The sequence below is a fragment of the Meriones unguiculatus genome, chromosome 9 (assembly GCF_030254825.1).
Source record: "Meriones unguiculatus strain TT.TT164.6M chromosome 9, Bangor_MerUng_6.1, whole genome shotgun sequence".
Classification (NCBI taxonomy): domain Eukaryota; kingdom Metazoa; phylum Chordata; class Mammalia; order Rodentia; family Muridae; genus Meriones; species Meriones unguiculatus.
In genome coordinates, this window is record NC_083357.1 from 53,547,835 (window position 1) to 53,619,923 (window position 72,089).

The window sequence follows — 72,089 nt, forward strand, 5'->3', positions numbered from 1 at the left end:
AGCTGTCCCTAGAACCACAGGCAGAGAAGGTGCCCAGAAACTAGTGCTTAGAGGACTCAGGGCTGACCTCCTGTCTGTTGGCAGTCTCCAATTTCTGCTGTCCCTGTCACTGCAGGCTGACCTGGCCCACTGGAGGTTGTAGACAGAGGTAAAGGAACAGACCTCAGCTCTTCTGGGAGTCTTCATTAGCAGCCAACCCTGGAACTGCAGGCAGAGCCAGCCTCCTGTTTTATTTTTAATGTTGCTAGAACTGACATAATTATAATAGATTTCTAAGCCTTTGTGGTTCCTGTAAACCTGATATCAACTCAAAACCTATCAAATTCTTTCCTAAGTGGAAGCGTTTAGTATTATGACCTGTTCTGATTAGTATACTTAGCACCAAAATGAGAATTTATAAGAAAATCAGCATGAAGGACTCAGTAGAGAAGGAAAACTTCAGGACAAACCCTGAAGAGTACATGTTTCACCTTCTGTGTAGATGACACACAAATGGAAGTCCAGCTTCTGGTATTTCCCCATGGACAGAAATAGCTACTTAATGTAGTCACTGTCCAAGCAATGTCATCTGCTCAGGAGATGATTCCCACAGATAATAGCACAGTATGTTTCTTTCTAAAGAATTACCATTGAGCATTAGATAATTTTGAAAATACACAAAGAGCTTCTGAGACAAAGTCAGACACTGCATATTTTACCTGGAAAGGAGTTATGGAAAGGCAGGGGGAACTGAGCAACTCTTCTACCCTTGCTGTTAACTCGAAAGAGCTTCTTCAAAGACCACAAAGAGAGACAGTGAGTCTGAGCACCCACTGCCATGGGTGTTTGTGTTCAGCTCCCCCTGCAGCCCCAGACACTGTGCGCTCAGAGCACGAAAGTACACAGCAGAGTTGCTCCAATGCTCATGGGCCTTCCTCAGGTGGAAGGAAGAGTCACTCTTGCTAAACTCAGCCTCAAAGCCATTCATGCCATGAACCACTGGGTCTCCTGAGTATTACCTGAGGAGTAGCAGCAGCCCCTGCTGTGGGTCCTGGATATACCAGAACAGGTGAGGTGCCACAGAGGAGGAATAGTTTCATCTTATCTGCAGAGAGGCATCTTTAGAAACAATGACTTGAGCATCAGGCTGAGTCACTGACTGAGCACTGGTGTCTCCTGGAAGGGAATAGTAGGTCAGTAATTACAGTGCAGACTCCATTAGGATAGTCAGAATCGTAGGATGCAGAGACCACAAGGCAGCTGTACTCATTCAGGATAAAGTGTACTGCGAGCAATGGGAGGATGGCCAGGCGCATGGCTGAGTCTTGTGAAAACTGCAGCTCTGATTTGGAACAGGATTACAAGAAAGTGGCTGAAGAACACAAGAGCTTTCTTACAAGTACTTCCAGAAGACAAGAGGAGTTAGAATCATATTGAAGGAAGCACATCCAAAACAAAGATCAGCAGTCCATGCTGGCTTTCAGTTTACTGTGGTGATTTGTAGAGACCAGCAAGTGTGAAATCCAAGGGCACCATACTGCCTGGTGCTTGGAGATGTGCAGATTTTCTGTCACTGGTAGGAAATAGCAGGATTCTCCACTTCTCTATGTTGACAGACTCCATCTCCCATAGTTGAGCAACATCAGACACTCACATGAATAAAAATGATCATATTCCTATTTAAGAATACTAGTAATTCAGCTAGGAGGTGGCTCACTGTTTGACGGCACTTAGCACACAACAAGAAGGCCTGAATTCAGATGTCTAGCGCTCACGTAAGGCTGGACATGGCAGCATATGTCTGTAATGCTATTTCTTCTACAGCAGCAGTTCTCAGCAAGTGGGTCATAACTCCTTTATGATCTCTTTTGGGGGTTGAATGACTGAATCATTGGAGTCTTCCAAGGAATATCAGATGTTTACATTACAATTCATAATAGTAGTAGAATTACAGGTACAAAGTATCAGTGAAAATAATTTTATGGTTGACAATCACCATAACTTGAGGAACTGTATATAAGGTTATCAGAATTGGGAAGGATGAGGAAGGTCTAGAGCAGGATGAGAGGTGAAGACAGAATAAATAGCCAGGAAGCTCTGGGAAGCAGATGGCTGCAACTGCTGAAGAAGAAACCCTTCTCAAAGAAGCTTGAATGTGACCACACTGAAAATGTTTCTCTGACCATCATACATGCACCAGAGCACACGAATACCCTCACTCACACAGATGAACATACACAAGAATTACACACTCTCACATCACACACTCACATACATACACTGACACATTGAATACATACAACACACATACATACACATCACACAATGCATTATATGTTGTATATACACATCACACACACACATCCTACACACAAAAATCAGACACAAACATAATATACTTTAAACACACAGATACACCACATTGGGACACACACACATACAATATATATATAGGAGACCAGAATTGAAAAATTGGACTTTTAAAGAGACATTGAATATTTAAGTAAACTTGAAAGTTTAAATTTGTGCCAAATTTATATTCTAGTATTCACAGTGCATTTTAGGGACAAATGAGAAATGGAAGGTTAGCAATTTAGTATTGATGGTTTGTGAATCAAGATGTAAACGGATCAACTTTTAATAAAGGTTAAATCATGCATTCAACACCCCATGCTCTCCAACAGACAGATCATTAAGACCAAAACTAAATGGAGAAACAAAGAAACGTCATGAATAAAATGGACTTAACAGATATGTACAGAACATTTCATTCAAACACAAAAGAATATACCTTCTTCTCAGCACCTCATGGAACCTTCTCTAAAACTGACCATATACTCGATCACAAAGCAAGTCTCAACAGACATCAGAAGATTGAAATAACCCCTTGCATCTTCTCAGAGCACCTTGGATTAAAACTGGAACTCAGCAACAACAGAAGCACAAGAGAGCCTACAAACTCATGAAAACTGAATAACTCCCTACTCAGTGATTCCTGGGTCAGGAAATAGATAAAAAAAGAAATTAAAGACTTTCTAGTATTCAATAAAAGTGAAGACACAACATGCCTAGATTAATGGGGCACAATGAAAGCAGTGCTAAGAGAAAAGTTCATAGCACTAAGCCCTTTCATCAATTGGAGAGATCCCACACTAGTAACTTATCAGCACACCTGAAAGCTCTAGAAGAGAAGGAGGCAGACACACAAAAGAGGAGCAGATGACAGGAAGAGAGGAAAACTGATTTTAGCTTATAGTTTCAGATCACAGTGTATCACTGAGGGAGGTCAGTGCAGAAACTTGAATGAGCTTGCCTCCTGGTCTATACAGCATGACCTTTTTGCAGCCAAAGAGATGCAGCAGGAGAAAAGGATAATGATGCTTACTATCTGGCTTTCAGGTCAACTTATGTTCATCTCCTTCTTATACAGTTTAGGGCCACCCGCCTAGGGATGGCCTGGCCCATAGTGAGCTGGACCTCACTGCAGCAGTTCACAGCCAAGACAATCCCCAAAGACAAACCTATGAGCATCCCCCTCCCCCCCAAGCCAGGAATCCACAAGTGCTCAAAATACAAAGAATAAGTGTATCTATGGTGCAAAATCCAACTGAAATATCTGCAATGCAACCCCAACACCTAAGACTCAAGGAAGTCACAGAGGAGGTGGCAGAAAGATTCGAAGAGCCCGAGGACTAGAATCCCTGAGGCTAGACACATTCCCCTAGAAATGACAAGGAAATGCAATCAAACATATCAAAAATATGGTTGCTTGAGCAAAACTATCATCAGGATTACATCAGTTGACATGCCAACATGGGTAAGGGAGAGTCCACATGCTTCAGCTCCTATATGAAGATGTTCAGGTTGTAAAAGCTGAGACAGGAGGAGGGGCAAGATGGCGGCGCCAGGAGGACTCTCATTCTGAGCAGCAGCACAGCAGGATCAGCACAGTGAACAGCAATCAGAACTCTCGGCCATAAAACACAGTCATTGTGTTTCCCAGGTGAGAGGATACCCCACGGTGGGGGATTCAATCAGCTTTTAACTCACCTGGCTAAACCGCGGAAGAGATCCCGGTTCCCCAGACGCTTGGCTGCCGGCCGCCAGCCCCAGCCCCAGCCCAGAGCCACAAGCCAGTGTCTCTGGTCAAGGTCCCAGACTGAACCTTGGGCACCACACTATCAGAGACTGGAATTTTCAGTCGAGAGATAACCCCAGGGTACAAGGAACGATTGGGACCGGCCTTAGGTCACCCAGACATCCCCTGGAAAAGACTCGGGCGGGTTCCACGGGCACCCCAGGAGCCAGCCCGGAGCCAGAGCCGGGGACCCAGGTTCCGGCACAGAGCCCTGCCTGCCTGCGCGCCTGATTCGCCGCCAGAGATAGAAACGGCGGGTCTGATCTCAGAGCACTCAGCTCACCCCCAACCTGAAAAGGTCCCTGGAAAATTACCCAGATTAGGGAGCCACTCGGGCTCCCAAAAGCCGCAAAGGCAGACACAGGCCATTTCTGCGCACCAGACAGCTGGCAGAGACTGAGCCGCCATCACACAGCTGTGCTCCAGGCACAGGCAAATTTCTGTGGCCAGCCAGCTGGCGGACACTGAGCAGTGTGCACCAGGGCAAAAAAAGACACTAGGAGTCCGTGTCTCCAGAGAATCCACGGGGAAGGAAGGAAACTGTACTGATCTAAATCACCCAATCTTTCCCTAGAAAAAGTCTAGCAGTCTAGTGGGGCCGAGGCGCCAGCACTCAGCTGTGCTCCAGACACAAGCACAAACAATTGAGGCGCGCATGATGTCCAACTGGGTCACAGCAGCTGATCATTAAATTTGCAACAAGAAACCCAGAAACAGGGCAGCTGCCCTCAGGACTTCCCTGGGTGAGAGGAGAACCCTCTCGACTAACAAAGACTACAGTTACCACTCAGGTCTATATCCCTGAGGTGAGCAACTCCTGAAAAAACACCAGCCATCCAGGGACTATACCCAAAAAGCTGAGAAGACATCCTTCAGGAAAAACCAGCTTTCTGCAAAGGGGATTCTCTCCACCACAGGATCCCCAGGAACCACCAGAAAATAACCCCAAACTCCTAAGATAACACAATGGGTAGAGGCCAGCATAAAAGCTAAAGCAACAAAAGACAGAGCAATATGGCATCTCCAGAACCCAGTTACCCAGGGGCAAGTAGCCCTGGACACCCCACCATAACTGAAATCCAAGAAGATGACCTAACAACTATGCTCATGAAGATGATAACAGAGGAAACAAATAAGATACCTAAAGACAAAGAGGAAGATAAACTCAAACAGAATATTGCCATCCGTAAAGAAATAGAGGAAGCTGCAGCCAAACAGTTTATGGCCTTTAGAAAGGAAATGCTTAAAACACTGAATGAAATGATAGAAACAGAGTTGAAGGAACTAAAAGAAAAACAGGAAAGTACAATCAGACAGGTGAAGGAAGTAAACAAAACAACTCAAGACCTGAAGATAGAATTGGAAAAATTAAAGAAAACACAAATGGAAGAAATAATGGAAAGGAAGAATCTAGGGAAGAAAACAGGAACTACAGAGGTAAGCATAACCAACAGACTAAAAGAGATGGAAGAAAGAATCTCAGGTGTAGAAGATACAATGGAAGAAATCGATGTATCTGTCAAAGAAAATGTTAAATCTGAAAAATTCCTGACACAGACCGTCCAAGAAATGCAAGACAATATGAAAAGACAAAACCTAAGAATAATAGGTATAGAGGAAAAAGAAGACTCCCTTCTCCAAGGCCCAGAAAATATTTTCAACAAAATCATTGAAGAAAATTTCCCCAAGCTAAAGGAGAGGCCAATTAGAATACATGAGGCCTACAGAACACCCAACAAATTTGACCAGAAAAGAAAATCCTCCCGCCACATAATAATCAAAGCAGGAAGTATACAGAACAAAGAAAAAATACTAAAAGCTGCAAGGGAAAAAGGCCAAGTAACATATAATGGCAAACCCATTAGAATCACACCTGACTTTTCAACAGAGACTATGAAAGCCAGAAGGGCCTGGACAGATATCATGCAGACCCTAAGAGAACACAGATGTCAGCCCAGGCTACTATACCCAGCAAAACTCTCAGTCCTCATAGATGGAGAAAACAAGATATTCAATGACAAAAACAAATTTCAACAATACCTACAAACAAATCCAGCATTACAGAAGACACTGGAAGGGAAAATACAACCCAAGAAAGCTAGCTACATTCAAGAAAACACAGGAAATAAATAACCTCACTTCAGTAAAACAAAAAGCAACCAAGCACACAACCTGATGACCACAGCCAACATCAAAATCAACAGATCTAACAGCCACTGGTCATTAATCTCTCTCAACATCAATGGACTCAACTCTCCAATAAAAAGACACAGATTAACAGAATGGATACGTAAACAAAACCCAGCAATCTGTTGCATACAAGAAACACACCTAAGACACAAAGATAGACATTACCTGAGGGTAAAGGGTTGGAAGACGACTTTCCAAGCAAACGGACCCAAGAAGCAAGCAGGAGTCGCCATTCTAATATCTGATAAAATAGACTTTCAACCAAAATTAATCAAAAGAGATGGGGAAGGACACTTCATACTCATCAAGGGAAAATTCCACCAGGAAGACATCACAATCCTGAACATCTATGCCCCAAATACAAGGGCACCCACATTTGTGAAAGAAACATTGATAAAATTTAAAGCACATATAGATCCACACACATTAATAGTGGGAGACTTCAACACCCCACTCTCAACAAAGGACAGGTCAACCAAACAGAAATTAAACAAAGAAACAATGTCTCTGACAGAGGTCATGAATCAAATGGACCTAACAGACATTTACAGAACTTTACACCCAAACACAAAAGAATTTACCTTCTTCTCAGCACCTCATGGAACCTTCTCCAAAATAGACCACATAGTGGGTCACAAAGCGAGCCTCAACAGATACAAGAAGATTGAAATAATCCCATGTATCTTGTCTGATCACCATGGAATAAAGCTGGACCTCAACAATAATAGAAATAACAAAAAGCCTACACACACATGGAAACTGAACTACTTGTTACTAAATGACAGCTGGGTCAGGGAAGAAATAAAGAAAGAAATTAAAGTCTTTCTAGAAATCAATGAAAATGAAGACACAACATACCCGAACTTGTGGGACACAATGAAAGCAGTGCTAAGAGGAAATTTCATAGCACTAAGTGCCTTCAAGAAGAAATTCGAGACAGCTCATTCAAGCACCCTAATGGCTCACTTAAAAACCCTAGAAAAAGAAGAAGCAGACACACCAAGAAGGAGTAGACGGCTGGAAATAATCAAACTCAGGGCTGAAATCAATCAATTGGAAACAAATAAAACAATTCAAAGAATCAATGAAACCAAGAGCTGGTTCTTTGAGAAAATGAATAAGATCGACAAACCCTTAGCCAGGCTAACTAAAAGGCAGAGAGAGACCACCCAAATCAACAAAATCAGAAATGAAAAGGGGGATATAACTACAGACACTGAGGAAATCCAAACAATCATTAGGACTTACTTCAAAAGTCTATATGCCACAAAATTTGAAAATCTAAATGAAATGGACAATTTTCTTGATCGACTTGACTTACCAAAGCTGAACCAGGACCAGGTAAATCAACTAAATAAACCTATATCCCCCAAAGAAATAGAAGCGGTCATCAAAAGTCTCCCATCCAAAAAAAGCCCAGGACCAGAAGGCTTCAGTGCAGAATTCTACCAGACCTTCAAAGAAGAGCTAACACCAATTCTCTTCAAACTATTCCACAAAATAGAAACAGAAGGAATATTACCAAATTCATTCTATGAAGCCACAATCACCTTGGTACTTAAACCTCACAAAGACTCAACAAAGAAAGAGAATTTCCGGCCAATCTCCCTTATGAACATTGATGCAAAAATACTTAATAAAATACTTGCAAACCGAATCCAAGAACACATCAAAGATATTATCCTCTATGACCAAGTAGTCTTCATCCCAGGTATGCAGGGGTGGTTCAATATACGGAAATCCATCAATGTGATCCACCATATTAACAAACTGAAAGAAAAAAACCACATGATAATCTCCCTAGATGCTGAAAAAGCCTTTGACAAAATCCAACATCCATTCATGTTCAAAGTATTGGAGAGATCAGGGATACAAGGCACATATCTAAACATAGTAAAGGCGATATACAGCAAGCCTATAGCCAACATCAAACTGAACGGAGAGAAACTTAAAGCAATCCCACTGAAATCAGGGACAAGACAAGGCTGCCCACTCTCTCCATATCTCTTCAACATAGTGTTGGAAGTCCTTGCTAGAGCAATAAGACAGTTGAAGGAGATCAAGGGGATACATATTGGAAAGGAAGAAGTCAAATTATCACTATTTGCAGATGATATGATAGTATACGTGAGTGACCCCAAAAACTCTACCAGGGAACTCCTACAGCTGATAAACACCTTCAGCAAAGTGGCAGGTTACAAAATTAACTCAAAAAACTCAGTAGCCCTCCTGTATACAAAAGACAAAAGGGCTGAGAAAGAAATTAAGGAAACAACACCCTTCACAATAGCCACAAATGACATAAGGTACCTCAGAGTAACCCTAACCAAGGAAGTCAAAGACTTGTATGAAAAAAATTTCAAATCTCTGAAGAAAGAATTAGAAGAAGATATGAGAAGATGGAAAGATCTCCCATGCTCATGGCTTGGTAGGATTAACATAGTAAAAATGGCCATCTTACCAAAAGCAATCTACAGATTCAATGCAATTCCCATCAAATTACCAACACAATTCTTTACAGACCTGGAAAGGAAAATTCTCAACTTCATATGGAATAACAAGAAACCCCGAATTGCTAAAACAATCCTCTACAATAAAAGATCTTCTGGCGGTATCTCCATCCCTGATCTTAAGTTGTACTATAGAGCAACAGTTTTAAAAACTGCATGGTACTGGCATAGAAACAGAATGGTGGATCAATGGAACTGAACAGAGGACCCAGAATTAAACCCACACACTTATGGGCACCTGATCTTTGACAAAGACGCCAAAACCATACAATTGAAAAAAGATAGCATCTTCAACAAATGGTGCTGGTCTAACTGGATGTCTACATGTAGAAAAATGAAAATAGATCCATACTTGTCACCCTGCACAAAACTGAAGTCCAAGTGGATCAAAGACCTCAACATAAAACCAGACACATTAAATCGGCTTGAAAAAAAAGTGGGAAATACCCTAGAACTCATTGGTACAGGGGGAAACTTCCTGAACAGAACACCAACAGCACAGACTCTAAGAGCAACAACCAATAAATGGGACCTCATGAAACTGAAAAGCTTCTGTAAAGCAAAGGACACCGTCATCAAAACAAAGCGACCACCGACAGATTGGGAAAGAATCTTCACCAACCCTTTATCTGACAGAGGACTCATATCCAGTATATACAAAGAACTAAAGAAGCTGAGAAACAGCAAACCAAGTAATCCACTTAAAAAATGGGGAACAGAGCTAAACAGAGAATTCTCTGTAGAGGAATACCGAATGGCAGAGAAGCACTTAAAGAAATGCTCAACCTCACTAGCCATTAGGGAAATGCAAATCAAAACAACCCTGAGATTTCACCTTACACCCATGAGAATGGCCAAGATCAAAAACTCAAGTGACAACACATGCTGGAGAGGTTGTGGAGAAAGGGGAACCCTTCTCCACTGCTGGTGGGAATGTAAACTTGTACAACCACTCTGGAAATCAATCTGGCGCTTTCTCAGACAACTAGGAATAGCGCTTCCTCAAGATCCAGCCATACCACTACTGGGCATATATCCAAAAGAGGCTCAAGTACACAAAAAGGACATTTGCTCAACCATGTTTGTAGCAGCTTTATTTGTAATAGCCAGAAGCTGGAAACAACCCAGATGCCCCTCAACTGAAGAATGGATGCAGAAATTGTGGTACATCTACACAATGGAATATTACTCAGCAATGAAAAATAAGGAAATCATGAAATTTGCAGGTAAATGGTGGGATCTGGAAAGGATCATCCTGAGTGAGTTGTCCCAGAAGCAAAAAGACACACATGGTATATACTCACTCATATAGACATACAACATAGGACAAACCCACTAAAACCTGTGCATCTAAAGAAACTAAGCAAAAGAGAGGACCCTAACTAAAACGTCCAATCCCCATCCAGAAAGGCAAAGAGGATGGACATCAGAAGAAGAAGAAAACAGGAAACAACCTAGGAACCTACCACAGAGGGCCTCTGAAAGCCTCTGCCCTTCAGACTATCAAAGCAGATGCTGAGCCTGATGGGCAACTGTTGGGCAGGAGAACGGAATTTTAGGTAAGAACTGGGAAATAGTAAGAGCTGGAGAGGACAGGGTCTCCACAAGGAGAGCAACAGAACAAGAAAATTTGAACATAGGGAACTTCCCAGAGACTCATACTCCAACCAAGGACTATTCATGGAGATAACCTAGAACCCCTGCACAGATGTAGCCCAGGGCAGTTCAGAGTCCAATTGTGTTACATAGTAATGTGAAGAGGGACTGCCTCTGACATAATCTGATTGGCCTGCTCTTTGATCACCTCCCTCTGGTGGGGGGAGCAGCCTTACCAGGCCACAGTAGAGGACAATACAGCCACTTTTGATGTGAACTGACAGACTAAGATCAGAAAGGAGAGGAGAACCTCCCCTATTAGTGGACTTGGGGAGTGGCATGCAAGCAGAGGGAGGAGGGAGGGTGGGATTGGGAGGAGAGGAGGGAGGGGCTTATGGGGGGATGCAGAATGAATAAAGTGTAATTGATGAAAAATTTAAGAAAAAAGGAGAAAAAATAATTTAAGAACCTTAAATGACTTTCAAAATTGGAGGAAAACATGGAGTTAGTCAATTGGCATGGAGCACGTCTCGCCCCTGGGGGCAACGGTCTCCCGAACCTACTCAGACCTCGGACACCACCACTGCTAGTTCTAGAACTGACGCAGGATGTTCCAACGAGGGGTTAAGGCTTCTCATAATATTTCCTATAAGCCCACACCTGTTTGTCTATATCCCCCATTTTTATTCATTATTAGCCAGATAGAGCCAAGTAATTGTGGTAATGATACTTGCTTTTTTGCCCAATGCTGGAATGCTAGTAAATTTAGGTATGCCCTGGTTACTCGCATGCCTCACTGGGTGCCTGTGCCCATTGATGCCCCTCACGCTATGACTCTCTTCAGACAGAAAAGGGATCTTGGAACTACAGCCACCATTGTTACTACCATCTCATTGACGGCTGTTGGAGCTACCACCAGGACATTAGCCATGAGTCATACTGGGCAGACTGCTCAGACCCTGAATAATCATTTAGCCAATGTAGTTCATGCCTTAGTTGTACATAAAGGAATTAATGCTCAACTAAAAGGAAGCTTGATGGTGTTCAATCAGAGGATTGACCTCTTGCAGGAGCAAATTGATACCCTATGGCAAATCGCTCAACCTGGCTGTCAATGAAAGTATGCTGGACTTTGTGTCACTAGCATACAACATGAGAATTTTTCCTGCGCTGCAAATCTGTCTAAACAATTGTCGAGCTATATTTTAGGTAATTGGACTGGAGAATTCGATACTATGATGGAGCAGCTGAGAGTGGCCATTGTCGCAGTAAATTCTACCAGAGTGGACGCAGGACTAGCCACAGGATTATCAACATGGATTGCTGCAGCCATGAATTATCTGAAGGAATGGGCGGGCATGGGAGCGTTAGCAGGCCTTCTGGTGTTGGTCTCCTTGGTTTGCCTGTGGTATATATGCAAGATTAGAGTCTCACAACAGTGTGATGCAGCCATGATCATTCAGGCCTTTACAGCCATTGAAGCAGGACATTCTCCCCAAGCATGGTTGGATACCATAAAAAGCTAAAATGATACGCTCAGGATGCGAGGCTAAGCACTGCACTCAGGGTCAGCCGCTTTGGACCCAGAGAAGAGCATGTCTGATTGCATGCGGGTTGATGCCCCAGGTCCCGCCTCTGAGAAAAAGGTATCGGATGGGTCTGATGCTCTTTGGGTGGATGACACCTAAATGAACATCACTACAAAGTCCCAATTTATTTCTAATATCAGAGATCAGACCTCTACTCTTGCCTGATGCGTCTAAAACAAAAAGGGGGAACTGTAGAGAGCTGCGGAATGCTATGCCTTAAAGATGGAGCTGGTTTCCGCCTTCCACCTTCCCGATGGTGAGTGCTCTCTGTCATGAACAACTCCACATTTGGCTAAGGCCGAGGATCTGGCTTGCTTCCATGTATGTGGACCTATCTGCATTGCCCCCGTGGCACGCCTGGGTTGGCTACCCAGAGGCTATTTAAGCTGTGGGCTGGCTTTCCCCGGGGTCCGAGGATTGTTCAATGTTCCTGAATAAACTGCATTGAAAAAAAAATTAAAAAAAAAAACAAAAAACAATCAAAAAAAGAAAAAAAAATAAATAAAAGCTGAGACAGAGGAAAGATCAGCTTCCTCCAGGGACAAGCTCCCACACAGATTTTCTGATCCCAACTTCTCAGTCCTGAACACATGTCCAAATTGACAAAATTAAATGGAATCACTAGGTTGCATGGCTACAAATACATACACACATACATACATACATACATACATATACACATATAGATGGAGAGAGAATGTAGGGTGGGAATCCTTAGAGAAGGAGAAGATTGGCAGGAATAGAAATAGAACAAGGTATGGTAATGAGTTTGATATGAACAAACAATGATACGTTTGGGTGAAATGTCATAAAGAAACACATTATTGTGCACATTGAGTAAAAAATATAAGATTTGCTTAGTAACTTCAATCTCTTCCCTGTGAGAATTCTACTGAACAGATCATTTAAAGGGATGCAGGCAAGCACAGGATGGCAGGCTTTAAATAGCAGCACAGAAAACCTGCTGTGAGAGGCTTGTTGTGGCACTGGGCAATTTCTCTTTCTGCAAATAATGTTTTACACTTTTGGTGTGGTTTACTAAGCACTGGCAGCCATCATTTTGTCTAGTGAACTTTATAGCAGAGATTTCCAATAATCAACTGCAGTTATGAGCAAAATGAAGCTCAAATATTACACAGCAGTCTGCCCAAATTCTCCGCAGCTAATAAGTGGTAGATCTGGAGCTTCAAGTCAAGTCCTAGTCCCTAGGATGTTGCAGTGTTGTTCCAGGAGGGAAGATTCAATAGCTTTGGCATGTCCACTAAGTACTAAACAAGAAAACACATGGAATTCACCCGGCACCTTCCCTCACACAGTGGGTCTCCTTCTCCTGTATTCCTTAAAGGCCAGCTGCACACTCTGAGGTTGCAGTGTCTCCCACACAACAAAGCTCATGGAGTTTTCTGAGGTCAACTGACAGTGCGTCTTAATGACAGCTCTCATGGCTTCTCACAGGCATCTGTGGTCTGTCACATGTCTTACTGCCAATGGGAACACTGTGTGTTATGATGGGAGGGTGGAAGGCAGAGGGAGGACAGCCAGAGCTCACTGTGCCATGTTCCCTACAGCAGCTTCTTCCCAGCAGTGACTCGTTTCCACATCTCAGGATGTTTCTGCAGTTTGAAAAGGGCAGAATATAGACCCAAGTTTTACTTAGAAAAAAAAAATTCCCACCTTGCCCACAAGGCTGAGGATGGTATCTTAGGCCATAGGTCTTCTGTTCTCCATCCCAGAACACCCCTGAATCACTGACATTCCTGCATGAATCACTGTCACATCTGACATCTGTAGATCAAACACCACAGTGATCTTCCTGAATGCTCCCTGCCATGATTATCACAAAGTTCTGATGTCAGATCAGTAAGGATAATTGCTGCTACCACCAAGCCTTCTAGACATTCAACTCATGAGCACTAGAGGGCAGCAAAGAACAAAGCTCAAATTTCAAAGTACTTCAAGAGACTGAAGTAGAGATTAGCTAGAGATTCAGTCAAAACTTTTGATTTTATTTTATTTCCTTTTCCTTTCTATATTTTCAGTGTCAAAATGCAAATATTTCATGTTTCCCTTCATATGAGGTCCCAGATTTTAATGCTTATAGCTAAGTGGAGGAATGTCATTCTCCATGGAAATATAAAAAGACAATTAGTGAGGGGAAAAAAGATCTTAAGGAAAGGCAGAAAAATGAAAATAAAAAGGGAAAGAAGTAGAAAACTCTAAGAGTAACAAAATACAGGTAACACAAAACCAGAAGGGGCTCAAAGGGGGAGTCAAAGAGCCTGGAGGAAGGACACAGGGAGGGGGGTGCAGCAGTAACACTGATGCTCATCCAAGGTTTGCAGAGTACATTCCCTGGACAGACATAGGACTGGATATCAGGGACAGAAAGATGCGCCTCAGAGGAGGAGAGAGTAAAGTTTTATCCCTTGGGAATGGGAGATGCCTAAAGGCTGAGAGTTCAGTAAACTGGTTCTGAGCTGAGTCTTTGGTAGCTCTCTTGGTCCTCCCCTTTCCTATGTTCATCTGTTTAGACACCCACATCCTTACCTTCCATCCACTTCTCTACAAGTGTCTTTTAGGACCTAGAAGCCTCCACCTCCAGGTCTGCTTATGCTTTCACATCAATCCCATCCCCCTTGTAACTCTCTCAGAAGTTCATTTGCATTCTTTTTTTAATTTAATTTCATTTTATTAATTACATTTATTCACTTTGTATCCCCCCATAAGCTCCTCCCTCCTCTACTCCAGGTCCCACCCTCCCTCCCCCTTCTTCACGCATGCCCCTCCCCTAGTCCACTGATAGGGGAGGTCCTCCTCTCCTTCCTTCTGGTCTTAGTCTATCAGATCACATCAGGAGTGGCTGCATTGTCTTCCTCTGTGGCCTGGTAAGGCTGCTCCCCCCTCAGGGGGAGGTGATCAAAGAGCAGGCCAATCAGAATATGTCAGGCAGTCCCTCTTCCCATTACTATGGAGCCCACTTGGACACTAAACTGCCATGGGCTACTTCTGTGCAGGGGTTCTAGGTTATCTCCATGCATGGTACTTGGTTGGAGTATCAGTCTGTGGGAATATCCTTGTGTTCAAATTTTCTGGTCCTGTTGCTCTCCTTGTAGAGTTCCTGTCCTCTCCAGATCTTACTATTTCCCACTTCTTACATAAAATTCCATGCACTCTGCCCAATACTTGGCCATAATTCTCAGCGTCTGCTTTGATAGTCAGCAGGGCAGAGCCTTTCAGAGGCCCTCTTTGGCAGGTTCCTAGGTTGTTTCCTGTTTTCTTCTTCTTCTGATGTCTCAAGTAAAAAATAAGGACATTTGCTCAACCACGTTTGTAGCAGCTTTATTTGTAATAGCCAGAAGCTGGAAACACCCAGATGCCCCTCAACTGAAGAATGGATGCAGAAATTGTGGTACATCTACACAATGGAGTGTTACTCTGCAATGAAAAATAAGGAAATCATGAAATTTGCAGGTAAATGGTAGGACCTGGAAAGGATCATCCTGAGTGAGCTGTCCCAGAAGCAGAAAGACACACGGTATATACTCACGCATAAATACATATAACATAGGATAAACCTACTAAAATCTGTACATCTAAAGAAACTAATCAAGAGAGAGGACTCTGACTAAAATGCTCAATCCCCATCCTGAAAGGATTCTGTTTTTTAAAGCAATAAAAGCATTTAAGACATAATAATTTTGTAATGAACTACTTTCCTTTTACTCACTTGGAAATGTGTGTGCTAGAGCCTGATCTTCAAGGAAGGAAAATGGAAAGATTAAGACCATGCCTTTCTAGGTGGTTGCCTTTGAGCAAAGACTCCCAGGAAGTGCAGGGCATCACCTGGCTGGGACGTGATGGGGCAGCACTATGGGCAGACAGGGCAAAGGACAGGGACACAGGCTCTGAAGGGGGAATGTGCCCTGTGTGCTTCTGGGAAAATCTTTCCCTCTGGATCCTTTTATATCTCAGCACGGGACTGCAGAGAGCCTTGCTGAGAAACTCAGCACTGTTAACAGCTGAGTTAATGATTTCTTTTTAATCTATTGCTCCTTGGGCAATGTGTATTTAGGCTTGTCATCCTTTTCTCATTCCCTTAGGTGGGATGCAACCAGTAATCCTATCATTACTGAGTCATTGGCCACCCTGCTCCAAGCTACCGCTCCTCATCAGAAACAAAGAAACAAAACACAAAGGAGAAGAAAAAATCCTACACATTATGTACAGCTCTTGTGCAACATTCTGGCTGATATTAAAGAAAGATGCTATCGAGTTAGAAAAAGCTGTGTCTCAATCCTGAACACCAAAAATGAGAAAAGTAAGAGCCTTCATACAAGGTTATCATGTCTGAATTGGATTGTGAAATATGTAGTCTTTCATATATGTTAACAGTAATGAAAAGTAAGTCAACCATCTTTTTCTCAGTAAAACCTTTCTTTTCTTCTATATGGGGTTCATATAGGCTTTTTCTTCATTGCAAAAATATTTTTTAGTGTGCCAGTGAACTTCCCAGTGTAGAAAATTTGTTGTTGTTTTGTTTTAGGCAGAATGTAGCTGTTATGTTGAGTGAATTCAAACTGGCAAGACTCTGTCTCACGTGCATACACAGCAGACAGATGCCACTGAATCCAACTGAGAAACTTTTAACAAGGACAATTGCAAAGAAGTTCATAGGATGTTAGTGATATGTATTTACCTTTCCTTAAAATTTGTTTCCCTTGCTGACTTTTCTGGCTTTTAGTGAAATACCAGCCTTTTTTTTTTTCAGAGTAGAGAATTTTAATTTTACATTTGTTAACAGATTTTGGTTTTTTTTTTGTATTTAGTGAGCTCTCTAAGTATTTCCCAAGCCTTGCCTTGCCTGCCTGGATTTCTCCCTCCAAAATCAGAGAGATGAACTTGCAGAAGCCGTTATTAGTTTTGAAGATTCGTTTGCTGGGTTTTTTATGTAGGAGGGTTTGATAAAATCACAGTAAGGCAATGCAGTCTCAGATCCTTACGGATTAGGGGTCCATGGGAAATTTCATGTCATTTAGTGATTATTTTGTTGAACTGGGAGCGCCATAGTGCCATGCACTAACATTTCAAAGGTCTACTCTCTATTGCTATGTAGTTGTTCTCTTCATCTTTCTGTCTGGCTGTGGTCTGAAATCTCCTCTTTCAGATATGAGACTTGCTGTGTCATGTTTACAGCTTTCATTTATTTGGCATGTTGATCTCTAACCTTTGACTACCAGTTTTAGATGTTCTTCTTTATGAAAGATGCTTCCTGGAAACACAAATAGTTGGCATTGTTTGTTAAACTAGACAGTTATTCTGTGACGTCTAATTGATGGGTCAAAGAGATTTCTTTGAAATGGGGGCTGGAACTTAGACACAATACTTAGAATCACTTGCTATATTTGCAAAAGAATCAGATTCAGTTCCTGGCATTCCATAGTAACTCATTCCCTTCAATAACTCCAATGTCAGGGAATCTAATGCCCCTTCTAGCCTCCATGAAAACCAGACATGCACACAGTACACACTTGTACATGCTGTACACTCATGTTATTAAAAATCTTTACATACACATTCAGAAACACATTTCTCAGAATTTCTTTCCCCATGTCATTTTGTTTTGGGGTGAACATAGAAAAAGCAACATTAGAAGACTTAAAGCATAGGTGATTTTTTATATTATATATTGTATAATTTATATCATAGCTCTACAGATTCAGGCTCCAAGCACATGTGATGTCAATGAGGTGCCAGCTCCATTTACCATTAACCTTCTTCTCCTCACTTATATAGCTTCTGTTTGTCTTGGGTCAAGTCTGTGTGTATCTTGTTGGCAAATGTGATGGCTTCTAAATTTCCCCAAAACTAGAGAGATTGAGGTGTGGTGGATCATCCTTCTAGACATCAATTTTCTTCTGGGTCTCGCTGTATTTTCACAAGTCCCAGTACATCCATGTGCTGCCCTCATGCAACTGTCCTTCCCAATTGCTGCTCTAGCTGACCTCAGTACCTCAGGCTCAGTACCAGATACAAAGACAAAGATTTGTGTGGATAACCCAAGAACCTCCAGTATTTCACATATGAAGTTCTTATCAGATGTCTCTGACCACTTTAATCATGATGGCTCTGCTTCTCTGAGTGTAACTTCACAAGAAAATTGTGTTCTTTACTCTTTCAGATAACTCCTCTCAGATGTGTGCTGTTGCCAATATGAATTGAAACTAACACTTTAAATTGTTGTGATGCCATATTCCCAACTGTAGGAAGCACTACACATCTTCTCTGTGATCTATTTTTAACTAAATGCTTTCAAGACAAAGTATTAAAAGAAAACCACTCATCATAACTGTTTCTGAATTGCCTAGGATGAGGTTTTACTTAGAAACTCACTACTGATGCAGACCACAGAGGAAGCATCCACAGTGAGACTTCCTGTTCAGCATGTGCAGGTGTGCTTCTAGGCTGGGCTCCTCCGATGGGCAATGCTTAAGGAGACCCAGTTTTTGTTCAGCTTGTGCTGTTACTTCAAACACTGTGGGTCACCTCCTGGAGGGCACAGAAATACATCCCCAAATCTTCTAGCTGTGAGGCTGAAATGACAAGGCTGATGGACTTGGCTGATTTCTTCAATGTGAAAGAATAGTGGCCGTTCCTTTCATTCTGAATAGAAGAAGAACTCTGGCAAATAAGGAAAATCATCTCTCCAGTAACAAGCTGCTTATACCAAAAGAGATGGTAATAGTAATAACTTGTCTCATATGAACAGTCCAGGGTGACTTCTCTGTACTGACTGCTTGTAGTTGACTGGACCTGAGTGACTTTCTGGGCCACATTGAATCCTGCAGAACAACCAGAGGAAAGAATAAAAAGCCTATCCTATGATAGTGTACACAAAGCAGTGTAGGAAAAGGGCCCCTTAAAATCCAAAGACAAACTTAACTTAAGACATTTCTGCTCACTTTTCTCCAATCCATTTCCCCCCTCATGTCAATGTAAATGGCCATTTGCTTGGGACAATACTTCCTACAAAATATCCTCAGATATATATGAAATGTCCATACCAGAGAAGGTCAAGGCCACCAACACACAGAGCAGGCTGCAGGGAGGCATGTGTCACAGGGCCCTCTGTGTGAGTGTGTCAGCTCTGTCTCAGCTCAGTGTTCAGTGTCTGAGGGCCAGGCAGTGAGCACGTGTACCTCCTGTGTTTCTTACAATGCCTTAAGCAGGAAATGTGGTTTTGTGTGATCATAAGCTACAACCTCCATGTACAGAGAGAAAAGGGTAGCTCACCACAGGCCTCTACTTGCTTCCTTGTCTGATCAGGAGCTTGAGAAAATCGATCCCTGCTGAGGGGGAAGTAGCTTTGCACACATGGGTGTTATTCAGGGAGATGATTTTGGGAACCAAAGTAAAATTCATCATGAGCTATGTGTGATATGTAGTTCACTGCAGACCATTGTCTTCTGTTATCTTCTCTCCATCCATTGTCTAATTGTCTAGTTAAGCTTAATAAAAAAAATAATTAAGTCCTCTTGGACCCATGAATTTCCCTTTGAAACACTGGTATCTGAAAGAGTCTTCCTCCTTTGCTCAATGCCAGGGTCTATCCAAATTCTGTCCCATCAGCATTCCAGAAGATCCCCATCACATTTGCTTATGCCCTGGCAAATTGTAACAGGAATAAAATAATAGTCTTCAGGGACTAAGAAGATGTTTAGTGTGTCGGTTGACAGCTGTACATCATGAGTCCCTTTGTGTGGATCTCCAGGACCCATGTAAGAATCCAGTAGCTATGGCTGCCCCTGCAGTCAGGGCTCTGAGAAGCATAGACACGAGGATCTTGGGGTCTCACTAGTCAGTCATTGATGAGCTTCAGTTTAAGTAAGAGTTCCAACAAAAAGAAATAAATAAACAAATGTGACAAAAAATGAGAGTGGTAACCATTGATGACCACTGGTTCACACACACACACACACACACCCACACACACACACACACACACACACACACACATTCATACACAGTTGGTTGGGAAGTTACAATAATTTTTAAACCCACTGCTAAAAAAAAACTTACTCTCTTTTAAAAGTTTACCGTTAAGTTGTACTCACAGGATGTGTTCTGTTCTCTCCACACAGAGAAATCTCCTTGTTACATGTCCTAGAAGTTTCTGTAACATTATACTGTCATATTCCATCTCACTTGTAAACTTTCTGTATTTTAATTTAGAAACCAGTCTCATGATAAGCATGGCAGGTCTCCCTGTGACTTGAGCATATTATATGTCTAAGATACATATAACCAGCAAGCATTAGAGTCATGTTACCACATGGGTTTGTGGTTGAATGTTTTTGTGTGTACAGCTATATCACCATTTAGAATATAGCTCTTAATCCTTGAACTGCTCTCATTATCCCAATGGAGGAAATTACCCAAAAGGCAATCAGAAGAGAAGATACAAACAAGGTCTCTGTAAGAGCTCCAGTTCTTTCTATAAGAAAAAATAGCAGGTCAACATGTACTTCAGGGAATAGTTTCTGGGATCAGAGTCACAAAACAAGAGGAAGTAGAAGAGTTCATTGGTCATATAAATTCCCAATGACGTGGTTATCAAAGGAGATTAATGTAGAAGGAAAGACTATGTGATTTCTATCCCAGAGGCCAAAGTCAAGGTCTCCTGACACTGGCTGTAACAACCACACATGAACAACTTCACTGACAAGAGTGTAGGGAACAGGGCCTTCATAATTTGTAGTTGCTGCAAACCAAACACACAGAGAACTATTTCTATAACCATGGAATAAAAGAATCCTCTAGGGACTGGGGAAGATGGATCAGAGGATAAGAGCACTGACTGCCCTTGCAAAGTTCCTGAGTTCAATTCCCAGCGACCACATGGTGGCTCACAACCATCTATAGTGAGATCTGGTGCCCTCTGCTGGTCTGCAGGCATACATGCAGACATAATACTGTATCAGTAATAAATTTTAAAAAATGAAAAAACAAATCCTCTAAACCAGTTAAGGAAATGGATCTGAAACTCCAGCTGTTCTTGAGGAGCAAACAGAGAATGTAGAAAATGCTGAGACTTCATCTTGATCTGTCTCTGGGCTGAGGGAGTCTAACCCTTAGACTCACAGTGCCCCCTGTCACCTGGTCCTGCATACCCTCTAGGCTCAGCCCCGCTGCAGGCTTTGCTGGAGCCTCAGCTGCAGGTTTGGGTCTGGGCTGCAGGTGTCTGCGAAGCACTGTGCACTTGCTGCACAGAAGTAGGTGGCTGAGTCTCCAGGCTGAGAGTCTGCGATGTGCAAGGAGAGCTGTTTGTCGCTCTTACTGAAGAAGACTGTGAATCGTCCTTCTTCCTTTTTATTGGACACTGAACGTATGGCTATCAGGAGAGCAGGGCCTTCACCAGGGAACTGCTGGTACCATGGGAAGTAGTCAAATGCGCTGTTCTCATAAGTGCAGTTCAGAACTGTGGTCCCTCCTTCCCAGACTGTCAGAGATTTCAGACTTTGTCTCACCTGCTGCTGGTCGTGTCTTTCCTTCTGCTGGCCACTCACCCCTGTGCAAGGAAACAGCAAATGGTGTTAGGTTCCTGAGGATGTACTGTCTGCTGATGGTTTCAAGACTAATGACTTGTCTGGTGCCCCAATTCCCTCCTGCCTCCAAATCAACCACATATGTGGTTTCTCCTCCATGACTCACCAGCTAGATGAAGGCCTAGGACTAAAAATAATGCTTTCAGGACCTTGTCCATTCCTCCTAGACTGAAGATTGGGGAGAACTCAGGTGGCCTTTTCTCTCCCACAGAACACTGACTCCAACTTCACAGGCACCTCAGTTCTTTCAGCTGGCTCCACCCTTCACAAGCACTCCCTAAAGCTATTTCTCACAGAGGAAGCACTTCTCCTTTGATTTCAAATTTGGTATTGCTAAAAATAGAGTCATGAGAATCACAAATCTCCTCATTATAATTCTTCCATCACACACTGATAGAAATGTGGGATAATATAGACACCCAGAATAGTGTGGATTTTCTGATAGAAAAAAGAAGAGAGTGGGAGGAAGGCAAGGAGGAAGAAAAGACAGAAAGCAGAAAGGAAGCAAGGAAGCAAGGAAGGAAGAAAGACCAATGATCCAACTAATATCACTTATGGGCATTTATCCAGGAGAAAGAGGTCGTTTCATGAGAGAGACACCTGCACGTGCATGTGTATTATAGCACCATTCGTGACTGGCAAGATGTAGACACAGCCTAGGTACCACCTGTCAACCAATGAATGGACAGAATATTGTACCTGAAGGTACAGAGTCATATTCAGCTGCAAGGAAATATGAGTTCCTGCCATCTGTAGGAAAGTGGATAGTATTGAAGGACACAATGTTAAGCAAAATAAAGCAGACCTGTAGACATACACAATATGTATGTGTTCTCATTTGTAAAAACAAATGAACTATCAAAAACAAAAGAAAAAAGGAGTAAAGAAAAAGAAAGTAGTATTTGAAAGTAGAAGTTAGACAAACCAGTAAGGGAAGTGTAACGGGGACAAAGGGAAAGGAGGGAACAACAGAGAGTGACGACAAGATGAATACAAGGAAATTGTCACATAGGCATACATTAAAATTTCACAACAAACCCAGTAATTTGTACAATTAATGTGTCTTGATAATTTTGATAATGTCATATGCCCTATGGGAGAACTGACTATAGTAGTCTACTGAATGCTTATAGTATGAATCCAACTCCTAATGTCTTCCCATCATGTCCACATAGATGAACGGAGCTCTCAGTCCTCATTAGAAACTCACTGGACTAGTCAATGGTTAGCCCTGCGCCTACTGTCAGCCACCGTGCAGAGAAGAGAGTGTGGGATGGTCAGTCCTCATGGCACATATCTACCACATGCTCTCCTCCCAAGGTTAAGGGATCATTGCAGAAGAAAAATCAGTGTTGGGACCAGAATGGTGGATGACTACAGGAAACAGTGTCTTCTGGATACAGCAGGGCAGCTGAACTTATGAAGGAGCAGTTTTGTGACAGTCTGCACAAGGCCTGTGCAAACTTAAGGCAGACAGAATCCTAGCATGGAGAGCAAGATTAGCATGAATACATCAAGCATGCTTAATCACTGAGCTGTCTTTTCAGTTCCAGATCATTTAGGGTTTATTGGATACATTAACAAAGTTCATTGAAAACAGACAATGAATTATACTATCCCATTGCCAGCTAAGGTTGTGAGTAAATGAACCAAGAAGCATATATGCTCCATTCTCTTAAGAAAAATTTCAAATTTCTTATAATCATTTGTATGTGTCCACTTACATAAGTCCATTTACAGAGATAAGTTTATTAAAATTTCATTATATTCTTATAAAAATAAACACCAGGTTAACTAAATGTAGGTAAGACTATACCTGTAAAAAGAAAGTAAAATTTAGTAGAAAGATCTACTCTGGAAAGGCTTTGGTCTTCAGATCAGTGAGGAAAGGTAGAAAATATTCTGCATCCTAGACAGGACACAGTCAAGAATGCAGCATTTCGACTACTCTCATAGCCAGTCTACATAAACATTGAGTATCTTCCTTATATGTAATATCATAGATAAAATACGAATATTAAAATCAGTTCAGCTTTCTCTGTTGATATCAACAAGGCATAGAAGTGGAAGCATAGAATAAATGAAAAAGCATTTCCTAAAGTAGAGAACCTCTGTTCTATAACAAGAGAAGTTAAAAGAATATAAGGAAGTTATATCACAGAAAGAACTTTGTTATATATGTTATATATATATATCATCACAGACCCAATTAAAAAATAAAAATATCAAAGTCCAACAGCAGACAATTGTCCATGCTCCACAGTCTCAGAGAAAGAACTGGGGATGTAGTTCAGTCAGTAGATTTTGCACCTCCAAGACCCTGGCATTGGTTGCCAGCAGGTATAAAGTGGGCATGGTGCACATACCTGAATTCCAGCTCTCAGAAGGTAGAATGGAAAGATCTGAAAATGAAGGACATTTTAATTACAAAGCAAGACTGGTGTTTGTGTCAACACCTAAAACTCTCCCCCAAAATAAAACAAAAAATAAAAATCTGTCCAAACATGTTATTCTTAAACATGCGTAGGGGAGGAGTTGTTGCTTTGTTATATTTTTTATTATTTTCTCTTTTTCCTCTCCTTTCAGCCACACATCTACCCCACATAAACTATATCCATTATCTGTAGGAGAAACATTCCATGATGCCCTGAGTGTCTCAAATCACAAATAGTTCTGAAACACACACCCACACACCCACACCCACCCCCACCCCCACCCCCACCCCCCCCCACCCCCACCCCCCCATATATATATATATATACATATATATATATATATATATATATATATATATATATTGAGCTTTCACCTGTACCTATTAAAAACTTTAACAGTTTCAATGAAAACAAGGATATATTCTTTTCTTTGGCATATCTACATTGTAGCACCAACCAGCACTGAACAGTCTTTCTAATGACACAGATGGCTGCTTGGTGAAAACAGGTCTGTGGCAAGGACAGGAGAGAGATGCTGGACAAAGATGCCCACAATCACTGGTGAGGGAGTTCTGACAGCACCAAAAATAATTTAGTTTTGTTTTGTTTTGATTTTTAATAAATGAACTGTGTGTTCCTTAATTGTTTGCTTGACGTTTTAAAGACTGTGACTGAATACAAAGACATGAAAGCTGAAAAAAACTAAAAAGAGATATAGAAGAAGTGCTATGTATTTGCTGAATGCTTGGGTGTCTTTCACACCAGGAACAGTTTCTATCTTCAACATAGACTCAACACTCAAGAACTGAAAACTGAAGCATACCAAAGGCACCTGTCTGTCTAGACAAGATGGTGAAGAAAAGGGTGTGGACACTGCTCCCAACCCAGCCAGAGAATATCCTGGTGGAGAAGAAGATTGAACTGGCTTCAATCGTGAGTAGACTTCACAGTAGAAAGGACACATAACATACATTTAGACACAGGTTTTATCAATAAAGCTGGAGAGTGAACCTAGTGAAGGTGATAAACTCAGAAATGTACACTAAAAGAGGTAATCATGGCCTTGAAGGATAGTGTGCATCTTGTAAAGTGTTCACTTGCAAATTCTTATTTTTCAACACTATGGGCCATTTACCTATACTATATCTGTTTATCCTGGGCACATAGTGTTGACAAATATCTTCCATCATGATCTCTAATTAAACTTAAGCAGCATAGACAATAATGCTTGACTTATTTAAATAGTTTTAAATCCTAGCTCTCTGAGGAGTCTGTGGAAGAGCCACAGCCTTCACCTGCTCTGAAGCAGCACTGCCCCTCAGTGGCCAAATAGGAAGGTTTTCACTCTACAGTGTCCTGAGCTTAAAAGGTGGGGGGGTGAACTCTTCCTGAGAGCATTAGAGCAGGAGAGCTGACCATGCCTCCTGCCAATGGTGGCATAGAGTGGTCTAACCTGAGCAGTGCAGGAGAGCTCCCCCTGGGTATGCTGATAAGGTAGAGCCAGTATGCTGACAGCTTAGCTACCGCAAGCCCAGATCAAGGACTTTGAATTGGCGCACCCCAAAATCTATATCATCTTGGAACTGATAGGATATTTAAAAGGGCTTGTCCTGCTGATCTAAAGCTTCAGGGTCTCCATTACACAGGACAACAAGACAACTGGGAGGATCCAATACTGATGGTGTCACAGAGAAGCCAGAGATCTCAATCCAGACCAAATGCTCACATGAACATTTGTCCGCGCAGATGTGTGGAAAGAGGGGTGTACTATGGGACACACTGTGACACACTGTACAGCTGCCATGATGAGATGTCTTCTATGCATTGTTTTTTTTTGTTTATTTTTTGTTTCCTTGCTTTTTATTCTGTGTGGGAGGTTGCAAGGGCAGAGGGTAGATATGAGGAGAGAGGAAGATGAGGAAAATTGGGCTACATGATGTGAAACTCAAGAAGAATCAGATAAAAAAAAAAAAAAAAACCTCAGGACTTGAAGAGATGCATTGAATCTTTCTCTGGAGCCAATACTTTTGAGATGGAAAGAGATTTTTTGTTTGTTGAGGTCAGCTATAGCATGATTTCTATCCTTCCCTTCTAGCATTTCCTCCATGCATCATCATGATTCCCTATCTCTCTATCTTGCCTAAAACCACTTCACTCTGGAAAATGAGAGAAGCCAATCATAAGACATAATGAAATGACAATGTTGTTATTTACAATACAGCTTTATGAAATGAATAAATGGTTAGATTTGACATAAGGTATGTTTTATTTGCCCCTTATATAAACCACTTGTACACATGATGATTATTAAGTCACAAAAAATATTTTCACTACATTTTCAATATTTCTACTATTTTGAGATTATAACATAATCTCATTTTATAAAGAGATTATATAGTTATAATATAAATTTTCCTTTTTTTATAGAACTGCCCAACTATTCCTCCTTGCTCTCCTTCAAACTTGTGGCCTCCTCTTTCATTAATTATGTTACATATGTATGTATGTATATACATGTTTATTCATAAATACACATGTAAAACATGTTCAGTCTTGATGCTGTTACGTGTAAGTATGTTTTCAGGACTGACGGATCAGTGTTGGATTACCAGTTGCTGTGTTCATCTCTGGGAAAGACTCTTTCTCTCCCTATCAGTTTTCCTTAGTTGCCAATAGTTCACTGTCTACGACAGAGGCTTTGAGCACTTTCCCCACCCACATTGGCATGGCTATGGTGACATTCCTAAAAGAAACAATTTCACAGCAAACTCTGATCCTCTGGCCCTTAACATCTTTCCTCCTGTCTACTTCAGGGTGTCCAGAGCCTGAGCAGGTGCAGGACTTACATTGCAGATATGTTCTTTGTGACTAGAACCCACAGCTCTGCATCCTGATTGGTTGTGGTTTTCTGCAATGGCCTCCATCTTTTAGTAAAGTCATGGATCTTGAAAAGGAACCTACAACCACCACTTTAGTAAACCAGATAGTCATAAACTCACTCAAAATATTTCTCCTTTTCCCATACACGTTCATTTAGACAGTCTTTTTTTTATGTTCTTTTCTATTTTAATTTTTTCTTCACAACTTAATCATTAAATTTCCCAATTGAAACCACCTCCCTCAACTCTCCCCCTCTTCCCCCTATTAAAACATGCAGGGATTCTGTGGTGGCTTGAATTTTTGTGAGTGTAAAGGGCCACATCCACCCAGCAGAAGGTTTGCATACAGGCTGCAGGTGTGTGGGGAGCACTGTGGATGACAGCACAGAGATAAGTGCCTGAGTCTGTGCTCTGGGAGGAGGAAATGTACAAAGAGCTGCGACGCTTCACAGGGACTGTCGTGGATGTCAGTCTTCCACTGTGCTTTGTTCCAGAAGGATTGGAAAGCAGGCTGAGGAGAGGTCCCCCAGGACTTTGGTGAAACCACTGCACTTGCGTTATAGCCGTGGAGGAGTTGCACTGCAGTGTTGCACTCTCTCCCTCCTGCAGAACCAAGGACACTGGACTCTGCTCCACTTGCTGCCCTTTCACCCCTGATTGGAAATCGAAAGAGAGACACAGGTGGCTGTCATTGCAGCCTTGAATGCAATGAATGCACCCCCATGTCCTCTGAGATGGTGGGAGCTCTGCAGGACCCCTGACCTGCTTTCCCCACCCCTCCATGTGCAATATCCCCTCAGGTGCCCTGAATGTGGACAGCCAGACTCACAGCAAACCTGGGTGCACAGAAGCCCCAGCAGAAAGCATAGCAGCCTCTTCATGGTGCTGGTGGGGCTGCTGGAGACAGAAGCAAGCAACCCACTCCTGGGCTGTGGGGGCTGTTGAAGTGTCTCTTCTCCTGCAGTCAGCTCCACCCAGGAACCCTGCCAAGCCAGACCCTGCTGAGTTCCCTCACAGCCTTCAGAGCCTGAAGCTCCTCCTACACCAGACCTGCCTGAGAGTCTGGGTGGAGCACAGTGGAGAAGAGGGACATTTTGACATGAGCCTGGGGTTGCGTTGTGTTAGGGAACCTGGAGCAGGAGAGGACCAAGGAGAACATGCCTCAGCTGCACACAGACCCTGCAAACTCAGGGTAACATGAGCTGATTCCCTGAACAGGTGCATGTTCAAAGAAGACCCTTGATTGGGCCCTGAAGGATGGCTCAGCAGACAAGGGTATCTGTTCTCTTTCCACGAGGCCTTAGCTCCCTTCCTAGCATGACATCAGGTGGCTCGCAGCTGCCTGTCACTCCAGCTCCAGAGCATCTGATGCTCTCCTCTGTCCTCTTCAGAACCTGTGCACAAGTGCCAAAATTTACACAGACCCACTCTCTCTCTATATATAAAAAAATCTTCATCTGTGAAATAAATTAAGTGAAATCACTGCAATAAAAAATAAAAATAAACAGGATAATATTGATAAAGTATAAGTTCATGGTTTCCTGCTTCTGAACAGTCAAGGTTTGTTCTAACTGCTGTTTAAAAACGTGACCCCATAAGGAGGAAGTAAATTGGGGAACTAGTGTGGAGGGCTGCATTGCAGAGGAGCAGGTCAAAAGCACTGTGTGCTCTGCACGTGGTGCCTTCCGGGAACACGGCACAGTGTGATCATATCAAAAGAGGAATGCAGCTTAAGTTTTCAGCAAAAGAAGATTGCTTGAGAGATGAGGCCAGTGATGAAAAGGAAAGACACAATCTCCTCAAAAAGAGCTCACAGCCAACACTATGCCCTCTAAGCCTGTCATTGTCTCAAACAGTAGTAGAGCAAGGAATGATCTCCTGCTTGGTCAACATCCTGTAGTGTAACTTGGGTAGAATTTTTACTCCTCGGTAAAAGTTTTTCAACAATGAGATCTTTTCAATGAGAAACAAATGGCAACCAAGATCTATTCCAAAGGAATGAAGCACTTCCCAAGATTCCACCCTCTCTCTGCGCTGTAGCCTTCACAGAACATGCCAGCTCCCTGACAGTACCTGAGGCTGGGACTCTGGTCTTACTCTGCAGGCCTCAGGTGGTTTGTTTCCAGCACTGCACTTGTGACTCAGGGTAGAGATTCCCCCAGCTTCCTCAGTCCTATTGTCAGAGGATTTTCAGGTGGAAAGATTTCCACCCTTCTGTACTCAGTCTGAAAGTCCTCCATGCCTGTCAGGCTGACTACCTGCTGTGACCTTCAGGAGAGGCTGAGACCCAGGTGAGGGTGTAACACACACAGGAAAGGAGCCTGATGGGTAAGGGATATGAGGTAGAATATTTGATCACACTGTGAACCCCAAGATGGTGTCATTTAGTGTAAACCTTGTTTCTAGTTGTGGTATGGCTCAGCCATAGCACACACCTTTAATCTCAGAGAGGATTAAATAAAGTCCACCACAAGACAAGGGGCAGAGTAAGCAAGCAGATGACAAATAGTGAATATAGAGAGATAAAACAGAGAGTAAGAGGAAGTCAGGAGGATAGGTAGAGAGATGCACAGGAAGGAGAGAGAAGGGAATCTCAGTTTTGGGGGTTTTGAGACAGCATGGATAATTATTTTTTTTCTCTCTTGGGATGTTGGCTGAGGAGAAAGGTCAGCTGGGTGCTTTCTCTGCCTCTCTTAGGTAGCAGACTTTCATCCAGGCATTTTCCTCCTGATTATTCATTAATAACATGAAGCCTTTGAGATTTTCTTTAAAACAACAGGATGAGCAGCTGCCCCTCAGCCCCAGAGTGGCTGCAGCACATGCGCAGATTCAGCCATCTGGTTGGGCAGCCCTGGGCTCTGCATCCTCCTGCTGCGTCAGGGCTGTGTGGACTCAGCCACAGGTGGGTTTCTGTACTGAGTGAGGCCACACATTACTCTTTCTGTGGAGATGAACTAAAGCAGAGACACACTCACAGAGTACTCCACGCTCAGGATGCTCAGTAAGGTCAGCAAGGTGAGCAGGAAGCAGCTCCCTCCTTCTGGAGATTCCCAGGAAGCAAATAAAGCCTAAAGAGTGGGAGAGGAAGACAGAGGTTGCTCTGAGCTTCAGGAGGCTTAGATACCTTCATCCTAGGGATAGCGGAGGGACAGTTAGCAAGAAATATTTTGTTTTCCTTGGCCTACCTACACCATCTGTGAAATATGTTCTGTCAGAAAACCTACTGAAACCTTGGAGGTTTTAAAAAATAAGTATTAATAATTTCATACATGACCATAATATATTCAGATCAAATCCAACACCACCACCCTGCTTCTCCTACACTTCTCCTGGAACCCACTATACCCCAGTGCCCCTGCAGAAGTCAGAGAACTAAAAATGTGGCTTCAGGGCTAATAGAGGAAAGAGCTTAAGAGATAGAGTGGTAGAGCAAAGGTAGTACAATGTCAACAGGGGGACTGGCTAAGTGGAGAGGAGGATGGCAGGTTGAGGCTGAGAAGGAAGGTTCATGAGTCTATACTGCTCTATGGAAAAGCCATTAATTCTTTAGAAAGGAGTGTCCTCTAGAGGCCCAACTGAGAAATGAAAAGTTCACAATTGTAATAACTTCCCACTGTCCTTGTTGCCTTCCCAGGGTGAATTCCAAGGCTTTCTGACCACGCACAGTAGAAGGTTTATATTTAAGTGTAAAACTTGTGAGATTTTTTTTTTAAATACAAAGTTGTGAGCAGAAATGGTTGAAAATATTTTAGTGAAAAAATTACAGAACCTTTACACATTTCAAAACAAGTGTGAGGAACTTAGTATTCAGAGCACTGTGCAGTTGCTACAGTTCTACACAACAACATGACAATGGCTGGGAAAATGATGTGATTGATGCTGCTGGGAAGTATAGATTCAAATAAACATTGTAAAAGTGCATTTTAGGAAAACATGCATGTCATGGACAATCCTCATTTGATGAACTCCAAGTCAAATTTAAGGTATGGTGAACTAAGGAATAGACTGAATTGCCTGTGCAATCTGTTGGTCTTTTTCATAAAATAAAACACAATTAAGAGTTATACACCTGCCCTATTCTAGATTCTGAACACAAGAGTAGATTATGCCATGTATGGACACCAGGGGGCAGGAGTTAGGCTCATCACCTTGCAAATCCACTACCACAGTTCTCATCCTAGCAAGGTACTTAAGAGTCAACTTCTAGCAATAAGTGCAAGTTTCTCCCTTTCTCGTGTGTGTGTGTGTGTGTGTGTGTGTGTGTGTGTGTGTGTGTGTGTGTGTGTGTGTGTGTGTGTGTAAATTAAAATGAAGTCACTGAGACTCTTAACAAGTACCATTCAATGAGGCAGTTTTTAGTCCAAATACAGAACACAAAGGACAGAACCCCTTTCACACAGATCAAAGTGCACAGCAATGAACATGGAAGAGCAAGTATCTCTGTAGAAAGATGTAGAATCTGTTGGTTAAATCCTCAAAAGTGTAACATCTAGATCTTGTGGTAGATCTATGTTCAGCATTTGGAGAAGCTTCATACTGATTTCCTTATTGGTTGTCCCCATTTGTATTCACATTAGCAATGAAAAAGTATTCTCCCTCATGCAACATTCTCAGTTTGTACCCTTGTCCTCCATTTTTATAGCCCCTCCCTGCTCCTCTTCTGTGATAAAATCTGAGCCTTGTATATAGGAACTGCATTCTGGATGTGTTAACTAGCACTAGAAAAGTTGAGACCAGGTACTCTTTGAATTTTGACCATTTGCCCATTACTGTACTATCCTCTATTTGCTTCAAAAGGAAGCTTCTTTGATGAGAAGTGAGAACTACACCTATCTTTGAATAATTATACAGAGTTAAAATCCAGTTAGAAGCCATATTGATTTAGTAAAATGGCCACAACTGGTTCTCCTCTAGTGTTTATGACATCTCCAGCCATGGGTAGTTAACTAGGCTTAGAGTATTGGGCCTTAATTCCTTCCTATTGAGCAGGCCTTATGTCCAGTAAAGTGCATAATAGTTCCCCCAAAACGAAAGTGCTACCATTGCACCTCTGTGAGCGTTCTTGCCATTGGGATCAGTGTTTTTGTTAAATTAAATTTTAATTTCTTTTTATAAATTACAGATTTTTCACTTTGTATCCCAGCTGTAGCCCTCTCCCTCATTCCCTCCCAATTGCACCCACTCTTCTTCATCTCCTCCCTTCCTCTCTCTAAGTCCACTGATAGGAAAGATCCTCCTCCCATTCCATCTGACCCTAGTTTATTAAGTCTCATCAGGACTGTCTGCATTGTCTTCCTCTGTGGCCTAACAAGGCTGTGTCTCCCTCAGGGGTCGGGGGAGGTCAGAGCCAGCCACTGAGTTCATATCAGAGACAGTCTCTGTTCCCCTTGCTAGGGAAACCCACTCAGATACTGAGCTGCCGTGGGCTTCATCTGAGCAGGAGTTCTAGGTTATATCCATGCATGTCCTTGGTTTGAGAATCAGTTTAAGACAAGCCCCTGTGCGCAGATATATTTTGTCCTTGTGGAGCTCCTGTCCTCTCCAGTTCTTACGAACTCTCTCTTCTTTCATATGATTCCCTGCACTCTGCCCAAAGTTTGGCCATGAGTCTCAGCATCTGCTTTGAAACACTGCTAGGTAGAGTCTTTCAGAGGCCCTCTATGGTAGGCTCCTGTCCTGTTTCTTGTTTTCTCCTACTTCCAAGTCCATCCCATTTGTCTTTCTAAGTAAGAATTGATCATCTTACCCCAAGTCCTCTTTCTTGTTTAGCTTCTTTAGGTATACAGATTTTAGTATGTTTATTCTATCTTATAGGTCTAGTACCCACTTATAAGTGAGTATATACCATGTGTGTGTTTCTGCTTCTTGGATACCTCACTAAGGATGATCTTTTCTAGGTCCTACCTTTTGTCTGCAAATTTCATGATTTCCTTGTTTTTAATTGCTGAGTAAGTATTCCATTGGGGGAATGTACCACAATACCTGTATCCATTCTTCAAATGAGGGACATCTGGATTGTTTCCAGGTTCTGGTTATTATGAATAAAGCTGTTATGAACATGGTTGAGCAAATGTCCTTGTTGTGTATTTAAGCATATTTTGGATATATGCCTAGGAATGCTCTCTTGAGGGAGCAGTATTCCTAGTTGTCTGAGAAAGCAACAAATTTATTCCCAAAGTGGTTGTACAAGTTCACATTCTTGCCGGCAATGGAGCATGGTTCCCCTTTTACCATAACCTTTCCAGCATGTGTTGTTACTTGAGGATTTTATCTTAGCCATTCTGAGGGGTGTAAGGTGAAATCTCAGGGTCGTTTTGATTTGCATCTCCCTGGTGGTTAAGGACATTGAGCATTTCTTTAGGTATTTCTCTGCCATTCTATATTTATCTACAGAGAATTCTCTGTTTAGCTCTGTGGGGTCATTGTTTTGATTCACAATCTTTCTATTGCTTGGTAAGATTTTCTATTGCTTTTCTCCTTTGAACTCTTGCATGAAACCTTTGGATACTGTGAGAACCTGTCATCAGAGAGGAGTCTTCAGGTCAGTTTTAGCTAAATTCCCAGAAGTCCTTGTCTAAAGTAAGTGGTATCCCTAGAAATAGGGTCTTATCTTCAAATTCTGTGCGGATAACCAAGCCAATGGCAATTATTTGGAGGAGTCTTTTGAAGCACCTAACTAACAACTTAAAAGAAGGGTTCCCAAGTCTGGAACTCGTGAAGTAGAAGTTTCTGGTTTCCTTGAAGACTCAGCTTTGTCATGTGATGTTTTGCTTTAAGCTGCACACGATGTTTACTGGAGGTGGGCTTGTGAAAGGGTACATGATGTTTTGCTATGAGCCCTCTCATGCAAAGGGACTGACTTTGGCCAGCTGAGAACATCCCTTGGTGGGGGGAGGACTCTGGGTAGAGAAGATAAATAAAAGGCCCCATGGAGGCATCCCTTTTTGGATTGACATCACAGTGTTGATCTTCATGCTTCACAAAGATAAATGTTCCAGAGAACGTCTTGGGTTAATCCATCCAAGTCTTGTGGCTTTTGCTGATTTCATGTTGCTGTTTAATATTGGCCTTTGGATTGGACTGCTGGTAACTTGAAGGCTAAGTTTGGTAATCCCCTAAAGACCCATGGACCCTTATCAGCAGGAAGGGGATAAAAAAGGCCTACAGCCCTTTTCCATACTAATCTCCTACTGAGGTTGGGGGTTGGATGGGAGGTAAAGTTGTTTAAGAACCATAAATAAAATACATTTGGTTAAATATAAGTCTACATTCTGGCTTTTATTGGATTTGACAAGCTCTCACCTAAGAGATTCTATTCTATGCTATGCCATTAGAAGTAGTTTTGGGTGTTTGGAGAAGCAATTTGACATCCCCTGGTGCTTTCTAACCAGTAAGAAAATGTGTAATTTATTGCTGATCATTGTGTATATAAACATGAATATTTCTTGAAAGGCAATGTGGTTTATTATTATTATTTCAGCTCTTTATGTGCAGAGAGATAAGTATAAGTACTAGAGCATTTTATTTTAAACCAACATTTTGTTTACAAAGTGAGATGAATCAAAACGTTGGTCTCCTTTCTCATGTTTCAGAAAAAATATGAGAGAACCCAACTCTAATCCCAGGTGAGTGCAAACACCACATCATCGGGATTGAAGCAAAGTGCACTGGCAGACAAGAATAGACTTTAAGGGGAAGGGATTTTTGGACAGAGTCTTTTATGACTAGGCTGTTTCAGACATGGTGTGTAGGAAATGGAAGGACTTGCCAACAACTGTATTTTTTGAGCAGCTTCACTAAGTGAAGGCTGTCAGGGAGCATTGTGGTTTGAATGAGAATGGCCACCATAAGCTCATTTATCAATGTTTGGCTCCCACTTTGTGGACTATTGAGGAAGGATCAGGATGTATGGCCGTGCCTGAGGAGGTATATCACTGGTGTTGGGCTTTGGAATCCCAAAGCCAAAGTCAAGCCCAGCTTCTCCCTCTCTCTGTCTCTTGCTTGTGATCAGATGTAAGCTCTCAGCTACTACTCCAGGGCCATCCTGCCTGCCTGCCTGCTCCTACACTCCCTACCATGATGATCACCTCTGAAACTGTGGTCAAGCCTCCAATGAAATGCTTTCTTTCACTAGCTGTCTTGATTATCCATGGTGTCTCTTCAAAGCAGCAGACAAATAACTAAGAGTAGAAGTTGGGGGATGCTCTGCAAAATGGACCAAGGAAAGGAAGAATCTTAATAATTTGTAGAATGAGACTGAAGCAATATTTTAAAGACTAGAGTCTATGTTTCTCATTTAAATCATAAATTTGAGGGTAATAACAAAAGATTGCTAGAGAATTTGAGTTCCTAGATTCTGTAAGACATCTTGGTAGAGATAAATCCTATGTCAGGCATTTCCTGGAGATGTTTGCTGTTAAGACTTGCAGTTAGGGAGAGAACTTTATTTCAAGGGATCACAGCCTGGGTTGTCTCTAGCACTGTCTTCCATCCTGTCCTGTCAGAATATCCACAGATCCTAGGTTTCTAGATATTTGACCTGAGACTTGATGCTGTTTTTCAGGAAGATGGTGAGCAACACTTGGAGAAAGCACACAGCCTCCCTCACAGGGCCGCTCCCCTAGGCCTCCTGCACCTGTGGTTTGTGTGCAGCTTCTCCTGAAGTCTCCCTCACTGTGTCACTCAGAGCACAGTAGTACAGGGCAGAGTCTGACAGCTGTGCTGAGGACGTCTGCAGGTGGAAGGAGCTGCTGCTCTTGTGGAGAGTGGCGTGGAACCCTCGGTGCTCTGTCCTCTTGTTGTCTGTGGAGCTCCTCAGGAGTAGCTGAGGGGCTTCATTGAGATATTGCATGTACCAGAAGAGGTAAACACCTAAGTAAGTAGTCTGATAGGTGCAGTTCAGCATCACAGGCATTCCCTCTGTGAGAGTGACCAAGCTTTCTGTCTGCATCACTGAGTCTCCATTGCTCCTTTCTAAAAAACAAACAAGGAGGAATTACTGTTCTATGTGAGGAGGAAGGATAAAGACTGCCATAGTTGTACAACAAAGACATCATTAACTCTTAGGGTAAAATGTAACTTACTGAGCATGAAGAGGAGCACAAGAACTGAACAGGTGACAGGAAGCATGTTCATAGAAGAAATGACACTTGGTCCTTGACTGCACCAGTCTCGCAGGGCAAGTCTTCTTCAGGACCTCATCAAACTCCTCACTCATGGGCAAGGACCTCTGTCTGCACAGTGAGTCTGTCATGCTAAGACACTTGAAGGAGATGTAACCCACATCTCCACATCTAAGAAAGCAACGCCCTCTGCTGATCTCCTTAAACCTGCACCACAGGTGGCTGCACAAGACACTGTGAATAAACTTGAAACCTCACCCTAAGCAGACAGGTCTCTAGCTGACACCTGTGTTATGAACCATATGTATCCTATGGTATTTAACGGGGTGGGTGTACGTAAAAGTGTACACACCCATACCTCTGATAAAATTCATCTATTTTTCTCATTATATTGGTTCTTTAGAGAATGTTATGCAATAAAATTTTATTAAACTCATCTACTCTCTCCAATTGTAACAGATCCATCCAACTTCCCTACCAACCACATTTTGTCCCTCTCTTTTTTTAAATAAGACACTTCAATTTTTGTCTTTCCAGCTGTTCTTCTCATATACTCTTAGCTTTGTTCCCTCAGTAGAGGGTGGTCTATGAACCAGGAGCTGCATTTTTAAACTGCATCTCTCTATCTCAGCAGATACAAACTGCCAACAGCTCCGTAGCTAAGGGAGGGAATGCCCACTGTCCCCATTTGTCTGATCCTTTGCTAGTCTTATGCCTGCTGCCAACCTCTGTAAGTTCATATGAGAAGCTGCATTTTTAAGTGCTTCTCAGCTATTCGAGATTCCTCTGTTGTGAATTCTCTCTTTAGCTCTTTATCCCATTTATTAATTGGATTACTTGATTGTTGGTATTTAATTTCTTAAATTCTTTGTATATTTTGGATATTAGCCCTCTGTCTGATGTACTGTTCTTGAAGAACTTTTACCCATCTCTAGGCTACCATTTTGTTCTATTGACAGTGTTCTTGGACTTACAGAAGCTTCTCAGTTTCATGAGATCCCATTTATTAACTGTTGATCTCAGAGTCTGTGTTGTTGCTGTTCTGTTCAAGAACTTGTCTCCTATGCCAATGAGTTCCAGAATTTCCCCCACTTTGTCTTTGAATAGATCTGGAATCTCTGGTTTTCTGTCAAGATCTTTGATCCACTTGGGCTTGAGTTTTGTGCAGAGTAAGGAATATAGGTGTATTTGCACTTTTCTAAATGCAGACATCCAGTACGACCAGCACCGTTTATTGAAGATGTTTTCTGTTTTCCAGTGTATGGTTTTGGCTTTTGGTAAAAAAATCAAGTGGCCTTAGGAGTGTGGGTTTATTTCCATTGATCAGTTCCATTGATCAGCCTGTCTGTTTCTATGCAAGTACCTTGCATTTTTTTTAATTCTATTGCTTGCAGTATAGCTTGAAATCAGGGATGTTGATACCACCACATGTTCTTTTATTGTACAGAATTTTTTGGGCTATCCTGCATCTTTTATTTTTCCATATAAAGATAATGGTTGCTCTTTCTCAGTCTGTAAAGAATTGTGCTGGGATTTTAATGGGTATTGCAATGAATCTGTACATGGCTTTGGGCATAATGGCCATTTTTACTATGTTAATCCTACTGATACATGAACATGGGAGATCTTTGCATCTTCTAAAATGTTCAATTTCTTTCTTCAAATACTTAAAATTCTTGTCATACAGGGCTTTCATTTCCTTGGTTAGGGTTACACCAAGATATTTTATATTATGTGTGGTTATTATGAAGGGTGTTGTTTCTCTAATTTCTTTCTCAGCCCTTTTGTCACTTTTATAAAGGAGGGATTCTGACATTTTGAGTTAATTTTTTATTCAGACACGTTACTGAAGGTGTTTATCAGCTGTAGGTGTTTTCTGGTAGAATCACGGGGTCACTTATGTATTCTATCTTATCACCTAAGAATAGTGATACCTTTTGGACCCAGAGAAGAGCATGTCTGATTGCATGCGGGTTGATGCCCCAGGTCCCGCCTCTGAGAAAAAGGTATCGGACGGGTCTGATGCTCTTTGGGTGGATGACACCTAAATGAACATCTGTACAAAGTCCCAATTTATTTCTAATATCAGAGATCAGACCTCTACTCTTGCCTGATGCGTCTAAAACAAAAAGGGGGAACTGTAGAGAGCTGCGGAATGCTATGCCTTAAAGATGGAGCTGGTTTCCGCCTTCCACCTTCCCGATGGTGAGTGCTCTCTGTCACGAACAACTCCACATTTGGCTAAGGCCGAGGATCTGGCTTGCTTCCATATACGTGGACCTATCTGCATTGCCCCCGTGGCACGCCTGGGTTGGCTACCCAGAGGCTATTTAAGCTGTGGGCTGGCTTTCCCCGGGGTCCGAGGATTGTTCAATGTTCCTCAATAAACTGCATTGAAAAAAAAAAAGCTTAAAAAATTCATTGAGTATATAAACTGCATAATTATTAAAAAAAAAAAAACAGATACTCTAAATCAATTGGAAAAAAAAGTGGGGAACAGCCTAGAACTTATTGGCACAGGAGAAAACTTCCTGAACAGAACACCAACAACACAGGCTCTAAGAGCAACAATCAATAAATGGGACCTCATGAAACTGAAAAGTTTCTGTAAATCAAAGGACACCGTCATCAAAACAAAACGACTGCCCACAGATTGGGAAAGAATCTTCACTAACCCTTTATCTGACAGAGGACTAATATCCAGTATATACAAAGAACTAAAGAAGCTGAAAAGCAGCAATCCAAGTAATACAATTAAAAAATGGGGAACAGAGCTAAACAGAGAATTCTCGACAGAGGAATATCGAATGGCAGAGAAACACTTAATGAAATGCTCATCCTCATTAGCCATCAGGGAAATGCAAATCAAAACGACCCTGAGATATCACCTTACACCCATCAGAATGGCCAAGATGAAAAACTCAAGCGACAACACATGCTGGAGAGGTTGTGGAGAAAGGGGAACCCTCCTCCACTGCTGGTGGGAATGTAAACTGGTACAGCCACTCTGGAAATCTATCTGGCGCTTTCTAAGACAATTAGGAATAGTGCTTCTTCAAGACCCAGCTATACCACTGCTAGGTATATACGCAAAGTTTTCTCAAGTACACAAAAGGGATACTTGCTCAACCATGTTTATAGCAGCTTTATTTGTAATAGCCAGAACCTGGAAATAACCCAGATGTCCATCAACTGAGGAATGGGTACAGAAATTGTGGTATTTTTACACAATGGAATACTACTCAGCAATCAAAAAGGAGGAAATCATGAAATTTGCAGGCAAATGGTGGGATCTAGAAAAGATCATTCTGAGTGAAATATTCCAGAAGGAGAAAGACAAACATGGGATATACTCACTTATATAGACCTATAAGATATGATAAACATAATGAAATCTATACACCTAAAAAAGAAAATCAAGAGAGCAGACATGGGGTAAGATGATCAATCCTCGTTTAAAAAGACAGATGGGATGTGCATTGAACATATGACAGGAGTCTACTGAGCACATCTGAAAGACTCTAACTAGCAGTGTTTTCAAAGCAAAGACTCATGACCAAACCTTTGGCAGAGTACAGGGAATCATAAGAAAGAAGGGGAGTTAGTCTGATGGGGAAAGGATAGGAGCTCCACAAGGACCAAATATACCTGGGCACAGGGTCTTTTCTGAGACTGACATTCGCCCAAGGACCATGTATGGATATAACGTAGAACCTCCCCTCAGATGTAGCCTGTGATAGCTCAGTAACCAATTGGTTTCCCAAAGTGAGGGGAACAAGGACTATTTCTAACAGGAACTCAATGACTGGCTCCTTGGCCTCTCCACCCCCCAAGGGAGGAATAGTCCTGTTAGGCCACAGAGGAGGGCTTTGCAGCCAGTCCTAAAGATATCTGATAAAAAGGATCAGATGAATGGGGAGGAGGTCCCCCCCATCAGTGGACTTGGAAAGGGGCATGGTGGAGATGAGGGAGGAAGGGAGGGACGGACTGGGAGGGAATGAGGTAGCGGGACACGGCTGGGATACACAGTTAATAAAATGTAACTGATAAGAAAAAAGAAAAGAATAGTGATACTTTGACTTCTGTTTCTTTTTTTTAACTTGTATCCCTTTTATCTCCTTTACTTGTATTATTACTCTATCTAGAACTTCAACTACCATTGTTGTAGGAGACAATTAATATTGTCTAATAATTATCTTTTAGTAAAGCTGTTCTCCTAAACAGCTGTATAACCAAATCACCTCACAGAGAATGGATTTATTTAGTTAACCTAGAACACAATGCTGGGCAATAGTTACTCCCTCCTAAACCTCCAAGCCCTCATAGTCTCCTAACATTTAGATTTCCCACATTATATTTGCTTTTTTGTGAAATCTTAGGTCTGGTTCATGCTCCAAGTCCTCCAAGATCTGTCCTCCTGCTCTGCTTTCAAGCTTGACTCTTCTCCTCTCACTCATTTCCTGCCCTCTAGCTCCTCCCCTCTTTCCTGTCCTCTGGCTCCTCTCAGCTCAACATTGTGTCTAGTTGCTTTATTTAGGCCTGTTTACACAAGAGTTGAGACAGGATGCTTAGAATAAGTATCACAATGCAATATCTGGATTGAAACCAGAGAATGGGTGGAGGAATCAGTATTTGAATGAACAAGGGTAAGGTGTATACATTTTAAAAGAACATTATACCAACATACCGTATTGAAGAGCTATAGTGAAAGCAGGCAACCTAGTGTTATCCTTGATTTTAGTGGGAATACTTTAAGTTTCTCTCCATTTAACTTGATTTTGCCTATTAGTTTGCTATATATTGGGTTTATTGTGTTTAGATATGTGGCTTGTATCCTTGATCTCTCCAAGACTTTAAACATGAAGGAGTATTGGATTTTTTTAAAGGTCTTTTCTGCATCTAATGAAATAATCATGTGGGTTTTTTCTTTTAGTCTGTTTATATGGTGTATTATGTTGCTGGATTTTTCAAATGTTGAATCCGTGCATTCCTGGGATGAAGTTTGCTTGATCATGGTAGATGGTATTTTTGATGTGTCCCCAGATTTAGTTTGCAAGTATTCTGTTGAGTATTTTTGCATCAATATTCATGAGATTGGTTTGAAATTCTCTTTCTTTGTTGAGTCTTTGTGTATTTTATGTATCAGGGTGACTGTGTTCTCATAGAATGAGTTTAGCAATCTTCCTTCTGTTTCTATATTATGGAATAGTTTGAGGTGTATTAATTTTTCTTTGAAAGTCTAGTAGAATTCTGTACTAAAACCACAGAGACATAACAAAACCAAAGGCTGTTTTTTGAGCAAATCAACAAGATAAACAAACCCTTTGCCAATCTAACTAAAAGACAAAGGGAGAGAGTCCAAATTAATAAAATTAGAAAAAAAAGGGGATATGACAACAGACACTAAAGAAATCCAAAGAATCATTAGATCATACTTCAAAAACCTGTGCACCACAACATTGGAAAATTTAAATAAAATGGTTGATTTTCTTATAGATACCACTTACCAGAGTTAAACCAAAATCGATTAAGAATTTAAATAAACTATAACCCTTAATGAAATAGAAGCAGTCATCAAAAGCCTCTCAACTGTAATTATTAAAGAGATTTTTGCTATTGTAGAGAATACCTGTTACTTTTCACTCGAATAAGAGAAATGGTGCCTGGAAGGTAAGCTTCCCCAGAGTATGAAGAGAGAAGACATTCACTTAAAGAAAAAGTTCTTAGGGAAATAGTCTTTTTGGGCACACTCTAGAAAGAGGCCATGCTGGAAAGTGTTTTCCTCAGTTTACCCTTCACACTGTTCCTCTCACTGCAGTGATAAACAGGGGCAGGCTGCAGGGAAAGCTGGCAGCAGAAGTCAGTGTCATCTGCATGGTGTTTGTTTTGAAGACATGAAGAATAGAACAGCCCTGCATCAGCAAGGCCTGCACTGAGGCTCAGAAAAAAGCGAAGGATGCCAGATGCTGTGGGGCAGAGCAGAGTCCGTGAAAACCTTGAGAGGTCGATGAGTGACATAGTGAGGATGAAACATGAATTACAATGGGACGACTGGATGTTTGAGATTCCAGGAAGAGTAAATGTAAGCTGAAAAAAGCTCAGGGATTTGAAAACTAGAGTGCATGTGTGTGCTGGAAGCAAGGATGACTAGATACTAGACATAATTCCTCATAGAAATGCCTACTTTAAAAACATATCATTTTAAATCCTACTCAGTATAACACGTGATGAACCACCACTTCCTGGAATTCGAAGAATATAAGACTCATCTCAGTGTTTCAAAGAACTATCTAGGCCTTGGGGCTGTACATGAATCCTTTAGGACCTTTCAGTAGTACTGGGCAGTCCTTCTTCATGATCTGCAAGGATACAAGACTCCTTATTGTGATATCAGAGCTTGAGGAATCTATTGTGATTGGTAATCTGAATCCTTCCTTTCAAGGGAAGAAATACAAAGTCACTACACTTGAAGGCATGTATGTAAGAATGCCCAGAAATGAACCTGGTGTTTTGTTGTTTGAATCTATGCACATGGTATTTTACTTCAATCAAAGATAGTTTGAAAAGTCAGAAGTTTTTAAAGGGTTGATAATGGGCCTTTCTTCCTGAGAAGAGGTAGGTACAGCCTCCATTCATAGGTAGGGTATGTAGGAATCAGCACTGAGAGTTGGCATTACAGCAACAGGCACATGGGCACTCTGTCTGCAGCACAGAAATAAGCAGCAGTGTGCAGCCAGGACAGGGACAAGAAACTGCTTTGAGTGGAGAACTGTGACCATCTGGGGGCCTTGATAAATTTCTTTACTCTGCTAGCTAAAGCACAAGGCAAGAAAAATATTGACTACAGCACACAGAAGCAGGGAAATCACAGTAGACAGAACCAACTGATGGAGAAAGCTAAACACACACACACACAAGCACATGCAAAGAGAGACAGAGAAAAATAAAGAGAAGGAAACAGAGAGAGAGAAAAAAATAGGGAACACAGAGAGGACATTCAGGAACACAAAATTCTCATGTCTTCTCCAAGACTAAAGTTTGTAAGAGTCTTTAAAAGATTTTCCTTCCCTCATTTAGGGTTGCTCAGTCTGAATAAACACAAGATGGATGATTGACCCACAGCTTTGACATAAACATGTACTGAGCAGGCCTAGAACTTGTTCAGTTCCAACAGCAGCAGGGGGTCTACTGATGGAGAGAAGCTTCATCAGGCCTCTGTTTTACACTGCTAAGCTTGTCTCAGGTCAAGAGGCTGATGAAAAAGCCAATCATCTTGAAGTCCAACATTGATGTTAACTCTATGGCCCCTCTGACTGCCTGTCTGCACAACAGTCAATCTATTTAACACTTATTCCCACTGCATCAGTGGTGACTCTTAGTCATCCACTATTTCTTTCTCACTGTTAAATTTATTAAGCTTAGCAGGGTAGCTTCTATCTGTGCTCTGCCTGTGCCTCTGCAGTACAGCTATGGAAGTTTTTTGCCTGCAGATATTGTTGACATGTCTAGCCTCCTAGATGTTTGGGGCATGGAATAATCTTCTCCTTGTAGGTTGACAGAAACATGCTAGACAGAAACATGGGATAGAGATCAGAACTCAGCAGATACATTTTTCAAGTAAATTTACAAATAATCAAGAAGACCTGGCCTCTTCAATGATGCACCTTCTGAACTTAGGTGTCCCTGTTCCCATTATCGATAGATTGACCTCACCAGCTGGTTGTAGGCTTACACCCCCCATAACTCCCAGAGTTTATCCATGCTCTCCTTTATCACAGGGAATACAGATCAGACCCTGATTTGGAACTAGGTTCCTAAGAAAGAAGAGTTAGTTCCATCTATTGAGTATGTATCAAGGCTGTTTTCTAGAGCCCTTGGCTTTTAACCTAACCAGGTAGAGGAAAGCTCAGTCTATGCACGCGCACACACACACACACACACACACACACACACACACACACACACACACACAGTGATAATGGCTTAAAACCAAGACATAGGAACAGAAGCACTGCCATCCTATCATCTGCCATTTGGTGCTTGCCACCTGGACCTCATCCTGCTACTAGAATACACTGTGAGATGCCTGAGTGTCCAGAGGTGATTAAGAAGAAATTTCAAAGACATGCATTCTCTGACTTTTCCTAGAACAGATTAAAAGGTAACATGTGTTAATTCAATAACACATGAATGCAGAAAGAGATATATAGAGCCCATGGATGTCAAGGTAAATGACCAAAAGACCCAGTGCCAGACACTCATACTCACCAAAGTTTAACCTGGGACAGTGGCTCTGAGTTTGTGATCTCATATTAGTGTATGGAAGAAATGTGGGCTCGTGTGTGTGTGTGTGTGTGTGTGTGTGTGTGTGCAAAGAAATCTTTATTAAAACATGAGAAATTAAGGAAAAGTGAGAGAAACCTCTAAAAGAACACCATTTCAGAGAGGAAAGAGCTGTCAGTCTCCTTGTCTATGGTCCTCATAAGGCTATGGAAGAGACTGGACATGTGCCAATGTAATGATGTTGGCATTACTTAATCATCTGGGTGATCATTCTCCATGCATGTTCCAACTTGGAATATGGTCATATGGTCATATAACCTTTATGTACTGCCTCTGACATGCACTTTCTTGGATGCTGACCTTGACTGCCTGACAGCAATAGTCACTAGCTGCTGTTGACACTTCTGCCTTTCATGTGTCTCTAGTGTTGTGAAATATGCTAAGCTTTTTATTCTCTTCACTAATAAAAATAGCTGTATGGGACAAGAGAATACTGTGAGACTGCAGAAAGCAAACTGAATTGATATGTACAAAATTCACCAGGGTGAATTTGAAATTTTTTGGCATGCACTGAACAGAAGCAGGGCCAGTGTTTACACCTGGATCTCTGAAGAAATTCACAGAGGTATGACCCTATCTGAGACTCCATTTATGAACCAGCATTGATGATAGATCGTCCAAAGGAAGAGACAAAGTGTGTCTCCCAGCTGCAAGGAATAAATGACTCTGATGTCAAACAAGAGCCAACAATAGGAATATTCTTGCTCTCAACCTTGGTAAAAGAAGCTTTCTATTCAGTGACGTAATTCAGAGATGCATAACTACCTAGGGCAATGAGAGTAAGTGTTGAGAACTCAAACCTAAATGGGGTATCTATATCAGACCTTCCATGGCCAGGAAAATACCACAGAAGAAGGAGTTGGAACACTGTAGCATCCCAATGATAGGAAGAATGCTCCCAGTGCTGAGAAAAGGAGAATGTGAGTGAAGAGCCACAGGGGAAACCTCTCTACCTAAGCCTCATCACAACAAAGCCTAGGCTACATCTTGGAAGAGAAGTAGAAAAAAATGTTGAAGAAAGGGAGGAGAGCTTCAAAATGTCCTCTGGACATGACATGGATGTTGCACATCATGAACTCACAGGACCTGTGATTTCCTTCACCAGACATACACAAAACCAAAACAGCTAGAAATTATGGAGGACCTGTGATTTCCTTCACCAGACATACACAAAACCAAAACAGCTAGAAAGTATGGAGGGCAACAGGACTCCTGAGGCCCCTCTTTTCTTACTGGGGAGATATTGGTAATTGATAGATGGTGGGTAAGGAAAGTCATTTTTTTTAGGAAGGTGGACACTTGTAGGTTCCCATGCATCAGTGGATGATCCCAGTGGATGGCACCACTAATTAGATTCAGTGGGTTATGAGAAAAAAGGAGGAATAGGGGACATGAAGCTTAGGGCACTATGTGTTCACAGTGAGGTGTTCTCATAAAGCAAATACTTTCAAAATCAAGCATGCTTGAGCTCAGAACTTGTTGTGGCATATCATGTTTGTGTGCAGGCTGCAGGTACCCGGGGAGCACTGTGTGCTTACTGCACGGAGGTAGACAGCAAAGTCACTGGGCTGGGAGTCTCTGATGTGCAGGGAAACGTGCATGCTGGCTTTATTGAGGTGAGCTGTGAATCTGCCTTCTTCCTTGTCACCATTGGAGAAGATGGACACCAGCAACTCGAGGCCTTTCCCGGACTGCTGTCTGTACTAACTGAAGATGTTGGAAGCACTATCACTGAAAGTGCAGTTGAGAGAGGCCATGGCTCCCTCTGGGACACTGAGGGATTCTGGGTTCTGCTGCACCTTCTGCTGGCTGCTCACCCCTGTGCAGAAAGACAAAGGTCAGGCAAACAGGAATGGGGACATATGGATGCTAACACTGTAGAATGCTGACAATTGCCCATGGGCCTCCCACCCCTTAAATAAACACTTAAAACATTGGTGTTTTTACCATTATTCTAGAGTAATAGAAACAACTTTTTATATACAAAAAATAAATGTCCATACTCACAATTAATCTGAAGCCACAGGACCACCAGCAAAATGTTCAAAGATTTTATCATTCTCTCTTCCTCTCTCATCACTGAGGATTCATACTTTAAGCCCTCACCCCCAAATTAGTTTCAATTTTCTAATGTTTCTTCTTCAGGAAACATTAAGATATTCTTCCACCAAGTAGAGAAAAAAAGCACAGTTCACCACCTCTTTTTTTTTAATCATCAAACCCTTCCCCTTCTTCATTTCCCCTCTTCTCCCCCTCCCTTTCCCCCACCACTTTCTCACTCAAAATCACTTGAGACTTTTCCCCAGTCTTTGAGAAGAGCCTGCCATCTTGTGGATACTGACAGTGACCACAGAATTGCTAAAAGTAAACATTTTTCTTATGCGAGTTTCTAAAATTAAAAATCTGCTGTCTTAGTTAAACACAAATTTAAGAGACATTTGTTCCAAGTCAGTGTGGCGGAACATGCATGTTTTTGTGCATTTCAAGTTAAGTTTGAAATACATCCTGTTACCTCAAGCAGCCACTTTCCTGTAGTTAATGGTCCACACTTTTTCTGTCCCCAACTCTTGAGTGAGGTTCTTGTAGAATAGGAGTCTTTCACACCCTACAGCTGCTCTATGGGTCAGACCGCACACCTGCATAAAACACTTCACCTTTGACTTTTAAAGCAATGTCATCTAATTAAAGGAATTCTGGAAAAACTATAAATGGGTAAAAGCATTACTTACTAAAAATGGGTTCTTCTTTAAATATAAAGAACACATTTTTTTTTTGAGGCAGGGTCTGCTATGGCAGTTTGAATTAGAATGCCTCTGTTAGGCTCATACATTTCTGTTTGTTCACTAGTTGGTGAAATATTTGGTAAGAATTAAAAGGAGTGGCCTTCTTGGAGGATGTATGTTACTGGTGATGGGTTTAGAGGTTTCAAAAGCCTAAGCCACTTCCAGAGAGCCCTTTCTCTCTGTCCTTCATTTGTGGACCAGGTTGAAAGCTCTCAACTACTGATCCAGCACTATGCATGCCTGCCATTCTACCTGCCATGATGATTATAGACTTACCATTTGAACCATAAGCCCCCATTATCTCTTTCTTCTACAAGTTATCTTGACCATTGTGTCTCATCATAATGGTAGAAAATTAAGACAGGGTGTGGTGGTGGTATAAATGAAAATGCCCCCCACATAGGTTTATTGCAAGTGGCACTACTAGGAAGTGTGGCCTTTTAGAGAAAGTGTCATTCGGGGTGGGCCTTGAGTTTTTAAGCACTCAAGCCAGGCCCAGGTACTCTTTCTATCTGCTGCCTGTAGAAATGGATGTAGAACTCTCAGCTCCTTCTCCACCATGTCTGCCAGCATGCTGTCATATTTCCTGACAGGCTGACAATGGACTAAATTTCTGAACTGTAATGTAGCCACAATTAAATGCTTCTCTTTATTAGAGGTGCAGCTGTCATAGCATTTCTTCACAGCAATACAAACCCTGACTAAGACCTAAAGTCTCTTTTTGTAGTACTGCGTGGCCCAGAACCCACTGTATGAATCAAGCTGTCCTACGAATGCTTTTCATTTTCTATAATAATTTCATTTATTTATTTTAATTATCTTTATTTTAAATTAAAATGACTTTTAACAAATATAGAGTTCAGATTCCCTTACAATACAGCATTGTATTCTGCATTAAAGACACACCTCTGTCCAACTAATGAGCCAGAACTATCTGATGTGTATAGCACAAGTCAAGAAACCCATTGTAAAATCCTTTTCCCCATGAACTCCTTGCTCTTTAAAAACAAAACAGAGAGTTCTCAATAATGAGTGACAAAAGAGGCATAGCAACAGCATAAGAAAACACCCATCATGCCTTAGAAAATGTCTGAAAATTCAATATAAATCGTTAAAGACAAAGTGTGGCCATCACTGAACAGTAAGGGCATATCTCAGAAAGAAAGAGAAAGAAAGAAAGAGGGAAGGAAAAGAAAATTGGCACTTCTAGTCCCAGAAGCCATCAACAGTCTGTAGTCTCTATGATTTCCCTTAATGAGAGTCCACAAGAGATGGACAATCTAGTTATTTACCTTAGAAAGTCAGTGTTTCATTTATAAGTGAATTTACCAAGTACATAGTCACTAATGGGCAGTATCTTTCTCTTTTATATCTTTAGATATCTCATCCCACAACTTCAGGCTGACACAGTTTCATAGGAAAAATTACTGAACTAGCTAACTCTCCTGTGTTGGGCATTCTCTGGATCAGCTTTATAGACTGTTCTTTCCTCAGCAATGCCATTCTAGAGAAGTTCGGGGCAGGTTTCCTTGCCATTGTCCTCTGGGTTGGTACTGAGCTTCTTGGACATGCGCCTTTTTACCTTCCATCAAGTTTGAGATTTGTGGTCAAGGTCTGTTCAACCATTCCTCCTTTTTCTCAGTCTTTCTCTTACGATAATTGTATTGATGTCTTTACATGAGAAAACGTTCTGTGGGCCTCAGATTCTATCCATTCTCTCTCTCTCTCTCTCTCTCTCTCTCTCTCTCTCTCTCTCTCTGTGTGTGTGTGTGTGTGTGTGTGTGTGTGATTCCTACTTTTCAGATTGGGTCATGGCAATTGACATTCAATTTTAAGAATCTTTTATTTTGTGTGATAAAAATATGTTGTTAAATCATTCTAGTGCATTTTTAAAGTATTTCCCTCCACAAAGTAACTCCTCTGCCTTGGTAGAATCCTGGGTTATAGGAAATACACTCAGGTTCTTTGGGTCGATCCTTAGGGAGGCACCTGTTTGATAACAAGTTTCACTTTGATAATAACAAACCATTACATAGGCATTATACAGTTTAAAAACTGTCTGAACCTGAGAATGGGGAAGGGAATATAAGGAGAGAGAGAGAAAGAGCTAAAGAACTTTAAAGACTACTTGAGGAGTGCTGTAGAAACCTAATATAGTAGAAACTTCATAAAATGTAAGCATATATGAAGTTGATCTAAATTAAATTGCCAAATAATGGGGAAGATAGAGTCCCAACTGGACATCACTTGTCACCAAATGAAGCTTCCATTACTTCTGATTGGGTTATATCTAATTGAGTTGTTGGCCAAAGAGGTCCCATGAGATTCCCCAGACAACCCAAGCTGTTGTCAGGACTATACATTGCTCTCCACAAATTAATGTCAAAGTCCCATTGCTGAAATCAACACTTACACAACTCATTTATCATGTAAAGCTTGAGTTGGTGCCTATACAGAGCTTTTGCCTCTAGGTTCTAGCATCTTCGATATAGAAAAATATTCTGCACACTACCAAAAGACAAATGTAAGCACCAACTCAGCTACAAGCCCTTTGATCTTCAATGGTGCCTTGTGTGCAAGATGTACTAAGGAAATGGTGGCAAAGGTCGTGGCAGTAACCAATCAATATCAGGACTAAGGCCCACTCCATGATATGGAGCTCCTACCTGACACTGCTTGAGTGACCAAGAACCTGATAGTAGATATCCTGGAGACCTAGAGCAAAAGAAAACACTACTATTCTTTAAAAATGTAATAATTAAATTATTTTTAATGACATTCTGCCAAACTCATAAATCAGTGTCTTGGTTAACCATCAGCAGATGGGAACAAATACAGAGACTCACATACAGATGTTATACAGAACGTGAGAGACCTTGGAACCTTCAGCCATAAATGAGATATCTTCATCAAATTTCTTCACTCCACTTCTTAGAGTTTAGGGAAGCCTGCTTAAGAGAAAGCAGGAAGAATATAAGTGCCAGAAGGGATGGAGGACACCAAGAAAACAAGGCCCTCTAAATCAACATGATCAAAGCTCATATGAATTCAGAGAGACTGAGGCATAATACATAGTCTTGCACACATCTGTTTCAGGTCCTTTGGATATATACATGCAATTATGGCTTCCAGTTTAGAGTATATATGGGATTCCTGGATGTATGAACAAGTGAGTCTGTTTTTTTGTGCCTTTACTTAGGCTTTTTCCTTTGAATTGTTTGTTTTGTCCAACTCCAAAATATTAGTTCTGTTTTGTTTTATTTTTTATCTTTTAGAACTCTGATTCTTTTTTTTTTTTTTGAGATAGGTTTACTCTGTGTAGTCTTGGTAGTCCTAAACTCACTTTGTTTACCAGGCTGGCCTTGAACTCACTGAGATCTGCTTGCCTCTGCCTCCCTGAGTTCTGGACTACAGGTATATGCCACTGTACCTAGCTCTTAGTTGTTTTCTGATCAGAGACAGAAATGGATTAAATCCAGATGAGAACAGAGATGGGAGAAAATGGAAGGAGTAGAGGTCATGGAAACTGTATTAAATATATATTATGTAAGAAAAAAATCTATTTTCAATAAAAGGAAAAATAAGGAAACATGGAGAAGAAATAAGAAAATACAACTTTCAATTGCTTTTATTAGTTTTGTTAGTTCTTGTGCAGTCAGATTTTATCTGCTTTTTGGCTACTATAGATGGGTCAGCTGCCCTAATAACAGGATTTTCTTAACGTGAACCTCTGACTGAAGGCAACATGCTTTTCATGAGACTTTACTAAGTATGCAAATGAGAGAGAGAGAGAGAGAGAGAGAGAGCCTACTCCCTGTTCCAATTCATTATCTTATGCATGACAGGATAGGGGTTGTGAAACAAACAAACAAAAAGCCAGAAAGTTCACCAGTCTATAATTCCTCAAGTCAAAATCTCCAGAGTGTGTCTGGCCCTTCTTTGATCCTCTGAAGACTTCTTGTGTTTATTGGAAATTGTTGTTGTTGTTTCAAAAATTTCAGACAATATGTTGATTATGCTTTTACCCTCACACAACTCCTCCTAGATTCTATCCATCTTCCTACCCATCCAAATTTATGTCCTCTCTCTCTCCCTCTCCCTCTCTTTCTCTCTCTCTCTCTCGCTCTCTCTGGCTCACTTGCTCATTTGGGCTCACTCTTGCTTTTGTGCTCTCTCTCTTAAGCCATAAGTAAACCCAAAACAACAAAAATAAAAACAAAACAACAACAACAACAACAAAATTGAGACAAAACCTGCCAAAACAAAGAGCTCCTCACAGACATATTTTTTAAAAAAACAAAATAAAAATAAACAACAACAACAAAAACCACGGAGTTCATTCTATGTTGACCCAACTTCTCCTTGTTATGGGAAAATGGTGTGTGGTTTGTCTACTCAGTGAGAAATCTACTGAAAACAAAACAAAACAGAACAGATCAGAACCTTTTTCTTTCCCAGCAGATATCCATTTCAAATAGCTTCATTATTATGAGTAGGACCAACTATCCTACCCCTATTCTTTCTATCAGTTCTGGGACCCTGTCTGGTTTGAACCTATGCAGGTCTAGAGCACGGTACCATTTCTAAGCATGTAATTCTGGTGCAATCCTTTTATCTGGGGCACACGAATGTGGTACTGGCTGCCCTCTGTTCACAGATGCATGGCTCAGCCCTCCTAAATTTTTTTTCTTCACATTCCTGGCTTCCTAGCTGTTCCTTTGACCTCTGTGGTTAACTGGAAAGGCTAAGGTTTTTCCATCTCCTCATGGTAACTGCCAGGATTTTCTGCTTTCCTATGCTGTTGTCTTTCTCTCAAAAATCTATTAAAAAATCCTCAAGCTTGCTTTTCAGTCTATTTTAAAGCTGTCTTTCTAATGATACTAATAACCCCAAAAGCAAAATTCAGTTCCCCAGTACAGTGTTAGAAAGAATTCTCCACCACCTCTGCCTCCCTGAAGCCTCCAGGAGCAGGTTTTGGTACTGGCTGTAAGTATCTGTGGAGCATGGTGCACCCACCACACAGATGTAGGAGGCCCTGTCTTCCAGCAGGGAGGCTGTGATATGCAGAGTGCTGTGCTTAGCATCTGCATCCAGAATTGCTGAGTACCTTCCATTTGACCTTTTCTTCTCTGTGTAAGTCATGATTGCCAGAGACACAGGACCTCTGCCTGTGTCTTGTTTGTACCACCTTAAGTTGTTAAAGGGGCTCACACTGTAGTTGCACTGAAGGACACAGCTCTCTCCCTCAAGTACGACCAAGGACTCGGGACTCTGCTCCACTTGGGTCTTGCCAGCCACCCCTGTTCAGAAAACATTGTGAAGTTCCAGGCATCGATCATCCACACTTAGCACTTGTAGTTAACATCTTTCCTTACCCTATACAAGCATCTCAGGTTATCTAGAAATAGGTCGATTTTCTTCCCTCCTTCCACCCCAAGGTATTACATCTTTTCCCCAAATCCTACGGAAATGTTCTTTTCCCCTGGCTAACACCTCCACTCACTTACAGTGAAAACATGGCCACAAAAGCACCCAGCAGGCACGCAGGTGCTTCTCCATTTTTACTGCAGAAGTGTGCTCCAAAGCTGCTGCCTCATTTCCTCAGCTCTTTCTTCTACACTAAATGAGAACTCTCAAGAAGTATCACCAGCCAATCAGAGACCTGATGCTCACATCAGCAACTGGAGACAGGACCAATGCCAACACTGCCATCTCGCGGTCAGAACTATAGTTGCTCAAAACCTTAGAGTAAGCATTTTGTGGTTGCTTTTTATGGTTAGCGAGGTGATGCAGAATGTAAATTCTTATGGATGTATAGAAACCACAGTAGAGTGTCAATATGATTGTATTTCAGGGCCTCAGTTCAACTCTGGATCTACATAAGACAGCTAATATCTACTTTCCTTCTCTGAAAGTAGATGCCTAAGAACTTTTGAAAGTTTGAATAGAAAGGATTCACAGTAGAGGCTAATGATCATGACTAGCCTGAACTAGGTCCTCACTTAAAATGTAGATTCCTTTAGAATGTGACTTTTCCTCCATTCTATTTGCAACTATGTCACCAGTTTCAAAAAATGTGTTTTGTCATAAATGGGTACATTAAAATTCTGTTTAAAAATATTTATATTTTGTCGGGGGCAGAGCCAAGATGGCGACTAACACACACAGTTTCTGAGCGGTGGAATGGCTAAACTTCTGAGTTGGTGAGTGGAAGGACCTCTAACCCAGGAAAACAACGGTGAAGCTTTCTAAACAACAGGGAAAATCGCATGAGGTGAAAACTTTAGTCTAAGTTCACCCGAGGACTTGTGTGGGGAAGGTGAGAAATGACCCTTTGATCTCCTGGCACTCCCCTCCCCCAGACCTCCTTCCTCCTTGGCATAGTGGACTCATCTTTCTCAGCGCAGACCTAAATGCCTGGGGTCTGCAGCTGCTGAGGCGGAGCTCCAAGCCCTTTATTGGCAAAGGCCAGCAGTACGTGTCTCCAAGTCCCAGATTCGCGTGGTGGCTGTACCATTTTCCCAGGGCCCGAGTCTGCTAGATGCCATACTAGCTCTGCAGGATCGCAATCACTGACAGTACGACGGTACGGCACGCCCAATCCCATAGTAACAGAGAATATGCTATATACTCACCAAAACCAGGCAGAAACACCATGCAAGCTAGACACACCAGGCGCTAGGCCTCCCAAGCTTGGAGAACACAGTGAAGAGACCCCAGGACTTCCCAGAAAGCATCTGGACTAGCAACCCAGTCTCCAGTTACAGCGGGACTTTCTAACCTGGCTGTGGAGCAGCACTGAGCTGGCGGGGCACATCAGCCCTCCAGTTTAAGACTAACCAGTGCCTAACCAGAGAACAGAGAGCCTGGCTGCCCCAATCCCTACCAACGTGACCACGCTGAAATCTCCAGCTGCAGCAAGACCTCATAACCTTGCAGTGACAGCAGCACGGAGCTGGCAGAGGACATCAAAGAAGTAGGGCCAAACCAGAGAGCAGAGAGCCTGGATACCCCGATCTCTGCCAACTGACCTGCATGTAAGTGAGTGCACCCTTGAGAATCTGCAGATCCCCAGATCCTGGGTCCTTCTAAAACAGAAGCCAGGCATGGAACCCCCTCTCACCCATATACCCACTTTGGGAAACAGAGGGTCACTTGGGACATTGAAGTTCCTGCTCTGTGGGTCTAATTGAGGAGTTAAGGCAGTTAATGCCAGAAATTGCGCTGCGATCATCACTAGCGCCTGCAACATATACAGTGCAGAGCCCCTCCCACACACCCAAGGGTTCAACATTAGCCATCACTCTGTCCCTCTAGACACACGTTCACGCACACTTACACACAAATGCGCGCGCATGCACGCTTGCATTTGCCCCTTTTGCACCTGCGTACTTCTCTCCCACAGGTACAGCTAGTCCTCAGCACACGCTAAGGACACGGAACCTCTCTCAGCTTCCTGAAGAACTCTCTAGACGCCAGAGAGAGACAGTACCAGTCTAATCTACAGAATCCAAAAACAAACAGGGAAGGTTTCAGATAAGCCAATGGCCAGGGGAAGGCGAAAGAACACTTCCAACATAAACCAAGACATCATGACTTCACCAGCAAACCCCAAAATTGATGGATACTCCAATTCAGTAGAAGCACAGGAAAATGATATTAAAGCCATAATTGCCCAATTATTTGAGGCTCATAAGGAGGAAATGAACAAATCTTTCAAAGAGTTGGCCAGTCAATTGGAGCTAAAGAAAGAAGAAATAGACAAAATCCTTAAAGAAACACAGGCAAACATAGCCAATCAAATAGAGGCACAAGAAGAGATAAAATTAGTGGCATATAAAAAAGAAATGAACAAAGAAATAGAGACCATCGTAGAGAGACAGGAATCCAAATTCAAACAGATGAAAGAAATGGTGCAAGGCATGAAAACAGAATTAGAATTAATAAAGAAAACACAAACTGAGAAAACCCTTGAGCTGGAGAACTTGGAGAAATGATCAGGAACCACAAAAGTAAGCATCACCAACAGAATACAAGAGATGGAAGAGAGAATCTCTGGAGCTGAAGACACACTTGCAGAAATTGATACTTCTCTCAAAGAAAAAGTAAAATCAGAAAAGTTCCAATCACAAAATATCTAAGAAATCAAGGATGCTATGAAAAGACAAAATCTGAGAATAATAGGAATTGATGAAAAAGAAGACTGCAGGCTTCAAGGTCCAGAAAATATTTTCAAGAAAACCATAGAAGAAAATTTTCCCAACTTAAAGAAAAAGATGTCCATAAATATACAAGAGGCCTACAGAACACCAAATAGACTAGACCAGAAAAGAAACATATCATGTCACATCATAGTCAAAACACTAAATCTACAGAACAAAGAAAAGATATTAAAAGCAGCAAGGGAAAAAGGCCAAGTAACATATGAAGGTAGAACTATCAGAATCACACCGGACTTCTCATCAGAAACTATGAAAGCCAGAAGGGCCTGGACAAATATCATGGAGACTCTAAGAGATCACAAATGTCAACCCAGACTACTATACCCTGCAAAGCTTTCAATCAACATAGATGGAGAAAACAAACTATTCCTTGAAAAAACTAAATTTATGCAATATCTATACAGCAAACCAACCCTACAGAAGATACTAGAAGGAAAACTCCAATCCAACGAAAACAACTTCACCCGAGAAAACAGGGCATACAGATAATATCCCAACAAAAATGAAAAGAAAACAAGCAATGAAACAGGGTTAGATCACCGACTCCATTACAAAAGGAACTAACATGCATTGGTCACTATTATCTATCAGCATCAATGGACTCAACTCACCAATAAAAAGACATAGGCTAACAGAATGGTTGCTGAAACAGGATCCAATATTCTGTTGCATCCAAGAAACATACCTATGCAACAAAGATAAACACTGCCTCAGAGTAAAGGGCTGGAAAAATGTTTTTCAAGCAAATGGTTCCAGAAAACAAGCTGGAGTAGCCATCCTAATATCTAATAAACTAAACTTTTATCCAAAGTTAGTCAAAAAAGATAAGGAGGGCCACTATATTCTCATTAAAGGAAAAATCCACCAAGAAGACATCACAATCTTGAATATCTATGCCCCAAATACAAGAGCACCAACATTCGTAAATGAAACATTATTAAAGCCTAAATCATACATTGATCCTAATACCTTAATAGTGGGAGACTTCAACACCCCACTCTCATCAAGGGACAGATCAACTAGACAGACACCAAATAGGGAAATAAAAGCACTCACAGAATCCCTCAATCAAATGAACCTAATAGACATTTACAGATCTTTTCACCCAAACTCAAAAGAGTACACCTTCTTTTCAGCACCGCATGGAACCTTCTCCAAAATAGACCATATAGTGGGTCACAAAGCAAGCCTCAACAGATACAAAAGGGTTGAAATAATCTCTTGTATACGATCTGACCACCGTGGAGTAAAGCTGGACATCAACAACAACAGAAACAACAAAAAGCCGACACGCACATGGAAACTGAACAACTTACTACTCAATGACAGCTGGGTTAAGGAAGAAATGAAGAAAAAATGAAAGACTTCCTAGAATTCAATGAAAAGGAAGGCACAACATACCCAAATTTATGGGGCACATTGAAAGCAGTGCTTAGAGGAAAATTCATAGCACTAAGTGCCTGCAAGAAGAAATTTGTAACATCACATACAAACAATTTAATGGCCCAACTGAAAACCCTAGAAAAAAAAAAAGAAGCAGATAACCGAAGAGGAGAAGATGGCTGGAAATAATCAAACTAAGGGCTGAAATCAATCAATTAGAAACAAATAAAACTATCCAAAGAATCAATGAAACAAAAAGCTGGTTCTTTGAGAAAATCAACAAGATAGACAAACCCTTAGCCAAACTACCTAAAAAGCAGAGAGAAACTATCCAAATCAGCAATATCAGAAATGAAAATGGGGACATAACTACAGACACTGAGGAAATGCAAACAATTATTAGGTCATACTACAAAAGCCTATATGCCATAAAATTTGAAAATCTAAATGAAATGGATAATTTTCTTGACAGATTCCAACTACCAAAATTAAGTCAAGATCAGGTAGAAAGACTGAATAGCCCTATATCTCCCAAGGAAATTGAAGCAGTCATTAACCGTCTCCCTTCCAAAAAAAGCCCTGGACCAGATGGCTTCAGTGCAGAATTCTATAAGTCCTTCAAAGAAGTGCTAACACCAATTCTCCTCAAACTATTCCACAAAATAGAAACAGAAGGAACACTACCAATCTCATTCTATGAAGCCACAGTCACCTTGATACCTAAACCACACAATGATCCAACAAAAAAGAGAACTTCAGACCTATCTCTCTTATGAACATTGATGCAGAAATACTCAATAAAATACTTGCAAACTGAATCCAAGAACACATCAAAGATATCATCCACCATGACCAAGTAGGCTTCATCCCAGGCATGAAAGGGTGGTTCAACATAGAGAAATCCATCAATATAACCCACCACATAAATAAACTGAAGGAGAAAAACCACATGATCATCTCCTTAGATGCCGAAAAAGCATTTGACAAAGTCCAACACCCATTCATGTTTAAAGTCTTGGAGAGATCAGGGATACAAGGCACATACCTAAAGATAGTAAAGGCAATATACAGCAAGGCTATAGCCAGCATCAAACTCAATGGAGAGAAACTTAAATCAATTTCACTGAAATCAGGGACAAGACAAGGCTGCCCATTGTCTCCATATCTCTTCAACATAGTACTTGAAGTCCTAGCCAGAGCAATAAGACAACTAAAGGAGATCAAAGGGATACAAATAGGAAAGGAAGAGGTCAAACTGTCACTATTTGAAGATGATATGATAGTATATATGAGTGACCCCAAAAATTCAACCAGAGAACTCCTCAAGCTGATAAACACCTTCAGCAAATTGGTAGGATACAAAATCAACTCAAAAAAATCAGAAGTCCTCCTGTATACCAAAGACAAAAGGACTGAGAAAGAAATTAGGGAAACAACACCCTTCACAATAGCCACTAATAATATAAAGTACCTTGGGGTGACACTAACCAAGCAAGTGAAAGACCTGTTTGAGAAAAACTTCAAGTCTCTGAAGAAAGAAATTGAAGAAGATATCAGAAGATGGAAAGATCTCCCGTGTGTTCATGGATTGGTAGGATTAACATTGTGAAAATGGCCATCCTTCCAAAAGCAATCTACAGATTCAATGCAATTCCCATCAAAATACCAACTCAATTCTTTACAGACCTTGAAAAAAAGATTCTCAGCTTCATATGGAGAAACAAAAAACCCAGAATCTCCAAAACAATCCTGTACAATAACAGATCATCTGGAGGTATCTGCATCCCCAATCTCAAGCTGTACTATAGGGCAACAGTATTAAACACTGCATGATGTTGGCTTAGAAACAGAAAGGAGGATCAATGGAACCACATAGAAGACCCAGAAATAAACCCACACCTATGAATGCTCGATATTTGACAAAGAAGCCAAATCCATTCAATGGAAAAAAGACAGCATCTTCAACAAATGGTGCTGGACCAACTGGATGTCTACATGCAGAAAAATGAAAATAGATCCATATTTATCACCCTGCACAAAAGTAAAGTCAAAGTGGATCAAGGACCTCAACATAAAACCAGATACTCTAAATCAGTCGAAAAAAAAAAAAAAAGTGGGGAACAGCCTAGAACTCATTGGCACAGGAGACAACTTCCTGAACACAACACCAACAGCAGAGGCTCTAAGAGCAACAATCAATAAATGGGACCTCATGAAACTGAAAAGCTTCTGTAAAGCAAAAGACACTGTCAACAAAATGACTGCCTACAGATTGGGAAAGAATCTTCGCCAACCCTTTATCTGTCACAGAGCTAATATCCAGTATATATAAAGAACTAAAGAAGCAGAAAAGCAAAAAACCAAGTAATCCCATTAAAAAATGGGGAATGGAGCTAAACAGAGAATTCTCGAAAGAGCAACATCAAATGGCAGAGAAACACTTAAAGAAATGCTCAACTTCATTAGCCATTAGGGAAATGCAAATCAAAAGGACCCTGAGATTTCACCTTACACCCATCACAATGGCCAAGATCAAAAACTCAAGTGACAACACATGCTGGAGAGGTTGTGGTGAAAGGGGAACCCTCCTCCATTGCTGGTGGGAATGTAAACTGGTACAACAACTTTGGAAGTCAATCTGGTGCTTTCTCAGACAATTAGGAGTAGTGCTACCTCAAGACTCAGCTATACCACTCCTAGGTATATACTCAAAATTTGCTCAAGTACACAACAAGGACATTTGTTCAACCATGTTTGTAGCAGCTTTATTTGTAATAGCCAGAACTTGGAAAAAACCCAGATGTCCATCAACAGAGGAATGGATACAGAAATTGTGGTATTTTTACACAATGGAATACTACTCAGCAATCAAAAAGGAGGAAATCATGAAATTTGCAGGTAAATGGTGGGATCTAGAAAAGATCATTCTGAGTGAAGTATCCCAGAAGGAGAAAGACAAACACAGTATATACTCACTTATATAGACCTACAAGATATGATAAACATAATGAAATCTACACACCTAAAGAAGATAATCAAGAAAGTGGACATGGGCGAAGATGATCAATCCTCATTTAGAAAGACAAATGGGATGTGCATTGAATGTATGACAGGAGTCTACCGCAAAAGGCATCTGAAAGACTCTACCTAGCAGTGTATCAAAGAAGACACTAAGACTCATAACCAAACCGTCGGCAGAGCGCAGGGAATCATATGAAAGAAGGGGAGTTAGTATGATATGGAAAGGATAGGAGCTCTACAAGGACCAAATATATCCGGGCTCAGGGTCTTTTCTGAGACTGACACTCAACCAAGGACCTATGGATCCTATATCTATGGATATAACCTAGAACTTCTGCTCAGATGTGGTCCGTGGTAGCTCAGTAACCAAGTAGTTTCCCAAAGTAAGGGGAACAAGGACTATTTCTAACAGGATCTCAAGGGCAGGCTCTTTGACCTCCCCCCACCACCACCCAGGGGAGGAGCAGTCCTGTTAGGCCACAGAGGAGGACTTTGCAGCCAGCCCTGAAGATATCTGATAAAACAGGGTCAAATGAAAGGGGAGGAGGTCCTCCCCTATCAGTGGACTTAGAAAGGGGCAGGGAGGAGACCAGCGAGGAAGTGTGGGGTTGGAGAAGGAATGAAGGAGCGGGATACAGCTGGGACACAGAGTTAACAAAATGTAACCAAAAAGAAAAATAAAATTAAAAAAAAGAGAAAAAATATTTATATTAATTCTGTGACAATTTCATGTTTGTATACAAAGTATTTCTGAGGGAATGTTAAATCCTGTAGTAATGATAGGCTTTTAAATCATTCATTATTAGTTCAAAAATACTTTTCAAGACCTATATTACTCAAGTTGGTCACAAAGCTAAGGATCAGCAATTCTGTGCTCATGAATTACACACTAACAGAGAAATAGTTGAGCATCTGGCAGAAATACTGACAAGTGGAATAGGCTGAAGGGTGTGAAAATTCCTTTCTTAAAGTTTCTCATTTCTCAGTATAATTTGAAACCCAGGAAAATGTAAAAATTGTTTAGATATATGAAGATTAACTGTATATCTGAGAACTAATAATTCACAAAATGAAGAAAGCAAAAAGAATGGCTGAAAATCAAAACCAGAATAATTCTTTCATACAGGACAAGACAGGTTTTGAGAAGAGAATTATGAGAAGTAAAGACCGTGTGATCACTGGTTTTTCTGGCAGCATAGCCAGGCCACAGTACCCAGACAATTAATCTAACACTCGGCTAAATCTCACTGCGAAATAGGTGGATCTCATGTGATCATCTGGAGGATTTAAGAAGAAAAATGCTAGTGATTCACGCCTTTAATCTCGACACTTGGGAGGCAGAGGAAGGCAGATCTCGGTGAGTTTGAGGCCAGCCTGATGTACAAAGAGAGTTCCATGACAGCCAAGGCTATAGAGAAAAACCATCTCTCAAGTTAAAATAAAGGAAAAATAAAAGAAAGGAGAGAGAGAGAGAGAGAGAGAGAGAGAGAGAGAGAGAGAGAGAGAGAGCAGTTTCCCCAACAGAAGACATTCTGTTGGCTTGTGAAGAAGGTGACCTGTCTTCTGAACAATGAGTGTCCCCTTCATCTCTCCACACTGCTGCTACAGCCGAGTCCCTGTTCTTCCTTCCTCTCCTTGAGAATTAGGTGAGGCATGTTTGTTAGGGCTACTTTCCCTTAACAAAGACTCCTGTAATGGAGAAACAGAGCCTAGAATGCGAATCAGCACAGCCACAAAGCCTGGAGAAAAGTCCATCTTTACTGTCATCTAAAAAACAGTTTTGATGCTTAGCATGAAGAGGTGTTAACTCAGAGAAACTATGAGTTGATTTAGTTATAAATGACACAGAAATGAGCCTGTGTTAGGAGACTGCGCCCCCTGCTGCACAGAAACTGAACTGAGGATGGATGTTAACCTGAGCCTTTCTCTGACTTTGTTAATGATGCAGATGTCAGTCTTTCCACCCTTCACATTTAAGCACAGCTATTACGGCCTACATTAGCCATAGGAGAGCATCTCAAGGTTTTTTTTACTTAAGATCAAAGCTGGACCCTTGAACATAGGCCTTTATATGTCCATGCATCTATTGTGAGTCATCCTCCAACCCACAGAAATCCCATGAAAGTGCTTCAGGTTAAAACCACAGAAAGCAGTAAGAAGTCAACTCATGAAGGAGAATTCTCTCCATGAGAACGCTTTCCAACCTGTAAGGCAGAGATTGACATGTGCAAGATGGCAATTTGTATTTGAGAAAGGAAATACCAATGAGGAAGAGCTGGTTCAGGGAGCAGAGTCATTACTTGAACAGCCATAAAAACAACATTTTAAGACTGTCATCTTTCTATAGAAGTTTTCCTCACTCCATAATCTATATACAAGTTCTACTGATATTTCAGAGTCACTGAAAACTGGAAAGTATGAATTCTAGACAGAACAAACTCCATAACATAAACAACTGAATCCTTATCCAATGATCTGATCTTGATGCCTTATTGACTCACTTCTTCTGTGTCATCGGCGTAGGGCTGATGACCAAGAGGCATGTGCTGAAGCTGTGCTCCAGTGGCATTCCAGCAGGAAGGATGCTTTCCACACTGATTAGAGCATGGGCCAGGCTGGCACCGACTCTCCACAGATAAAGAAGCTCATCAGCACAGAATCAACCTGTGTGTACTTCCTCAGATGCAGACACAAGGAACAAAGCCAAGGCCTGATACTGAGTTCATGTATCCCTTCTTCTTCTCTTCTCGTCTTCTCTTCTCTTTACAAGTCACATCATCAGAACTTTTCACAGAACTATCCTAAACGGAAACTCTGTAAACATCAGATATGAAATTTATTCTTATACATAGACAATAGCTGAAAATTGAATGACAATGGGTTGTTTGAAAAGTACAAAGTTTTATTTTCACAGAATGAAGAGTTCTAGAGATGGCTGGTTTTATAATATGAATGTCTTAATAATACTTACCATTGTACTGATTTTTGAATTTATCACTGGAGAATTTCATACATTGTACACAATGTGTTTTGATCACAAACCCATACGTTCCTCCCTTCTACTTCTCCCAGGTCCCCACCTTAAAATGTCTGAGGGGGTAAGCTTTCTATCTGAACACCTACCACACCTTAGCACACTTACAGAAATTGTAAAAGCTGCTTCCTTTGAAGGCTTCTTTTGTTGTTGTTGTTGTTTTGGGTTTTTTTTTTGGTTGTTCAGATTTATTTATTATGTATACAGTGTTCAGCCTGCATGTACACCTAAGCAACAGAAGAGAGTACCAGATCATATTTTATAGATGGTTGTGAGCCACCATATGGTTGTTGGGAATTGAACTCAGAACCTTTGGAAGGGCAGTCAGTGTTCTTAACCTCTGAACTACCTCTCCAGCCCCCCCCCCCCTTTGAAGGCTTCTAAGCCCCACCTTGGCATTCCACCTGCAAGGAAAAGATGAAATTACACTACAGGGTAATTTAGTAGCCAAACTCCACTGTTTTGCATTTGGACAGACATGAAAAAGTAAGGTGAGAGTGGAAGGAGGGAATCACAGTGAATGAGAATTTGGGATTGCAGAGACATTTTTATGGCAGCAGACCTGGGGCTGTACAGATTAATCCACATGGCAGCAATGGATGCTTATTCAGAAGGATGTTGTGCAGGGCAAGGGTGGAGAAAACGAACATATATTCTGTCATTTTCTATGAAAATGAACTTCCAAAAAATGACTATGATTATAAAGGTATGTAAGATGATGACACAAGCAATTTTATACATAATACATTTTTAAGATTTATTTATTTTTATGTGCACTGGCATGTTGAATGAAGGTCTTGCCAACTGTATTTTAAGTCAATACAGGATGGTAAAGATATCAAGTCATCTTGAAGTTGACCTTCTTCTAGAAAGTAGTTGATGGGGCTGGTTAGATTTCTCATCTTGGAAAAGTATGTGCTGCCAGGCCATGTGACCTGAGAGAAAGGAGAGTTAAAACCCTACAAGTTGTCCTCCAACTTCACATTGGAACCATGGCATGTGTGTGTCCATGTATGTGTTCACGTGTACACACAAAGAGGCATAAACTCATACAGAAACAATTATGTAAAATAAATTAGAAAGGACTTGAAAATTCTAATGCTGACAAATATTGAGTTGTTCCTTCTAGAGATGGCTGGAGAAAGCAGGTACCTGAAGCTCCAGCCTTCAGGTAACAAGATATGCAAAATTGTAGTTGACACTGCCCTGAATACATAAGATTTTCTTTTCTGACACAAGGTCCATGCAGAGTCGGGTCAGTGGCTTAGCAGTACTGCACACGCCAAGCATGCAAAAGGCTTTTGGTTCCATCTCCAGCACAAAACCCAAAATGAACACAAAACATCCAGTGGACAATTGGAAGCTCATACAGTAGCTGACCAGCACTGCCCACCATTCTCGAGGTAGGAGCCTCCTCATTCATTTCCCCCTAATAATGCCACTTGACTGCCAGGCCTTCCAGTCAGAGAAAAAGAGGTGAACCTGACCTTTAACAGTCAACAAAATGGGTGTCTCCATAGACACTTTAAATCCTCCACACTTCAACTCAACACCAGTCTCTCCATTGTCTCCACTAGGTAACATGTATTTTCATTAAGGCAAGCTTTCTTTCTTAGTGGACAAGGAATCTGTTCTTACCAATGAAGTATAGATACATGTATAGAGAACAAATACAGATTATGTGGCTTATAAAACACCTTGATTCAGGTGATTGCCTTGAGAGATGATGCCAAGCTTATGGAACTGAGTTCCTCCAAGAGACCCACATGTTAGAACAAACCTTCCCCAAACTGTTCTGTGACCTTCATGTGTGTGTGTGCATGTGCACCTGTGGAACTACTGAAACTTTTCAATGTGATGCTAAAAACTACTGTCAAGCAGTCCTGCAGACTTTTTCCCTTTCTGGTGAACAATGAAATGCTGAGCCATTTCATCTATGCCCTGAAATGTGACAGTGTAGCTGTTCTCAGTGAGGTCATGGTGTACATCAACACCATGGAGAACATCAAGAGGTCCGTGTACTGCACATTGCAGTCCCCAAGGTGAGGCAAATTCTCCTCTCATGGAGCAGCCATCAGGAGTAGGACCTGTGATAGAGGTCCCTATTGAGCGCAAGGTGCATACCCTTTAAGACCATATTGTTAAATGATTGGACAGGTGTTTGCCTCTGCTTTCACACCCCAACTAAGCCCATTAAGTTTCTCTGTGTTCTCTCATCAGTGTGATTGTAAATGGTTCCAGTTCCCTGAGCTGCATTTCTCCATGACCCAGAAAGCACACAAACACTCCGAGGTTTACTGAAATGCTAGTACTCACTGCTATTAATGTATTCATGTACATTGTGTCGCCAGGTCTTATAGACACTGACACCCACAAGGAGCATCCTGATGTGTCCTTCTGGCAAAATAGTTCAGGTCAAAGTCCATTCTTGAATTTGGCTTTTGACTGAAGTCGTTGTTTGCACCCCAAGGAATAAGAGTCACACATCAGCTGTGTCTAGAGCTCTTCTTATCCTTAAATGCATGTCAGAAGTTGATCTGAGTATTGCATGTTCTCTGCTGTACTAGAGAGAACACTACTTTCTCAGATATTACTGGACATTGTTTTGTAAAAATATATCACAGTCAACAGGATCTGAGCGATATCTATGTTATTCATGATGAGCTGCTGATGTATCACATCATTTTATAGATAGGCATAATATACCCATGCTACCAGCTCACCTGAACAAGATCAGGAAACTAGCTCTGTTTTCCTTCTCTGATGGCACCTTGCACCCAAGCATCATGCAAGATAGAGCCTGGCATGCAGGAGCAGCATATCCTGAGTTGTATGCCTGAGGGAAACAGCACTGCACAGGCTCAGGCACCGAACAGGAACCTCAATTTCCTTAGGAATAGAGCTAGGAACTGCATGCTGGCTTTCTATGTGAGTGTATTTCAGAGGACTTCAGTGATGGATCTGATCATCCCTACAGCAGAGGCATCTGCCTGAAATTCCTTAACCTATTCAATGCTAGGCAGTCATTCTGCCAAGTGAGCTATAAATAACATATTCAAACCCACTCCTGGTGACTTTTCTCTTTCTTGAGACGATATCTCACTATGTAAGTCACAGAAATCCTGTAACCAAAAGGGCTTTGGTATCTGTGGTAGACAGAGAACACCACACTCAGCCTGAAGACCTTTTCTCTTGGTGCCTCCACTGTATAAGTTTCTTTACCAACAGTCACTATGATGGCTACATTCTCCATTGGCTAAGGCATCTGGAGGCAAATTTCAAAGGCCAGGCACATGGCTTCTGTGACTGTGCCCTCTAGCAAACATCCCACATTGTAACCAGCACTGTAGGCTCTTCCTGGAAGTTCTCACAGACACTTGTACACATAAGGTAAGAGACCATTCCTCTGCCACATTCATCCTGTTATGAGATTTCGCTACTGTTTAATTTCTCATATTGCTAAAAAGGAGGTTTTGAGGAAAGAATGAGACTTTGCTAGGCATGGTTGGAAAGTTAAAACTCAGTTCTTCACATGGCAAAAGCTAACGTGTTTCTAATCATGGCTAGAGCTATCTGTAGCTTTGAAAGAGGTGGTTGTCAATGGCAATGTCCCAGGAGAGTCTCCTGGAAAGGGCCCCTCAGCTAATGGTAAGCATAAAGTGAACATCAGCAGGGTTCCCCGTGACATCAGCAGTCCATTTCTCTACATTCTATTGTATCCTGGTGGGCTCTTGGCAACGCCGTGATGTCACTAGTGTTGTGGCAACACCAACTGCTCTTAGGGCAGTTGCCTATAGGTCTCATCAGCAGCCATGTGGGCGAGACTGAGAAGTTTCTTTGGGAAAGAGAATGTGGACAGTCGAAAAATCAAAGAGAGGCAGAAGGCAGATGGCCTTCCATTTCATTTTAAAATATCAAGAAAGAAGTTGTCCTGGGGAAGGCACAGTGAGTCCTGGGCAGAGAAGATGGGCTTGAGGTGGGAGCTACAAAAGGAAGGCAGTGGAACAGGACCCTCTGGAAAACAAACGGATGTTCCTGCTTAACATAGGTCATGAAAGTTGAAAGTTCCAGAACATTATTTTGTCTGTCCCCAAACCAGGAGCTGGCAAGGTCAAAGCTGTTTCATTGGAAGTTCTTAGCTTTACACTTATTAGGCATTTGTGGTTCAACATGAAGACAAAAGGAGACCATCAAGGGTCAAGGGGTTTAATTAACATTTCCCAGTTTATGGCAGGGCATCACTGCACTTCACTCTCACAGGTTTAGTTTAGCTGCTATCTGATAGTAGTTACAGGGACAGAAATGTGCATGTACTAATAACACCTCTGAAAACCTCTTCCTGACAGTGGTGCCCTTAGGATACTGAATCAGTAGTTGTGGGTAGAAGGCATTTCTCTACTACAAGCAAAATGTCAGAGGCAGTAGACCAGACAGAGAATGAGTCTTTACTGCCAGCTCTGTGGTGTTTTGGTGTGTCTCTGGGCAGAACTATTCAGTCTCTTGATCATGTTCTGCTGCTGCTGGACTGTCTAAACCACAATCATGGTCATAGAGTGGAAAGGCAGGAGCATTGTATGTCTCTAAAGCACCTAAATGCTTGTGAACTCTGCCATTATTCTCTTGGGTTCTGAAACCACAGGCCTGAGGCCTCAGAATCCAATCTGCATCTTGTGGGTTTGTGAAGAAGCCTGAAGCATCCATCTCTGTACTCATCTGAAGCACATGTAGAGAAGCAACAGAAATACCTGGCTGCTTAGATACCCACTTCTTAACAGAGTGATGGCAGATCTGAGATACAGAGAGCAGGCATCTCAGCCTTAAGCCACAATCTGTAAAATCTTGTCACTGGGTTCTAGGCATGCTCTATTTGTCTCCATCCACTGTGCCTTCTCACTATGCAAGTTCACTTTTGTTCTCCCTACAGGGGCCAGTGGGGAGACACCATGTCCCACAAAGCTCCCCTCCAAGAAGCAGCTGAAGAAGGAAATGGACAGGTTGACCACTCAGCTGAAGCTGATGACCAGGGAGAGAAATGAGCTGCAAGATCGCCTCCTGCTCCTCACAGAAGGATCCTTGGAAAATCGGTATCCATTTTTTTTCCACCCCCATGGTATCAGTCTTTGCTCTGCAAAGTCATCTAATCCTTTTAAGGACACCTCCAGGGTGTCATGTTCCTAAATGCTGCTCGGAGGAGAGGCAGGAAATTAAGCTTTGGCAGCAGTGATATCTGGAAAAAACACATATGCTTCTTCCAAATGAAACCCTGAGCCTGTTCTCTGAGTCACACAAAACAGGGATTGAGGCAGTAGAGAGTGAGTTCCCAGCATGCATTTGGAAAGGTCTTCATATGTGGGGGATAGTGTGAGACAATAGCTACTGTGGGTTTAGCATGAGATATTTACTTGCCTGGCAGGAGATTTAATGCAGGAAGCTCCTGGTAGCTGCTGCAGGGACCTGCTCCCTCTCAGTTTATCTCAGTGGAGGATAGGAAGGATTGGAGCTCAACAATGTTTATCTCTCTCCTTGTGCCTTATAATCTTTAGACAGTACATGGGATGCAATTTTTTTCAGCATCCCAATGTTCATTTCATCACTGACTGTCTTTATGTATTTCTGTCACCTCTCTCTCACTCTGTCTCTGTCTCCTCTATATATAACTGTCTCTCTAATATATCCCCCCTATTTCTCTCTCACTCTCTCATTCTCTCTCTTTCTGTCTCTCTGTCTATCTGTTTGTGTACATAAATATTTGCATGTTTGTGTATCCCTTTAGAGTCTTGGTGCCAGTGGTGTGAGGTGGGGCCTGTGAGTCTCAGTCTTAATGTGATGCCAGTTCTGAGTTTTGGGTGTGCCAGTTTAAGCAGTACTTAGCCTATGTGGCCAGATAGGAGGCACAGTAGAATCCCTTGGGCAGTTTTTAAGGCTGCTCGACGCTGGGTCTCAATCCCAGAATTATGTCCAACTCTGTAGAAATAGTCACCAAGGATCACGAATCATTGTTCTGAAAACAGGAGGAATGAAATCACAGATCTTTGGTGGACCAACACTTGTGGAATGACACCCCTTAACTGTAACGGGATAGACAGCCCCTCCACACTTACTGAGTGAGCTTATGCAACCAGGGTGCTTTTCAGCTGAATAACTATAGCCTCTGCTGGTCCTGGGCCAGGATAACAAGTAGTATAAGCAGCAGAATGAACCAGTCTAGAGGGTACACAATGTGGTATCTTCTGTGCATGGATAGTTTAGGTCACAGCCAGGATTCACAAGTTCCTTGAGTCCTGTATTCATGGGCTTCTTTTATTTGGGGGCATGTCCTACCCCAGGTCAAATCCTTTCTATGAAATACTCAAGACTCAGCACAAGCGGGTGATATTGAAGCTGAAGACGGTGGAGCAGGAGCATGCTGAAGCCTCACAGAACCTCAAGGATCTTGACAAGGAGACTGGCTTCTATCGGTAAGTGCCTGTCATGGACCCCAAAAGTTGTGAAATGGTGTTTCTGTTTGCCTTTATTCTGGACTGGGAGTCCCCAGTACTAGTTCTATCACTTCTGCCTCTGAGCCATCTGCCTACATGTTCCTTTTGGACTCAGATTTGCTAAGAATGAAAGAGACTGTTAGCCTTCCCAGGATTTTCATTTGAACCTCAGGAGACACTAGATAGAAATCAATTCATAGCATCACAGGCAGCCCTGGGTATCTGGGAATCAGGCAGAGTTTTACAGAGCTGGGTGTTATGGAACAGATAGATAGACAGAATGTGCTCCCCTTGGTTCTCCTTTCCTACCTTGAGGGCATTTATTCATATTTTTGATGTTTCCGCATTACTTGCAACAATAAAGGACACGTGGAGACTCCTAGTTCTTTCTGAGGGACAAAGGACCCTATCAGTGTTGGGGACTTTTGTAGTTGATACTCTTTTGTGAATTAGCTGTTCTCTCTATGGTCTGCTTAGTGCAGCAGGCATGGTTGTATTGGGCTCTTTCCTAGATCCTCATGGAAACCTTGTGGTGTTGATAGGCCCTGAAGGTAGGGATGGCAAATGCATGCTGGCGTGTGGGGGGCATGAGGAGGTTGGCAGAGGCTTATTCTTCAGAGGATGTTTCCAGCAACCTCCACAGCCGGCTCCTGATGGAACAGATTCAGCTGAAAAAGAAGATGGACATGATGAAGCAGGACAATGAGATGGCCCAAGAGAATTGGGTCCTGTTAAAGCACCAGTTGGCAGAAATGCAGGAGATGTGTAAGGACCAAGAGGAGAACACCAGTGACCACCAGAAACCGCAACTGGACAAGGTCTGGAACCATTTGCCCACTGGACTCTTTGTCTGCTCATCGACACACCTGAGCTCTCACCCATCACCTTCCTTACTAATTTATACTTGCCACCATCTGCCCACCTCATGCCATCTGACTTCTTTTCTCTGCCACTGCATAAGTATTCTGGAAAATTAACCTCTTGTGAGAAACTCTATTATTGGCAAGCAAACCCTTCTCTTCTGCTTGAAGGTGCATTCCAAAACGCAGAGTTGGGGAATATGATAACCCACAATTACATGGTCCCTGGATAGCTGGGCTGTAATGTAAACTGATTATTGGTACCTTCTAGGTCCTGTGACTATTTTGCGTGGTAGGGTCATGTGACTTCAAGGTAGGAAGGAGCTTGCAAAAGAAGAGCCTAGTGCTATTGTTCAAATTTTGTCATCAATGCCAATGTCATGTGTCCTGCCCCATTCTTCGTCACTGCAATGGGTCGTTTCTATTTGGCCAGCTCTTAATTCACACTGATACATGCCTGATTTCCAGTTTCTTAGCCCTGTTTCCTTTGGGTTTTGTGGGAGTGTGTATAGTCTGGAGCTGACTGGACATCAAGGGACATGGGAAGGACTTTTGACAGACAATTCGAGGAGGTCAGAATCTTGAGACTTCAGAGGGAAAAAGTAACTAACCACCTCAACATAGTCTAGCCAAGCAGAGCAAGCTCTTCACAGCTAACTTAGCTCCCAAATGGATGATAGCAGAGTTGTGAGACCATTGAAAAATTGCTTGTGTGCTATGTCTCAACTCCATGTTCTTCTAGCAGGAAGCCCATGATCTTTGTGGACAATCATACATGTGTTCATTGTCCACAGGAGGCCATTGGGTTTCTTTCATGTCAGTTTCTACCTTGGAACAGGGTTTCTTACTTCCCTTGAAGCTGGATCTTCTGGCTAGGGTGGCTGTCGTGCCAGCTCTTGGGTCCTCTATCTATGCTTGCTCTTGTAAGACAGTGTGTGCCAAGCCAGTGTGCAGCCCTCCACTGAGAACACCATCTTGTCATGAACAGGAGCGGGAAAGACTGGAGAAACTCCTGCAGTATTTGAGGAAGCAGACTCAGCTGGCCATACAGGAAAGGGACTTAGCCATAAAGATGCAGCATCAATTTGAAGACCTCCAGATGAGGTAGGAACCCAGGCTGGGAGGAGAAATTTAAGACATCTGGGGACCCTGTTCCTAGATTCTCTGTCTTTAATGGGCTTTTGCTCTCCAGCAAGGCTAAGAGCCCCTCCTGGGAAAGAACACCTCAAAGAGTTGTGCTGACCCAGTCTACAGGAACTTCTGTGAAGGAAACAATGTGATTGGCACCTTATGTGTCCAGAGCATTGTGACCCCCTCCTAGTTCTTTACAATATCCTTAGCAGACTGTGTTTAAAGTCACAAGATCTGCCAACATCTGCCTCCCAAGTGATGGGAACTCAAGATGTGCACACCACACCAGGCTGAAATTATACTTTTGTTTAAGAGCAACCCGTGTAGTGATCAGATTCTCCTCTTTAGCCCTAATCTCTGCAGTGTTTACCCATTTCTGTGAGAAGGGTTCTCTGGAAAGAATAGGTTAAGGAGTTTCCAGAAGCCAGACAGGTGTCTCTGAAGCAGGGACTATCAGACATTCAAGGAGTGTTCGGTAACTCACTCCCATAATGAGCCAGGATGTGGTCTGCCAGCTCTAGTTCTTAGGAAAACACAGCTTTCAGTCTGGTACCTCAGCCTGTGCAGGACTATTGTTGGCAGGTACACAACTCAGTAAAGGCTGCTCCATCATGCCAGGCTCCATCATGCATGGTGCTTGGGTACAAGGAGCCTCCTGAGCAGGAGAAATGAGTTAACCTCATGACATTGTTCAGTGGCCCAGGTTGCAAGGGTGTATTTCTATTTATTTAAATGCTGTGATCCATCAGTGAGTCATCATGAATAACTTATATTTTGGTCATTTTTGGGTAGG

The 72,089-nt window shown here is 41.9% G+C and overlaps 2 gene segments (V, D, J or C); both read right to left on the reverse strand.

Annotated features, from left to right (window-relative positions):
• Positions 1-21,178: 21,178 nt before the first annotated feature.
• LOC132656466 (T cell receptor alpha variable 23/delta variable 6-like) lies at positions 21,179-21,762 on the reverse strand. The segment is given in 2 exon segments: positions 21,179-21,567; positions 21,711-21,762. Coding segments are annotated over 2 exon segments (441 nt in total).
• A 13,776-nt stretch (positions 21,763-35,538) lies between these two features.
• Positions 35,539-36,053, reverse strand: LOC132656467 (T-cell receptor alpha chain V region CTL-F3-like). The segment is given in 2 exon segments: positions 35,539-35,891; positions 36,002-36,053. Coding segments are annotated over 2 exon segments (405 nt in total).
• Between the last annotated feature and the right edge of the window lie 36,036 nt (positions 36,054-72,089).